General features: G+C 29.7%; 2 protein-coding genes and 1 long non-coding RNA gene across 3 annotated transcripts; all 3 read right to left on the reverse strand.

The window, feature by feature from the left end:
- Positions 1-15,191: 15,191 nt before the first annotated feature.
- LOC145945131 (aminopeptidase N-like) lies at positions 15,192-34,023 on the reverse strand. Its single transcript, XM_083053958.1, has 9 exons — positions 33,931-34,023; positions 32,085-32,207; positions 29,232-29,692; positions 26,102-26,581; positions 23,182-23,356; positions 22,563-22,722; positions 22,127-22,202; positions 15,959-16,338; positions 15,192-15,517 (listed from the first exon to the last, which is right to left on the reverse strand). The coding sequence occupies exons 4-9, from the start codon at positions 26,572-26,574 to the stop codon at positions 15,192-15,194; spliced, it is 1,590 nt and encodes a 529-aa protein (XP_082910084.1). The 5' UTR covers positions 26,575-26,581; positions 29,232-29,692; positions 32,085-32,207; positions 33,931-34,023.
- A 14,905-nt stretch (positions 34,024-48,928) lies between these two features.
- LOC145944985 (uncharacterized) lies at positions 48,929-52,971 on the reverse strand. The gene is made up of 3 exons (XR_014426777.1): positions 52,881-52,971; positions 51,055-51,172; positions 48,929-49,418 (listed from the first exon to the last, which is right to left on the reverse strand). It is a non-coding gene; the product is annotated as an uncharacterized LOC145944985 (long non-coding RNA).
- A 14,177-nt stretch (positions 52,972-67,148) lies between these two features.
- LOC145945132 (uncharacterized) lies at positions 67,149-70,253 on the reverse strand. Its single transcript, XM_083053960.1, has 3 exons — positions 68,723-70,253; positions 68,486-68,592; positions 67,149-68,444 (listed from the first exon to the last, which is right to left on the reverse strand). Exons 1-3 carry the CDS (start codon positions 70,251-70,253, stop codon positions 67,149-67,151), a joined length of 2,934 nt encoding a protein of 977 aa, XP_082910086.1.
- Between the last annotated feature and the right edge of the window lie 1,836 nt (positions 70,254-72,089).

Consider the following 72,089-nt stretch of genomic DNA (forward strand, 5'->3'; position numbering starts at 1 on the left):
AGCAATACTATTTTATATTAATTTGTATATTAATTTTTATCTAATATGTGTGTAATAGTTAACATTAATATTAGCATTACTGTTTTATATAAATTTTTATAAAAATTATTTTATAAAAATTAGTATTTGATTATTAATATATAATTTTTCTGTAAAATAATAAAATTTAATGTAATTATAATTATTCCAAAATGCTGTATGCCATAAATGTATAATTTTATGTTTATTTCGTATCTTCTAAAATATTCTTCTACAACTTTTTAAATATATGTATAATATTGTGCAATAATATTAACGCGAATTTCTCTTTTACATTAGAATTTTCTAATAATCGAATAAGATAAATGAAATGAAATCTAAATATATGTATATTAATGACTATTAAGTAATTTTCTCTTACTTTATTTTTATTATGAAGAAAATATTAACACAACGAGATAAAAGAAGTTAAATTTTGAACATATTACGTTGAACATATTTTAAATTATAACTGAACATTTACTATTTGTGAAAAGTGTGACATTATGGTAACAAATTTATGCACTCGTCTATTTGTTACTTCTTCGTGTATATTTCGTGATTGTATATAATTTATTTATTAATCATTCACAATTTTTAAAAAATAATCGTAATAAAAGGTAAAAATAATAAAAAAAGAGAAAAAAAAGGAAATTGCAATTTAATATCGCTAGATGTAACTTATTTTTTTCTTGAAATTATATAGTTGTGTACTTCTTAAAAACAACCATGTATTTTCTTTAAACCAATTAATTTTTCCTTAACTTCTTTTATTTTTTTTATATAACTGTATTGATAACATCATTGAAGATTGAATAATTTATGAGATATTTTATAGTTTATGTAAAATAATATTAAATTGAAATATAAAATATCTTGTAAATTATATTCACTTTTGGTAATCTGAATCCTTAAGCTACATTCTGTTCTGATTAGGTAGTCGACAATTCGCAGTGTGACACATGCTTTAAGGAGATATTTATATGACATTGTGTATTTCATATGTTATGGTACCGTCAGTATTCGATGGTTGTTCGAAGAGGTGAAATCAAGATTGAGTGATACTTTTGGCTAGCACTTTTAGCTATATAAAATAACGGTTCGTGATTCAACAAACAATGTAAGTAAAATACTGAACATTTAGATATTTCTTTATTGAATTGAGATTGTTCCTTAATAAAGTCTTGGCGGTGTACCAAGCAAAATGTGTGCCCCGTGCACAATTAGTTTGTAACGAGACCCCCGTTACCCGACCGAACACCGTGCGGAAGGCTGCGCCCGGCAAACACCGGCCGGGCGATGCAGCGGGCGCAATGCGCCATCATTTATTAAATACACCCGAAGCGGGCCAGTCATTCAAAATCCGTACGGCGTACCGAAAACCACGTCACGAAAATACCCGAGCGCTACCGAAGACGCGCGAAAATTCCCGAACGCGAAGCCGGGACGCTTAAAAAGAGCGATTCGAGGCGAGAAGATTCATTCCGGTCCCGATCCGCTCTCGAGCACACATCCCGAACCGATTCCAGAATAACAACACGAGTAAGCCGCAAATAACGGGGGTCGGGTGTACTCTGCCTCCGGTGGGTGTTCCCACCTAGAAAGCGCTCTAGTGTTTTCCGTCTCCTCTCGCCGTAAGCGTATGACCAAAGGGGTCGGGTGTGCCCGGTCTCTACCGAGAGTTTTCGGTTAGCGGACAAACGCTGACGTCCTTCCGTACCCCAGTTCCGGCAATCAGTCACAAGGTAGGGAGTTCCCAGCCTTGGACGGGAGTTCTCGTCGCCGGTCACTATCCTCCGCGCACAGATATCCTTACACGCGGACGCGAGTCGCGAGTCGCGAAAGAGCCCGCGTATAATCCCGCGCGGCTTTCGAGATATATCGAACGCTCTCTCGGGCGCGAGAGAGAGTCCGTGTAGAAAAACGCGAATTCCGGAGCCACGCGCTCGGCCCCGCCGCGCCCCGCTTCCTGCGCCGTCATCGTTCGCCACAATAACATCAACACGCGTGAGCTAGGGGCCCTTTAAAGTATAGCTACCCGAGCCTAGGGGCAATAACCTCGCGATTGAAAACATATGATCGCGCCTCTCTGTATCGATATTATATCGCGGATTTTTTATGTTATTTAGCCGAAGCGTTTCCCGCATTAATTCTTTTAATTGTAGTATTGTTATATCGCGGATATTTGTATATTATTTAGTCAAAGCGTTTACCGCATTAATTCCGTTCTTTTAATTGTGGTATTGTTATATCGCGGATTTTGGTATATTATTTCGTCGAAGCGTTTACCGCATTAATTCCGTTCTTTTAATTGTAGTATTGTTATATCGCGGATTTTGTATGTTATTTAGCCGAAGCGTTTACCGCATTAATTCCGTTCTTTTAAGGGTAGTATTGTTATCTCGCGGATTTGTGTATATTATTTAGCCGAAGCGTTTACCGCCTTAATTCTGTTCTGTTAATGATATTATTATTATATCGCGAGTTGGTCTCTTATATGGACACCTAACGGACGAAACCTTCATTTCTTTTGTGGCTTTTGAATAAACAGCTTTAAGTTCAATATTAAATCATCGTCTTGTGTTTTCGCCTGAACCGTTTTCCCCGAACCTTGTGATCCCGACTGAGCGCAGTCCGGCCGTATCGGAAAGAAAACGGTACGTTACATTTACATCTCCTCGCCGTCTCCTCTTTCATATAATTATGAAATTGTATGAGAGCTAATAATAGCGGGTTAGCGGTGGGTACATTAGACGTAATCAAAAAATATTTGAGTAAGGAAAAAAAATTGGTATAATAATTAAATAATAAAAAAAAAAAAAAATTTGTATGTATATATATTTACTAAACTAATGTTTCAGATTTAAAACATATTAAATTGTGTGGAAATTAAAATAACAAAAAAAATTAATATAAGCAAACAAAATTTTAATTATAAATATTTAAGTTTATGCAAAACAAGACGCAAAATACAATATCAGGGAGTGAAAAAAAAATAATAGTAGTCATCTTCGAAAAATTTGCAACATTTGATATAAATTTCGTGAAAATCGGTCCAAAAATATGAAAGTAGTTCGCGGTAATACAGACAGAACAATTAATCTTTTGTGTTAAATCAGGTTTTATAAAGGCTTTATGAGAACCGCGCAAAGCGCGGTCCGAATTATAAAAGCTTTGAGGACCGCGCTTCGCGCGGTCCGAAACGCTAGTATATATATATATATATATATATATATATATATATATATATATATATGTATAATAAACATTGCGTAAGTATTATTAATGTATATATAAATACTAAAACTAATAATGTAAGGGCTTATTTAACGTTAAATACATATAAATATAATACAATATAATTAAAAACAATCAAGAAATTAATTAAAATTACATGTAAATTTCCCCAGGCAAATATCTTTGAAATTAAACGAAATACGAAAAAATAATTAAATAAAAGTTGTAAAACTTCGAGGAGGAAATAAGTTGGTGCTTGTAAAATTGACATATAAGTAATATGTAGAATTAAATAATAAATATGTAAAGCATTGTAGACATGTAAGAAATTATTTTAAATATCTACGCTATATTATTGAAGACTTAATAAATAATGGGTGTTTCACAATTGTAGCTAGTTGTTAACGTATGTGTGTTGCAGTTGCACCTATAATAATTCAATCAAGACTGGGCGGCTGGTACAAATTATTAAAAAATAACAGCTGGTCCATTGTCTTACGCATACGTATACTGATCGTGCCTGCAATATGTTCCAAACGTAATGGTGGTATATGGAATGTTGTCGCAAATTTATATATCTGAAATAAATATTATTTTAAATTTGATATTTATCAATCAACAATTTCGTAATTAATTATAATGAAAATCGAATGCAAGATTTTCAAGTAATAACCATGAGTATAATTATATCGATATACAGAGTGTTTCATTTTAATTTCCCCAAGCAAATATGTATCTCTGAAAGTAAGTCAAATACGAAAAAAATGATTAAATAAAAGTTGTAAGACTTCGAGGAGGAAATAAAGTTGAAGCTTTTAAATATATGTAATTTGCAATTAGCAGCTACATATTATTTCTTATAAACATCTGTGCGTTTTCTTTACACCAATTGATTTCTCTCATTATTTTATGCATAAAAGTATTAAGGTAGGATAATGAAAAAAATGTATATTTTTTACGAAATATTTCATATGTTATGTCAAACTAAAGTATAAAATGTCTCGTAAACTATTTACTTTTTAGTCTTACCCTAATAACATTTTACGTCAAATATTGCGAACAATTAATTTATTTTAAAAAATTAAGTTATTTTTATTTAAAAGAGAAAACAAAAATGATCTTCAAATTACCTCGAAAATCGCCCTCTTAGAAATCAGTAAGCAGCGACAATTTCTTTTTCCCGTGAAATTTTTATTTCGACATTTTTTTCATATTTTGTTTAATTTCGAAGACATTTTTCTGAGAAATTAAAATAAAGTACCTTGTATAAAATATCTAACAAATTGAAAGAAAAAAATACATATACATTATATACAAATTGTAAGGGTTTCGAGACCGACAGGCATAGGGCCATTCCCATGCACGTAGAGAATCGGTGGGCATAGGGCCACTTGAAACCACGCGTGCGGACAGTATATAACTCGGCGATACTTTAAGTGCGGCGCGTTGCCTCTTCAAGAGGTTCGCGACACTCAAGACGCTGCGTCCCGTCGACCCGGCCTGCGTTTGTTTATGCACCGACGATTTCGGGTGTAGAGTTAGTTAATGATAAAGAGGCAGTTCCACGCCTGCCCTCGAACAGAACGGTTCGACTAAGCTAACGACAGACGGCCGGCCACCGATGCAAAATCTGCGTATACGATTAAGCCGTAATAATTAAGTTGTAATCTTTATGAATAAACTGCGATTTAATATCAGCTCGCTATCTTTGACGTGCCCTCCCTACAATATATATAACATATCTGTTAAATATATATATAATAAAATGTAATACATGTGGAAATGTGAATGTATGCGCGAGTGAGTGGAAGAGATCTAAGCGAGTGTTATAAAATCTACCCAACTGATACGATTCAGTGTAAAAGCGACATAAATTAAATGCGTAAGTGTAACGTGAGACAAGAGTCGACGCGAGCGACGTAAACCAGATAAAGTATCGAAGCCTACCGAAATGATACAGGTGTGTATATATGTGTTTGTATGAAGGTGAACCCAGAGAGCCCAAGGCTCAGGGAGCTCATTGTCAGTAGAGACAGAACTGTGAGAGCGTGTATTAAGCTGTTAGAGTACACAGCGTGAGAGTAATTAAGAGTTTTTGCTAGAGTTTTCTTTTACTTATTTTTATATTGCCTGATTATTTTTATAATAAACGATTCTATTACCGTCTTAAATAAAATCCTACATTTTAATAAAAAATTAATAATTTATAATGGAAACTTTATAAATAAGTATAAAATTTACCTCGTTAAATTGTTCAGCTGAATATGCATTATTAATAATCACAATTAATGCTGCATTTGTATTGACATGACTATAACAACAAATAGTATGTATAGATTTATAATTTACACATAATAAATAATTAATACATAATACATTTTTATGATAATAAACAATACAATTTTATCTAAAAAAATGTTATTACCTGAACCTCCTGTACTTTATTTTATTATAATGAGCCAATAGTTTTTTAAGTATTTCAGTGTTTTTAGCATGTCTCGAAAGAGTAGAAAGAAAAATATTGGCGGTTAAAGAATTAACTTTACGCTCTACTTCTTTTGCTATTGTTCCATCGTTATCTATGAATTGATTTTTATAGCGTGTTAAATAGTACGACAGATAATCAATGATTATTTGGGGATTCTCGGAACAAAGAAGGCCCTTCAACATTTTATAATCAGATTTTTCTTTGTATATTTTGGATGCTTCTATCCATACAGAGATCCACGTAGTCTGATTCGCATACTTTAAACCATTACAGTAAGTCCATTTCTGCCACCCAGGTAAAATTCTGCGCAATACAAAAAAGATATGTTTTATTTATTAATATATATGTACGTTATCGATATTTAGCATTAGTCTCTTTTTTAATAAATCTACAAAAATAAAGTCTAGATTTAATCAAATATAAAAATAAAATTATATATGTGTCAATATATTTTTCTTCTATCAATTTTTTTATGTTACTACATGATGCACTACATATTTAATCTCATTAATTTTATGATACACCATGTATAAGTAGACATATTTTATTCATAAACTCATATATTTGGCCAAGAAAAGCGGTACATTTGAAAAGTAATGAAAAATTGTAAAAGTTCAAGAGTTTATAACTCAGCTAATAATTATGATATGAAGGTGTTTTAAAGACGAAAATGAGGCTTGATGTCTGAAGTTTGAGAATATTTTAGTGCCAATTACGTGGAATGATCAGTTTTGCAATGAAAAATAACAGAGCGAGAACCTGCAAAACTGAAAAATAATAAATCCATTTTCTTGAATTGCACGGCGTGAATCAGTTGATGTAGCTCAATGGGTTAAAGAGCACGTAAAAATTCAAATTTTTTTCTTTAAAATGCGTTTTGGCGAAACTCGTTACAATAAAAGTTTCGGCTGAATTATCTCAATTTGAAAAAAGTCGGGTTTTTAACGAGAAATTATGATTTAAAATGTGTATCTGCTTAATTTGCTACCTTTATCAATTCGAACTGTTGAAATTCAGAAGAATGTTGCATAGAATGCGGGGTGTCCCGAAGCGATGCAAATCGTGCATCTCGCGTAAACAGAGTCCGAGTAGGATATTCGCGAGATTTTCGCCGTATGAATTTGGCACTATTTCCTCGGAAATCGGAAAGCATCCATGAGAATTTTCCCACGTAATTTGATAAAAAGAAAAAGGAGACAAAAACAAAAAAGAAAAAAAAATTGTGCAAATGAAAATTTGCACATTGCTTCCTCACCATTTTATTTCGCTAATTAAGATGGTTTTTCAATTATGGCTTTCTCATAGAGGAAGCTTAACTTGCACATTGCTTCTTCACCATTTTATTTTGCTCATTAAGATGGTTTTTCAATTATGGCAATGTGCAAGTTAAGCTTCCTTTATGAGGAAGCCATAATTGAAAAACCATCTTAATTAGCGAAATAAAATGGTGAGGAAGCAATGTGCAAATTTTCATTTGCACAATTTTTTCCAATACTAGCAACCCTATATATAATTAAAAAATATTTTCTTAAAAAAATTTTTTTTAAGATTTCTATGCTACTGTGTTCTGAATGTTGTATAATTTGTCAATTTACAATCAAAAGAAATTAACCTAATCTCAACAAATTTAATATCAATCATGCTTTAATGATATTTTATTCAGAACTTTCAGAAAATTATTTAAATTTTTAAATAATTAAAAATTTTATAAAAAATAAACCATTTAAAAAATTCTCCCCAAATTAAATATCAATCATTCTTTAATGATATTTTCAAAAGTTCGATATTTCAAAATTTACGAAAGTTAAAGCATGTACAAACATTTTTCGAAATTGATAATTTTATAAAAAAAAAAAACTTTCACTGATCCTCGTCAAATTAAATAGCAAACATCCTTTAATGATACTCTATTTATGTAAAAAAGTTTATGTAAAAATATTTGTCTGATATCTCAAAATTCACAGAAGATAAAATAACCGCATAAATTTTTTAAAAAAATTTTATAAAAACTTTATAAAAAATAAACCCTTTCACCAATATTTGTTAAATTCAATACCAAATATCCTATTGGTACTATATTCATGTAAAAAAAAATTAGTTCGATATCTCAAAATTTGCAAAAAATAAAAATGCACATTTCTTAAAAATTCAAAATTTTTTAAAAAATGAAACCATTCACCGATCATCGCCAAACTCAATACCAAACATCTTTAAATGATAGTCTATTTATGTAAAAAAATTTATCCAAATATCTTAAAATTTACGGAAATTAGAGCAACCACAGACATTTTTCATAAAATCTAAAATTTTATAAAAATCAATTCCTTTCACCGATTCTCTTCAAATTCAGTACCAACCATCCTTTAATGATAGTCTATTCATGTAAAAACATTTATCTCCGATATTATAAAATTTACGAAAGTTAGAGCTGTTACGTCCTGTGGACTCCACGATTCTTTTCTTTCAAAGAATGCAAGGCGATGATTGAAAAATCACAGGCGTGGGAATAAGACTATGATCTGGCAGGCGAAGCAGCTGACCGGAGACGGTTAATCGTAAAAATAAAAATAAAAAAAAAAAAAAAAGGAGAGATACATACCAGATGTAACTCGCGGTGTCTGAAATTCTCGCTTTGACTAGTTGACAACTCGCGCTTGAAAAGCAATAAAAATCTTTCTTTTAAAGGAAAATTTTACTTAAAAAGCAATAAAAACTTTTTAGAAGGAAATCTCCACTTGAAAATCAATAAAAATTTAGAAGAAAACTTCCACTTGAAAACGAATAAAATTTTACCAGACTAACAACGATAACCGAATCCAAATAAATGCCGCCTGACAGATCACCGAGATAATCTCGAGAGGATAATAAAAATATAAACTTCAACAAATTCTCCATTGGTCAAAACCTAGGGCCTTAAACAAAAGCCCTGACCAATCCCGGTAAACTTTTAAAATCAAGAGACGCCCCCGGGACTGAAAGGGCGTTATTGAAAAATTCCCGATTCGTCAGGAAATATTAACAAACTAACGGGAAGGAGGAGCAAGAAGGTATATATACCCGTGACATCTCTCAGAGAATATCAATCTTTTCTCAAACCTATGCACGCGGATCATTCGCGAAAAGTTGTATCACCATCCTTCGAGTGAATCTCGAACTCGTGAGCATTCGCAGTGACATTTATGAAATCATCGTGTGCCCAGTGCTCACCGAGTACGACGATTTTCGCGAGTGAACAACTGTGAGTGGAACACCATCCTCACGGAGGAGTCCGTAGCCAGATTCACACCTGGAATAATTAACACCTACCTGCGCACTCCATAAGTAGTAAGTTATCAAGCACGCTACATCTCCACCCTTACTAATAATACTTAAAATAATTCTGGGACTTCAATTAAATTATAATTTCCTTTTTAATTTATTAATTTATTATCCTTGTTAAATTCTAACTTCGAAAAACTGTCCTTTCTTCCCCCATCCTTATCTCTCTCTCCCCCTCGAAATCACTCCGGATTTCCCGCGATAGCGGAGCAATCCGTGATTTCTTCCATCTTCTCTCTCTCTCGAAATCACTCTGGATTTCCCGCGATAGCGGAGCAATCCGTGATTTCTATCATCCCCTTACCTTTTGAAATCACTCCGGATTTCCCGCGATAGCGGAGCAATCCGTGATTTCTTCCATCTCCTTTTTCTCTCGAAATCACTCTGGATTTCCCGCAATAGCGGAGCAATCCGTGATTTCTATCATCCCTTTATCTTTTGAAATCACTCCGGATTTCCCGCGATAGCGGAGCAATCCGTGATTTACTCTCTCTCACTCTCTCTCTCTCTCTCTCTCTCTCTCTCTCTCTCTCTCTCTCTCTCTCTCTCTCTCTCTCTCTCTCTCTCTCTCTCTCTCTCTCTTGAATGAACAAATAAGTAATACAATAACTAACTAAATTATTAAATAATTAAAATATCAAAATTATATAAAAATAAATATATATATATACTTTTTTTTTCTCTTACAAGAACTCCCAGAGTTATTTTTCAGTAAAAACTCTTCTTGCCCGGTTACTTTATTATCCGCTCTCGTAGTGGAAAATCCAAGGAGACGACCCTCGCGAACCGCTGCTAAATTGGCGCGAAACCGGCGTAATAGGCGGTTAAAGAAAGCGTTGGCACGGAGTCTGGCTGCGGGCGAAACCTTCGGCTCCCTAGGAAAAATTAACACACCGATCCACACAGAGACAACTAATACATATCACCCTACGGTCTCTCCTATTTCCTCACCCGAACATATAGAAACCCCGCTGACGCCGTCTCCCGCTACCTCTGCTTCTGCAGAATTTTTCGATTCCCCGCGAACTCCTTCTTCTCTTTCTCCCGAACCCGCTATACCTCAGCGGGCCCCTTCCCCTCACTCCTCTGTTTCCTCTGAGGACGCCGATTCTCCGCGGAGCCCTTCTCCCTTTCTTCCCCCTGCTTCTCCCGAATGCCCTGACCCACCTAGATCTCCGTCTCCGGCTCCCTCAACAATCACCCTTGAAGATTCTCCTCCCTCATCCCCAACGTCCTCTGTAAATAGGGAACATCCGGAAGGGTTTGAGGTAGTAGATATCAGCGACGACGATTCCGAGGAATCAGAATCGCCTGCCAAGCTCTCATACGAGCAATTCAGAGCTTGGCTGATAAACCAGCTCCCAGGGATACGAGAAGTCCCTGAGGGAGCTTTCACGATTGGTCCAGGCCCCGTAGACCACGAGGCCTTACGCGAATTTCTAGAGACCACTGATAGGAATAACATCATCCCCTGGTATGTTCCCGGGCGTAGATATCCTTTAGCCGTCCCTGCACACCTTCTCCTACGAACCTATCCCCCCTCCACCGCCATAATTACCGAACTCATATAACCTAGAAGTCTCTCTTACACGCACACACATGGACACTAATTTTATATACCTATTACCATTTAAATTATTGTAACCACCAATCGGGACCCTAAAATTTAAACAATAACTCTTACCCCTTTCTGCCCCGATTGAAGACCTCCGTACTAATGTATCACCCGCGACACATACACATACATTCACTCTTCATTAGCAACTAAGTCCGTCAATAATATTATTATGTATATAAATTCTTTCGTCTTTATATTAGGAATAAATTTATAAATTTCAAAATAAATGATTTTCATTTATTAATAACCCGTTCCCACTCATTCCCGTAAACCAGGATCGCACAAGATCCCATCCTGCGTAAAAGAGATTAAATTCTCTTGCCAAAAAGGGACCACCGAGCGAACGGCCCTTTAAATAGAGTAAGAGCGACCCTTGCGGTCGTTGACCTATTTGGGCCCAGACGTTCGTTCGGGTCGAACAGACGGATAGTCTGCCGTCGTTCGAAAAGATAAATTTAGTCACGTCCTTCCTTTCGACTCTTCCTTCCTTGAGTCTGGACGTAACAGAGCAACTACAGACATTTCTTAAAAAATTCAAAATTTTATAAAAAATAAATCCTTTCACCGATTCTCGTTAAATTCAATACCAACAATCCATTAATAATAGTATATTTACATAAAAAAATTTATCCCGATATCTTAAAATTTACGGGAGTTAGAGCAACTACAGACATTTCTAAAAAAATTCAAAATTTTATAAAAAATGAAACACTGTATGAATTTTTATAAAAATGACAGTAAATAAAAATGTTGTTCTACTTTACTTGTATGCCAAATTGGAACGCTGCAAGTCAAATAATTTTTGAAATATTTTTAAATTTAAAAAAACATGGGTGGGCACATACATACACACACACATACGGACATTTTAAAAAAATGTTATTTTTCGATGTTTTGGAACATTCTAAACACATTGGCATAGAAATCTAAAAAAAAATTTTTTTTCACGAAAACAAAGCTTCCTCTATGAGGAAGCAAAAAGACAAAAGTCACACTGATGTTTGAAAGTGATTTCAAACTATGTGACTTTTCTGTATTTTTTTTCCCTTTTTTTTGTCTTTTTTTTACGCGGGGAAATCCTCATGGATACTTTCCGATCTTCGAGAAAGTAGTGTTCAATCCGTACCTGCGAAAATTCCGCGAATATACAATTTTATATACGAACACATATATCCCTGCCCCAACACACACACACACACACACACACACGCACGATGGGCAAAATCCGACCAGCAACTTCCCCGTAGTGCCCATCGGATAATGCTAATGTTGGCGGTAATTGAATACATAGGCAAAAATACATAAGTAACTTTGATATGCTGTAACTTCGCGAAAAAAAATCGTACGGTATTCAATTTTTTTTTTAATTTGTAGAGAAAAGTCCATATTTTACGATAGTTATGATGATATTTGCGAAAAGAATTTAGTACACTCCATAGAGTTCGTCAAACAATGCAATTTTTTGAAAAAAAAACACGTCCCTCCTTTTAAAAGGATGGAGAAAAGGGGAGAGAATAAAATCAAAATCGAATGAAAGTTCCTTAAAGTAGAGACTTTACCCTTTAAAACAAAAAAAAAAATTTTTGAAATACGACAATTTTTCGCGGAGATACGCTTATTTGAATTTATGCTAAATTTTGATATTAATTACGTGTTGCGATAATTTTTTTGACGAGTATACATACAATTTTAATATGTTTATTTTTTACGTGATTCATAATTTTCTAACTAATATTACATCATTATAGAGAATACATATTAGGTAAAAAATTTCAAATTTGCACAAGTGTATTATATAATAAATGTTTGCAATTAGAAGACTTATCATGAATCGTATTATATTTTTTGAAACTAAAACTCAATTCAAATATTTGATATCTGTCAATAACATTTTATGATAAAAAAAAATTAGTATATTTATTTTTTACTTAATTATTTATTTATTGTACTATTTACATACTACAGTTGGATACAAATTAAAATTCTATTAGAATTATAATCAATTTCAAAATATATATTTGAGATATAATTTCCTAATAAGAGAAATATGATATAATAATTATTAAAATAATATTAATATATATTTATTTAAGCACGGTTAATAAAAATTAAAATCTCGAACTGAGAATAGTTCAATTTCTTGATATTGTAGCAATAAAAGTGCCCCATGCATTACAAATCAGTTTCAAACAAAATTTAATTTTTTCTTGATACTGACGCATTAATATCAGCGTCTTACTTGTCCGTTGAAATATAAGTGTCTCTTAAAATCAGATTTTTTGTAAGAAAAAGATAAAGTTGGTAAAATTACTTTATATAAATAATTCATTATTGTTTTCCATTATAGATTTACAAATAATAACTCATCGTTACTGTCATTCGTTGTCGATATTGTAAAATAAATTCCGTTATTGTATTATTACAATTATTGTTTTTCTTTTTATAATGCTATTAAAGTTAAGTTCTATGCGTAAAACACAAATTTTTTAAATATTACGTTTTCTCTAAAAATCTATGTATAAAGTACATAATAGTTTTATAATTGTGAATCCTTACTTTTTAAAAACAAAATCGTCTGTTTTGAAGAACATTGCAAAGAAATTTTTCTTCATAATGAAACAAGTAAGTATGTAAATAAGTATAAATAACTTTTTTAATTTAATATTTATCAGATTAATATAAATATGAAAATATATCGCTTGTTTTTGAACTTTTAACTTCGTGCCAATTCAAAAGTTTGATCGTATATTATAAATTGTAAATAAAATATAATTATATGTTTGTTTTTAATATATGTATAAATTTCTATACGAAAGACAAAAATAAAACAAAATAGAGACAAATTTATATTACATAAATTGATTTAAAATAAGAATTATGAAATTTCATTGCAACTGTGACTAAAAAATGATTAAAAAATAATATTTTCAAACTTTTTTGTAATATTTAAAAGGATTCAATGTTTTTAGTGTGTGCGTTCCACATATGTTAGAAAATATGCCAGGTAAATTCAAAAGTAACTATAGAGATATATTTAAAATTTGTTTTAACGCATTACTGAAAAAAATTGTAAAGTAGTAAATTTGTTACAAATAGCGTTACTATGTTTTCGAATAAAAAAAAATACTGTGAAGATAACGAAGCCACACGTAATGCATTACATTTCGATATTGAAAGAAGCCAACACGCATAATTATAAGATTTCCGTATAATTATCATGTAATTAAGTTTTGTTATCATTCTTAATTACCTAATATTTTAGTGTTTAAGCAAAAGTCAAAAGTATGATTTAAAATTATTATCATATAACTTTGTTTAGTGATACAATTTTGTATTTTTATTGATTTATAATTCATCGCAACTTTATTATTGATATACGCGGCGCATTTTTAAACTAAAGTCCGTTTTGAAATAAAGAAAAGATTTTAACATATAAATAACTTTTTGTAGCCAAAAATCTACAAGTTTACTTTATTTTTCCGCATAATCATCATTGATTTTCACGCATTTTTGAAATCGTTTCAACAGCTTTCTTATTTTATTGTCGTAAAAGTCCGTCGCCTATGTCTTGAATCAGTTAGTAATGCCGTTCTTTAGTTCGCTTCCCCTAGGTCGCTTTAGGAAATTGAATAGACAATTCCAAAACCGTAAACTCCTGATTTTCAATAAATAATTGTTGTATTCACTTCTTCTATTAAACCTCTGTCATCATTGTTGGGCGACCGCTACGCTCTTCGTCATGAACATTTGTTTGTCCTTCTCTAAACAAACGACACTATTGTCTAATTTTACTGTCATTCATAACATATTCGGTCCAAAATATTACAAAGTTGTCTATTCAATTTTCTAACGGTGTTACTAACTGGTACAAGACCAGGGTTTGACTAAGTGGGCCCAACCCAATAAAACCCGGTGGGTTTTATTGGGTTAAACCCACTTTAAAAAACTTACTTAAAAACCCATTTATAAAACCCATCCAAAAATGCTAAAAATTTAATAATATTATAAATGAAGTCTATACAGTGTATAGACTACAGACTATAGATGTATATATACTATGTATTATATACGTCTATTACATTAATAAATAAAAAAAATTAAATAAAAATTAATTTATAATAAGAAATTGTGCCAATTAAATAGCCAATTTTCTTAATCATTAGCGAATTATAAAAAATAAAATTAAAAAAATTAAAACACCCAACAAAATCCCAAAAAACTCAATAAAACCCAAAAAAACCCAATAAACCCCAAAAAACCCGGTTTAAAAAAGAAAAACCCACTGGGCTGGGCTTTTTAAAAAAAACCCGGGTTTTTTCAAACCCTGTTCAAGACACAGGCGGCAGACTTTTAACACGATGGAATTAGGAAGCTGTTGAAACGATATAAAAAATGCGTAGAAGTCAATGACGATTATTGAGAAAAATAAAGTAAGCTTGTAGAAGATCTTTGGCTATAATAAATTATTTTTATATGTTAAGATATTTTTTTTATTTCAAAACGGATCTTACTTTAAAAATGCGCCTCGTACTTAATTACTGACAGTACCTGAAGCGAATTGGGAATTGTAGCTAGATTACTTGGAAATGCATAAAGAATCGATGTATATTCAAAAACTTTGATCATAGGGTACCATGCTATGTAATCTTTCTCTCGCCATAAGTAGCTCGCAAGTTCCCAGAATATGGCGAAATCAAGTTTTCCATTTATCGCCATATAGAATGCGTCATCGATGATTTGCGCTCGATTCAGAACATGTATATTAGAATAGTTTTCAGAATTTAAGTAATGTGCAAGTCTTTGCCAATTCTCGTAATCATAGTTGACGCGATAGTATTCTATTATTGAACAGATAAATTTTATCAATTTTTTTTAAATGTATAAAATAAATAGATTTCGAATTAAATTAATTTTATTTTGGTATATTGTTTTAAACATATATAAACTACTTTATGTAGAAATTAAACATATATACAAATTATAATAAAAAGATGCCATAATTAAATTTAAGAATAAAGCTCTGAAAAAATAAATGGCGTACAAAATTGTATAAATTTAAATTAATTATACTTAAAAAATAATTATTACCTTAACGTGTTTAATGGTAATATTACAAAATATTTAAAAAATTATTATTATTGTTTGTAATATTATAGTATGTGAAATATAAATCCAAAATTTATATAAATATAAGTATAAATATATGTAATAAAAAGAGATTCTTTGTAATAAGGATATTAATATATTAGAATTAATATTATAATTTATTTAATATTTACCAGCTTGTTGTATGTTGACAATGATCCATTCAACTTTTTTATCAAAAAGTATTTCCAACGTCGGTTCCGATTTTTTTAAATAACTATTAGTATATGGCCAACCTACGATAAAATTGATGTTTGTGTCCATAGTAAAAGTGACGGCTATAAAATATGGTGTTTCACCGAATTTTTCGTCAAACTCTTTCGATATTATGACTTGATCGGTAGAATAATCTCGTGTCACATTTAGCACAGGACAATACTTTTGTGTAGACCAACTATTCATCATTTCTTTCACGTTTCGAAGGTGATATAAATCGTAAGTATCGTATTTTTTTGTCTCATTCTCCATAATGTTCCACAGATCATCGGGAGTTTTCGAATTAGAGTTGGGAAGTCTGTAAAGTTTAACATATTGTGACAATAAATGCTACATGATATAATTGATTTGCATTAACAAAATATAAAATTAAAATTATCCGTTTTATTTGGATATAGCTTAAATAACTTTCACTTTAATATTATTCGGGTTATCATATGTATTGCGATTCCCGTCGCGACCTCTATGTGCCCTCAACTCAGCTACGGGTGTCTTAACGCCACCAATTATTATCTCAGTTACGCTTGTCATGACCGTGCATGCACAACTCTCGTTTACGGTAGCTCGCGGCATTGTACCACGCACATTATAAGTCGTTCGTTCTAAATAAACATTTTGTTCATAGTGTCCTCTTAATTGCTTAACGCTATTATTCCTGCGACTCCTGTATACCAATAGGTTATGGGCCCAGGATTATCGCAATCGAGAAATTAAAAGAATCGCGAGTGATATCCGTGAAAAGATAAACATGGCGTCGTCGACTGTCAGAATCGAGCTACTTAACAAAGAAAATTTCGACACATGGAAGATCCAAATGGAGGCCCTTCTCGTAAAAAACGATGCGTGGTATTACGTTAGCGGTGAGGCCATGAAACTCGAACTCATCGCCGGCAACGAAGAATCTGCGGAACGACTGAGAAGATGGGAAACAGCGGATCGAAAGGCTAAGTCCGATATCATTCTTTCGATAAGCCCGACTGAATTAAAACAGGTGAAAGGCTGTAATACTTCGAGAGAAGTGTGGAATAAGCTCGCATCGATCTATCAGTCGAAGGGTCCCGCTAGAAAAGCAACTCTGCTAAAACAACTAACGCTGCAACGAATGGAAGACAACGAAGATGTGTGGGAATATTTACGCAAATTTTTCGATACTGTGGACAAATTGAATGACATGGAAGTGGACATAAATCCGGATTTGCTGACAGTGATGTTGTTGTACAGTCTTCCTCCATGTTTTGAAAACTTTAGATGTGCAATAGAGTCACGTGACGATTTACCGACACCGGAAGTGCTTCGTGTTAAAATCGTGGAGGAGCACGATGCCAGGAAGAACGACGCGCGCATCACAGGCCAAGGCGCCATGATCGCCAAACGTTTTGAGAAACGTAAGAACCCTAAGGAAAAGAAAGGAAACGTCACATCTCAGAAGATACCCTTCAAGTTCAAATGCCATCGTTGTGGAAAGGCTGGTCAAAGCAGCCGACTGTAATTCGCGCACTGAGGACGATCGAACATCCTCGAAGAATCCTGAGAAAGGAAAAATGGCCGATGCCGATGACGTGAGTGTGTTCGCGTGTATGCCGGTAAAAAGTTCGGAGAAACAGGAAGTGTTCCAGGCTAAGGAAGCGACACATGTCGATAGATGGTGTTTGGATAGCGGATGCACCTCACATCTATGCAGTGACTCGGATAAGTTCACGCACATCGGGAAGATCGCCGCCGGAAGATTAAATCTTGCAAATAATTCGTCGACAAATATAACAGGTAAAGGTACTGTACGTCTCAATGCTGAGATCGAAGGTAGATCGAGGAGTCTCAATCTCGAAGATGCTCTACACGTGCCGGACCTGCGCACCAATCTACTGTCGGTAAGCAAGATTACCGATCGAGGATTCAAAGTTATCTTCGATGATAAATCGGCAAAAGTCATTGACCGACATGGAGCCACCAAGCTCGAAGCCTTTCGTACCAACGGGTTGTATTATATACAAGATCATCACGAGTGCAAGTCAGCGGCTGTCATCGGCACAGAAGATAAATCGACCAGAGCTTCATTGGAAGTTTGGCATTGTAAAATGGGTCACCTAAATTTAAAGGATCTCGCGACGAGCAACAAACACGGAACCGTGCGCGGAATGGATATTATAAATTCCGAACGAGATGTAAAATGTGAAGTCTGCATTCGTGGAAAGATGACCAGGTCTCCTTTTCCCAAGAAGTCTGATAGGCAGACAGGGCTTCTGGACTTGATTCACTCAGACGTATGCGGGCCTATGAGATTCGAATCTTTCGGAAGGTCCAAGTATTTCGTAACTTTCATAGACGATTGCTCGGGTTGGTGTGTGGTAAAAATGATCAGAAACAAAAGCGAAGTTTTCAACGCTTTCAAACAATTCAAAGCGCTTGTCGAAAATCAAGTCGGACGCAAGATAAAGTGCCTGCAGTCGGACAACGGCAAGGAGTACGTCAATCGAGAATTCGACGATTTCCTGAAGGCGAATGGAATCCAGCGTAGATTGACAGTTACTCACACTCCTGAACAGAACGGAGTTGCAGAGAGGAAGAATCGGACGCTCGTGGAAATGGCGAGGTGTCTTCTAATCCAATCGAACCTGTCTCCTTCTTTCTGGGGAGAGGCCATTAATACGGCGAGTTATATACGCAACAGATGTCCAACTAACTTGACGGCAGTACTCCTTACGAGAAATGGATGGGCAAGGCGCCTAACGTCGGACATTTCCAAGAATTCGGCTGTCAGGTATATTCTTTAAATAGAGAACCTAATAAAGAAAAATTTCAGCCGCGATCCAAGAAGGGCATTTTTGTCGGATATTCCGAGAACTCCAAAGCATTCCGAATATGGATCCCGGACGAACACAGGATAGACATATCTAGAGATGTGGAATTCATCGCTGTACCAGAAGCCTCTAGTCGGACGCATGCAAGTTTCGACCCGAAGGAAAAGGCCATTGATGAAGAATGGAGGGAAGTCGAACTTCCAGCGTATGACGAAGATGTTGAGGATCTAGCCGATGATGCGGATGATCTGGTCACCGACGTTCTAGGCGAGGATCGTGTTGCTGACCCTCAAATCGCTGTTAAAAGATGTCGAGAAAGACCTCGAAAAATCATGTCTGGACTCAGGGGAAGACCTAAAAAATTGTATCAGGTTGCAAGCGATACGATCGAGGAAGCCGAGTTCGCTTACCTTGCCGAAGTTCCAGTCAAACAATCCCTAGATGGACCCGATGCCGAAGAATGGATTCAGGCTATGGTTAAGGAAATGAAGTCTATTATAAAAAACGACACATGGACGTTGGTGGATCGTCCTGAAGAACGTAAGGTCGTCGGCAGCCGGTTCGTATTACGAAACAAGTTCAATCGGGACGGGACGATAGAGCGGAGAAAGGCGCGCATTGTCGCGCGTGGATTTTCGCAGCGCCCAGGTGTTGATTTTAATGAGACTTTTGCACCTGTGGCTCGCCTAAGCTCTATTCGCATCGTGACTGCCCTCGCGGCCCAACATCATATGAAGATCCATCATCTGGACGTTGCGACCGCTTATTTGAACGGCGAATTAGAAGAACAAATCTTCATGGAGATGCCTGGATATTCAGATTTCATCTTAGAAGAGATAGTCGCTTCTGAGAGGAAGGGGAAGCTTGTCGACGAGGCTTCTAGCATGCTCCAACAACTGAAGAAAGGTGACAAGGTCTGCTTGCTAAGAAAGGCTCTTTATGGACTTCGTCAAGCTGGTCATCGCTGGCACGTGAAGTTGAGTCGCGAACTCAAGAATTTTGGACTCCAGTCTTCTTCAGCCGACCCATGTGTATTTTTCGCCGGAAAGGGCGAAGACATACTTCTCGTAACCGTATACGTGGACGACATTCTGGTCGCTTCTCGCGACACCTCCAAAATTGTCAAACTAACCAAATATCTTTCCAGGTGCTTCCAGATCACAGATCTCGGAGAAATAAATTATTGCCTTGACATTGAATTTTCTCAAGATGAGGAACGGATTCTGATGAGCCAGGAGGGATATATTAGCGATATTCTCAACAGATTCGGAATGGGGGAGTCCAAGCCTGTGTCCACTCCCTTAGATTGCAGCATTAGGTTGAGGAAGGGCGATAATTGTTCAACCGTGCAAGAAAGAAATCTGCCGTTCCGTGAGTTGATCGGCATGCTAACGTATTTAGCTGTTTGTACCAGACCTGACATTGCTTTTACAGTGAGCTACCTCAGCCAGTTCAACAGTTGTTTTAACGAGACTCACTGGAAATCAGCGAAACGTGTCCTACGTTACCTAAAAGGCACATCAAAAGTCGGGCTGTCATTTAAGAAGACCGACGGTAATTTGACCGGATATACTGATGCTGATTGGGCAAATTGTTTGGATGACCGCCGATCGTATACGGGTTATGTATTTACCTTAAATAATTCCATTATATCCTGGGAATCGAGGAAGCAGAGAACCACGGCGCTTTCATCGACCGAGGCCGAGTATATGGCCATATCCGATGCCGTCAAAGAAGCCATATACCTTCGAAGATTTATTAAGGATTTGGGCTTCGGACTACCGACTACTTCGAAGATCTTCAATGATAACAACGGTGCCCGGAAATTGGCGGAAAACCCTGTATTTCATGCCAGGACCAAGCACATAGACGTCCGTCACCATTTTGTGCGCGAAGTTCTGGAAAGCGGAGTTCTTGAGATCGAATATGCCCCTACTGAGTCTATGCCCGCTGATATTCTTACTAAGGGACTATTCTGTCTAAGTCGAAACACGAAAATTGTCTTAATCTTTTGGGTCTCGGAACCATTTAAATTCTCTGAAATGTCGCGCGCTCGTCGAGGAGAAGTATTCGGGTTATCATATGTATTGCGATTCCCGTCGCGACCTCTATGTGCCCTCAACTCAGCTACGGGTGTCTTAGCGCCACCAATTATTATCTCAGTTACGCTTGTCATGACCGTGCATGCACAACTCTCGTTTACGGTAACTCGCGGCATTGTACCTCGCACATTATAAGTCGTTCGTTCTAAATAAACATCTTGTTCATAGTGTCCTCTTAATTGCTTAACGCTATTATTCCTGCGACTCCTGTATACCAATAAATATTAATGTTGACTTTGACTATTACAAAAGGTCAATTAATATAAAGCAGCGGTCGATTTTTTTACAAAATAAAGTTAGAATTAGCAAATTGCATAAAATAATGCTAATATATTTGATGAATCATAACTTTATTTTTCAATTAATTACTTAATCATTCTATTAGCATAGTTCAGTGTCTTTGTTATATATTTAAGAAAATGCAATATATACATATAATTTTGTACACTTTATCTGAATATTTGTATGTATTTATGTATATACATATTTCTACTGTAGTGGCTTTTAACTGTTTTCTAAACTATTTTGTGTTGACAGATTAATTTTTTAAAAACATTTACTAATTTGTTATTTTTAAAATTTCAGTTTGTTACATACGCAAATTTGAATAATCATCGGATACACTTTCATAAACTTAGCGTATGTTTTTTTATCTTCTTTAGGAAAGTTTATATGTATATACATTTTTGCTCTTACATCTATCATACCCTTTTTTTAACGTTTTGTGTATATATTTATTATATATATGAATAGGATTATATATACATATACGAAATTTCACAAATATGGACCGATGGATAATATAATATTGTCTAATAACTTTACACACATATAATATAATTAAAGTATTACTTCATAAATAAGATGTCAAAAAATTGTTATAATTAAGATTATTATTATTGCCAGTTACACTTTAATTTTTATTAAAGCCAGACAGTCCATATTATAATATATGTTTTCAAATTTTGTATTGTATGATCTTTGAAAAAAAATACATTTTTGTTCGTTTTTTTGTAAAAAATATTTTATGCTTTTGTGTGTTACTTAATAATTATAAGACTAATTAAAATAACGAGACAGATATTAACAGAATATTTAATAAAGATTTACTTTGAAACAACCTTATGTGAATCAATATTTAAGGAAACTTTAATAATTATTATATTACAACATAAGTAACACTTACTTTAAATATGTATTGATACATGTACAAAATATTTTATCGGGAATTTTACTTTGTAACATGCGCCATATAAGGGCTCCTATAAAAATATAAAGTAGGCATAATTACATTTTACATAATTTTAATGTGTTCACATGATGTTCAAAAATTCGTAAACATAACTAATAATACTAAATAAGAACTAATTACAATTAAAAAAAAAATTATTCACAACAAGAATATAAGCAAATAAGAAGAAATAAATGTAGAATTGAATTTGATTAATTTGTTATTATTGATATGTGTTTATGGTTGGCAATGTAATTATATTTTTAATTATATTATTTACATAACTTTTTATATAAATATATATCAGTATATATAAATATATTATATATCTATGTATATATTTTAATTAATTCATAATTTATAATTCAAATGTACAAACATATATACATACCTTTAATAGGAGAAACAAAAGAAATTGATTTAATGTTAAATGTATCGCTTGTATCTTTCGTAAAATTATTTGTATTCGTTGTACCGTTTATTGTTAGAAATCGAGACTCATATTGAGACTGAACTACGAACAAGTCCATTATCCGACAATCTGGAAAAGCCTACGGACAAATAGATGTATCTGAATAAATATAAAATGATAAAAGAAAATCACATTAATAATACGTAATAATGAATAAAATTATTTGCAATTTCTAAAAAAAATGTTACCATTTTGTATATTTATTTAAATTAAAATATTTTTTTAATTATTTAGTAAAAATGTGTATACAACTATTTAACAATTTGATGAAAATTATTATTGTAGATTTAAAAATATAAACGTGAGTTCTTCACAAAATCTAAAAACAAATTTTAAGTATAATTTTTTCTGCTTTGTATAATGTTTTTTTTTTTTTTCTTTTAAATAGTGATGATATTTCAAGATAGTGAAAAAAATAATATAAAGTCATTTTTTCAATATCTTTTTGAATGAGAAGGCAATTTCAAAATTTTACATTTTGTCAGAATATTAATCAAAATTTTCTTATAATTAACGTTAGAAATTTTAGAAGACCAACCTGGTCGACGATATATGTTTCGAAAAACAGAATGAAGCCCTCGTTTAACCACCAATAAGACGCATCGAAGATATAACCATAGTGTTGATATATTATATCATGAGCTATTGAGCGCATCATTATAAATTTATGCGCAGGAAGATGTAATTTCTCGTCGTAGGCAAGATCTGCTTCACTGAAAATTGTTTGTAAATAATATGATTATTTCATACCATTTTGTTATAAACTTGCATATTTTGCTTATGTACCAATTAAATGTTTTCACACACACACACACACACACATATATATATATATACATATATATATATATATACATATATATATATTAAAAAAATATAATTCAAATATATTGTCATACATAATTGGAATTCTAATAAACATAAGAATGGAATAATCAAACATTAATAAACAAAAAAGTCGAAAGTTTCTTGTATCAATTTATTCGATGTATTATATGTGTTAATTATATGTAATTATTTTATATAACTTAATTTTTTTCTTTCTCAAAATCAAAATAAGTATATAGTAATTTTATATTTCAATATTTTTGTCATCATATTTATTTCACAAAGTGATAAAATAAGTCTTCTCTAAAGTGATTTTTCGATTAATATATGAAAAAAAAGTGTGCAAATAGAAATTTGCACATTGCTTCTTCAATATATTATTTTGCTAATTAGGATGGTTTTTCAATTATGCCTTCCTCATAGAGAAAGCTTAACTTGCACATTGCCATAATTTAAAAACTTTTTTAATGAGCGAAATTAAATTGTGATCAAGCAATGTGCAAATTAAGCTTCCTCTACGAGGAAGTCATAATTGAAAAACCATCTTAATTAACGAAATAATATATGTTGAGGAAGCAATGTGCTTGCACACTTTTTTCACATAAAATAACATTTTTCAAAATGTCGTGTATATGTATGTGTAAGTGTGTATATATGTACCTACTTTCGTATGTTCCTTTCCTAAAATTGAAAAATTTACATTTTTTGAAAAATTCAAAATTTTATATAAAAATCAACCCTTTTACCCATACTCGCTAAATTCAATATCAAATATCCTTCAATGATACTTCATTCATGTAAAAAATTTAGCTTGATATTTAAAATTTGCGAGAATTAAAAAATGGACATTTCTTAAAAATTCAAAATTTTATAAAAAATGAATTCTTTCACCGATCATCACCAAACTCAATACCAACAATCCTTTAATGATAGTCTATTTACGTAAGAAAATTTATCCCAATCTCTTTTACAAAAGTTAGACCAATCACAGACATTTCTCATAAAATTCAAAATTTTATAAAAAATGAACCCTTTCACCGATAATCGCCAAACTCAATACCAACAATCCTTTAATGATAGTCTATTCATGTAAGAAAATTTATCCCGATATTTTAGAATTTATAAAAGTTAGAGCAACCACAGACATTTCTCATAAAATTCAAAATTTTATAAAAAAATAAACTCATCCACCGATCCTCGTCAAATTCAATACCAATCACCCTTTAAAAATAGTCTATTCATGTAAAAAAATTTATCCCAATATCTTAAAATGTACGGAAGTTAAAGCAACCACAAACATTTTTTGAAAAATTAAAATTACATTAAAACACAGTGTAAATTTTTATAAATAAGACAGTAACTAAAAGTGTTGTACTATTTTACTTGTATGCAGTGTTGTGCTTAGATGATTTTAAAATTAGCTAGATAAAGATGAGATAAAAATATGTAAATTCATCTTAGATAAGATAAAGATGATTTTGTTTTAAATATATCTAGATAAAAGATAAAATTACATGACGATTCATCTAGATAACTTCCAGATAATATTATTTTCAAAACCGCTTATTTAAATAGTTAAAAAATGTAAATAAATAAAAATGTAATGTAAAATAAAAAAATGTAAATTATAAAAATATATTCATACTTTTATTTATAAGTTTTTATCATTTACTGCTCAAGTTCTACTTAAATATTTTCATGTGCTATGAAACTCTAAACCAAATTATCTAAATATTATTTTAGATAATTTAGTAAAGATAATACTTCTTTTCATCTAAGATGCAGATATAGATAATACATATTTTTATTATCTATATAAAGATAAGATGACGCCAAAATTTCATCTAGATGATTATCTATATAATTTTATTTAGATAACAGCAAACACTGCTTGTATGTCAAATTGGAGCGTTGTAAGTCGAATAGTTCTAGAGATATTTAAATTTGAAAATAGATGGGCGCAAACATACATACATACATACATACATACATACACACACAAATACGAACATTTTTCAAAAATGTTTTTTCGATGTTTTGGAACACATTGGCATAGAAACCTGAAAAACAAATTTTTTCACGAAAACAAAGCTTCCTCTATGAGGAAGCAAAATATAGTAATTATACTCATACAATCCGTTTAGTAATAAAAGTAAGTTCAGTAATAAGAACAGAACCATATATCTTTAACATAAAAACCTAAAATTGTGTTAAATTGTTGATAATATTTGAATTCTCAATTTGATATTACAACGAAAAAGTTTCTTCATCATTGTACGTCTATTACACGATATAAATATAAGTTATTCAGTAATTGTATTATAGTAAATATTATATATACATGTGTATTATCGCGTCATTTATTATATAATTGCTTATAGGAATTACTTGATCATCGATAAAAGCACATATTTCCAAATTATATAAAATATACTACTCTCTAAATTGTTAAAATAAATAAATAATTGAATAAATACCGTTATAGTCTGCACTTAATTAAGCCATCAGATGTAACAATAAAAGTAGAAAAATGCATATCTTTGAATTTTAAGTTTTTAAATAATAATATAATATTTTAATGATATATATTCAATATATGTTTAAAATTATTTTTAGATTATATGTATTACTTGTAAATAATTAGACCCCAGGTCAGCCAAATTTTGTTTTCGAAATTCGGAACTGCGACATAATCCACTTTTGAAACATTTTTCAGGATATTCCATTCGTTTTTTAAATTCAAAATTATCATTGCAGCAACATTTAAACCGAATTTTACGTAGGGTGCCGAATACGGTCTGCACCACGTTCTCATGACAGTCCCTTTCCAATGAAAAAGATGAATCGGATGCACGTTATTTTTATATATCAAAATTGCTACGTCGTTGGGAGATATTTTAGGTGTCGTTTCGAAATAAGTAATTTGGCGTTGCTGCGTTGTCGTTTCATTGTCTATAAATTCGTATTCTCGTGTTGGCATATTCGATAAAGCTTCGCATCCACTGTCATGTTCAACAGAAATGTTAAAGGTGGCAGTTAATTCCGGCTCGTCCCAACATGGAAATAATTCTCGGGCTGTTCGCGGCTGGTTTAGTATCGCCATAATCCACCTATCACATTTTAATAACATATATACTATTATAGAGAATGACAACTTTACAGCAATTACTGGTACAATAATTATTAAGAAAGCATTGCAAAATGTACCAGCGCAATATACCAGGTGTCCCATTTTAAAGGACCCACTCAAATATCTTATTGTCAGAAACACTGCGTTAAATCGAAAAATGTTTCCTACAAAAGTTGTAGGGTTTCGAGGGGAACATAACATAGTAATATTCATTTGACCTTGGGCGGCGTCTCCAAGGTTAGTGAAGGTTAACCTTAAGTGAAGGTGAGAATGAATTTTGAAGAAAATAAAAAAATACTTCAGATAAAAGTTGTTCAAATTAATTAGTAGAAAAAGATGTTATAATAAAAAATATGGGTTTCCATTTAAAAAATTTATTCTCATTTTCACTTGACCTTGGAGACGCCGCCCAAGGTCATATGAATATTACTATGTTATGTCCCCCTCGAAACCCTACAATTATGTAGGAAACATTTTTTTATTTAACGCAGTGTTTCTGAGATATTTGAGTGGGTCCTTTAAAATGGGACACCCGGTATATGTAAATAATATAAAAAAAAATTATAATATTTATCGCTTATTATTCACTATAATTTATTATTATATGTATTTTATTACACATACACATACACACACATACACAACAGAAAAAATATACTATTATTTTTTCATTGTATATATGTATGTATATACAGGGTGTCCTATTTTATTTTTGACAGTCAAATATTTCGATATCATGTAATTCCAAAAAAAATGTTTTAAACAAAAGTTGTACGGCTTCAAGGAGGACATAAGATAGTGGCAAAGATTTTAACCTTGGGTAGTTGTTTACAGATTACATAAAGGTAATCTTCAATTTCTTAAATGGAGAACCAACTATTTTTCATTGTATATTCTTGTATGACGTGTAGCTACAAAAATATGCAATGAAAAATAGAAGATTCCATTTTAAAAATTAAAGGTATCCTTCATGTTCCGTTTAAAAGACTATCCAAGCTCAAATCTTTGCCACTGTCTTATGTCCCCTTTGAAGTTTTTGTTACAGTAAATACAGCTTTTGTTTGAAACATTTCTTCTGAAATTACATGATATCGAAATAATTGACTGTAGAAATAAAATAAAACACCATATACATATATATATATATATATATATATATATATACATAATATTATTATTTTATATATGTAATTTATACGCGTACACATAAGCAATATTAAATTATTTAGTTTTGCATATGCATACGCACAAATGTGCATTTAAAATTTATGCAATAATTGTTATTCTTTAATATTACACTTATGTAATTCTTTAATGTTAATGTGATTATGTGTAATGGTATATATTTTCTTTTGTTTTTAAACTTATAATTTAAAAAAACGTGACTAATGTAAATATTTATTTAGTGATCGATATATTAATATATATTATGTAAAGTATAATCATACTCAGGTATAAATAAGTTTCACTTACAATATTGTCAACAACATATTTGTTATAAACCATCTCAGAGAGGAAAAATTAATATATTTTATTGTGTTTGGTAATATAAATAATTTTTAAAATATAATAATAAATAATGCTAAAAATTTTATTAAATATAACTCCAATATATATATAGATATATATATATATATATACATATACATATATATACCGGGTGTTCAAAATAAAGCGTTACAAATTTTTATCTCCAAAAATATTGTTTCTATAAAAAAATGTTTCAAATAAAAGTTGCAGTATTTCAAGGGGGAGATAAGTCGATGTTATAGAAATGTTTGTAGGAGACGGGTTTCAAGGTTATTTTAAGGTCAACTTAATTTTTTAAAATGGAATTACCCTAAATATTTTATGTAAATAGATTCTTTGTAACATTCTGCATAAAAAATTATAAGGCTAATATAGTCCAAAATCGAACGGTTCACGAGATATTTTACATTTTAACATTAACATATTTTGACATAAAATACAAAATATCTTATAAATTATTCAGTTTTCGATAATATTACCTTAATATTTTTATGCATAGAAAATCGAGACCAATTAATTGGTGTAAAGAGAACGCATAATTACTAAAAAAAAGAAATACGTTGGAAATTAGGTATTTTTTTTTAAAACAACTATGTGTTTCCTCTACACCAATCGATTCCTTTCATTATTTTGTGCATAAAAGTATTAAGATTATCGAAAACCAAATAATTTACGAGATATTTTGTATTTTATATCAAAATATGTCAGATTAAGATGTAAATATCTCGTGAACCATTCGATTTTTGACTATCTTAGCTTTATAATTTTTTATGCAGAATGTTACAAGGAATCTATTTACATAAAATATTTCGGATAATTCCAGTTTAAAAAATCAAGTTGACTTTAAAATGACCTTGAAAACCATCTGCTACAAACATTTCTGTAACATTAACTTATATCCCCCTTAAAATACTGCAACTTTTATTTGAAATATTTTTTTCTAGAAACAATATTTTTAGAGATAAAAATTTGTAACGTTTTATTTTGAACACCAGGTATATATATAACATATATTTATATTATATGCACTTATATATTTTTATATTATTTATATACATTTATTTATTGCTTATTTTTAATATATCTTTATATTTACTCACTCTTTCTGTTTATGTTCGTACCAAAAAGTTCGCAAAAATGTCCCTGAGAAATATCGTGTAGATATAGGGTTTTGAAAATCTATATTCACAATATAAAATCCACGTTCTGAGTTATTATTAGGCCCTAGTTGCTCGGCGAAATTAGCAACGGCAGCTTCATTTGTTAACCTTTTTATATAATTTACTGTATAGATTTTTTAATTCATTACCGACTTTATATTCATTTTTCTTATATTTAACAAAGTTGATGTATCAAAAGTTATGTTTTGTGTTGCACAATTAATGGAAACTGTGATATTGGACTCTCCCTTTAACGTATATCTTGATTCCACTTTGAGCTTCAAATCATAATGAATTGGTACCAGACAGTTTGACGAAAAAGCCATTGCCATTACAACAATGTGTAATAAAATATTTAATGACAGGTTTAGGAACATCATGTCAGCTTTTGCTTCAAATATCTGCAAACACATATTTTTATTAAGAATGAAATAAGGAACAAGAATGGACAACAAGTAAATATAAGAAAAATGCAAAACTGTCCACTTCTGTCCGAAAAAAGGTAAACATATCAAAAAATTGCAGCAATTTAGAAAAATATACAATATATATAAATAGTTGTAAACTTTTATGAAAATTTCTTTATATTAATTGCGTTTTATGGTAAGGCTACTTGGTACTCGCCACGCCACGTTAGATTGAGACGACAGAGACGAGAAAATACACGTTGAGAATATTTGCGTTATATTTTTATACACAAAGATATTTTGATGAAACATAACATTTTAGATGGTTTTAATACACTTTTAAAATACTTCAAAACATTTTTTTTCCATTGATAGTCAATCAACAACCGTAAAATAATTGAAACAGCAGACTTTGTGTCATGCGGAATGACTGCGCATGTGCAAAGACCAGACGGACTAGGTCTCATTTCACAGTCACTTTACAGTTGATTAATTATAAAGGGAAAAAGATAAAATTTGGAATATTTTCGGAATATTCGGAATATTTTAGGAGTATACTAAAACCATCTAAAATTGTATTTTATCTGAAAATGGCACGCAAAATTTTCAGCGTGTATTTTCACGTTACTTTGTTGAATGTTGTTTCTTTATTAAAAGTTAAATACACTCGGCCAAAAAAACGGTTCACTTAAAAAGTAGTAAAAATTGTGAAAGTTTAAGAATTTATAACTCAGCTAATAATTATGATATCGAGGTGTTTAGAAAACGAAAATGATGCTTGAAGTTTGTAGTTTAAGAAAATTTTAGTTTCGATTACGTGGAATATAATCAGTTTTGCAATGGAAATCTATATATAAAAATCTATATGTAGAAAATTACAATAATTTATTTAAAATGATTTAATTTGTTTAAATAATTGATAAATATTGAGGAATTTTTATACAGAGTATCCCAAAATGAATGATATACCTGTTAATGACAGATTTCTGGGATCGATTTGGAGATGATTTTGCCTCAGCAAAAATGTCGAGGCAACAATAATTTTCGAGTTATAAGCGATTGAAAATAAACGGTTTTTCGCAAACTAAGCTTTGTCGAAATAAAATATTAACAAAATTACACCCTTCAATTAATTTTTTGTAGAATTTACTTTAATAGAAATTTAATTTAAGGCTTAGTTACAAAGTTACAAAATTGCAAGTTAATTTTTTACAAAATATACAATTATGATAGCAATGACAACAGTATAACAAAAAAAAAAAAGAAATCAACTTCTTGAACTCAGCACGGTAATTAGACATCAAGTTTCCACGATATTAATTAAAATTCGCGTCGGACATCTTATTGTTAGTTAGATTTGTAACAGCTGTCAAACAATGCGGTCGTGTTTCAGATTGCACCATTTTTTATAATGCAGAAATAATGGAAGATTTGGTTTGTCAAAAAAATGTTTCATCGTGCGATTATTCGATTTATAAAGAGAATAACCAACCGACATCGCGGAGAAACGGTTCTCCTTTGTAATTATATAGATGAATTGCAGTTTGTATTTTCCATCAAGGTACATATATCTAATCCGGATTGTTATATATTAATATTAATCTTCATTTATATAATAAAACTGTATTCTATATTAATTTTATTTTTTTGAAGAAAATTATGAAAATTATACGACTCTCATGTGAAAAATACAATTTGAATTTTCTAATACATTTAAGGTCAGAAACGCAAATAAAAGTTAGCTCTATCCCTAAAACTAAACAAAGACAATAATTTTTCTTGAAACTTGCACTATGTTTTATTGGCTTGAAAATTTTAAATTGTGAAATTAAATATCTAGTTTAATTATATTGAAAACTCACATTACTATTTATTCTATAATTAAATAGTATATTTTCGATTTCAAACACACACACACAAATAAATAATTATTTTTTATTAAATTTATTATCAGATAAATAAGTGCTAATTCTTTTAAGGCTTGTATTGTATTATAATTTCTGATTTTTTGACTCTTAATGTAAAACAAGTATAATATTATATTAGATAGATTGAAATTAAGAATACAAAAACTATAAAAACTATAATTCATATTATAAATAATTGGAATTATAAATGATAAATTAAAATAATAAATATTATTTATAAACGGAAGATAATAATCATAAATATTGAAATATCGCGAATACTGAATAAATTAGAGCACAAATGGTAAATAAAGACTACTTACAAAAAAATTTTTTTAAATATAGAAGAAATTAATTTCTTTTTTAGCAAATTTTTAAAGCAAATTAATTTTATTATTAAGATATTCTGAATCAACATGTGACTATACCAAAAGCTATATTCGTGTAGCCTTACTAAATCAAAGCAACTGAATACTTACCTTGGATTTTGATGATAAATAAAATGTGCAGAATATAAATTATAGTTGTGCGAAGCATTTACATTCAAGTTAATTGGTTTAGTTCCACTATGTAAGCTAAATTGTGTCCTCAAACAGTTGAATCTGTAAACAATATTTATTATATATAAGCGTTTTTTTCAAAAATATCAGAGTTAATACGAGATATCAAGATAAATATCAATTTTTCTTTTTCTTGTATTGTTCATTTAATATATAATTATATATTTCTTTGCGTCGTGTATATTATAATTTTATATAATTTTATATAAAACAAGTTTAATTAAGAAATACATTATATTGCTCTTCATTAATATTGAATTAAGATGTAGTTCCGAAAAGGTATAGTTCTTACCTTTAATTTTTCGACTTCGTGAAACGCTTTCTTTCCGATTGAAATAGAAATCATTAAAAAGAATTTTGATCGATACTTTATAAGAAAAACATTTTTTCAAAGAGAAAATGTTACAAAATATGGAAAATAATTATTGTGCACATTCGTGATGACTGCATCAATTTGAAATATATGAAAAAAGAAAGCTTTTATAGTATTCCCGAGAAAATGGTTCCTCACTCTTAGTTTAAAAAGATATTATTATTAGAAAAATTTAAATTATAATATATATTATTGAAATATTGTACTATAAAAGCTTGTAGGATTTAACCTTTCGTAGTGTTTATATCCTGCTCACACATAAAAAAATGATTTGTTTACATTTTTGTAATTAGCCGTTATTCGTAACGATTGCTTATTTTTCCATTTGTGTTGAGAGTTCAGAGCAAATGTATAGGATGAATTGGTTAGTTTGTTCTTTCCAGGGTCTTTTCACGCCTATATATATACATATATTGTTTTTACATACATTGTTTTTACATCAGCAAATTAAATTGCACTAATTAAAGTGGCATATGTTGCAACATATGCCACTTTCACTATACTAATTTTTATACTTTTTACCACTTTCTCTTAAAAAATGATTTTCTTATATAGGTGTTCAAGTTAAAATTCTCTTCAGAGGCTTCCATTTTAACCTGAGATAAAGCATTTTATCAGAGATAAGCCCTTATCAAAACTTTCTCCGAATTTAAAAATATATAATGTACAGATTTTAACACAAGAATGTACAAAATAATTTCTTCTAATAACGGGGCTTTGCCCTTATCATTTTGACACATGTTTATCAAAATATGATATTAATATCAGACTAATATGTGTCATTTGTAAGTCATATATACAAATTGGCTACGTTCCGAAATTCATTGCTAATACTGGAAATCTATAGTTTATGTATATTGTAGAAAAAAAACAAACAAAACAATAGCCATTGCAAACTGTTAAACTTATTTCAAATTTAGTTTGATATACGTTTTATAAGCAAATCAGATCTAGCTTAAATAAAAGACGCAGAAAAACTTTTTATTATCTTTGTATACACATTTTTCCTACAAGAAAAATTAACATTTATTGTGCTTGTTCTTTTTTCATATTTATTACATACTTGACATAGTTTAACATAATGATACAGGAGACATTGACTCCTGATATCAATTAGAAATAAAATCAATTAAACAAAGCAATTTGTATTTGTGTTAACATAATTTAACGTTGTTATTACTTTTCAAATCTATATGTTTTTACGTTAACTGCAGTGTGGAGAGAATAAAGACAATCATTGAAATAAAAAGGATATATATGTGTTTTTATAAACTAAATAAAATATTATTTAGAAAATGAATATTTTCTATTCATGTTTCCTTATTCATGTTTACATATTTTTATACATATACATATAAAAAGGAATATCTAAATATTTATTATTTTACTTACGTTTTTTGTTGAATCACGAGTCGTTATTTTATATAGCCAAATGTGGTAGCTGAAAGTATCACTCACAATCTCGATCTGACCTCTTCGAACGACCATCGAGTACTGACGGTATCATAACATATGAGATACACAATGTCATGTAAATATCTCATTAAAGCTTGTGTCATACTGCGAACTGTCGAATACCCAATCAGAACAAAGTACAGCTTAAGGATTCAGATTTCCAATCGTTCCAGAAAGTGAATATAATTTACAAGATATTTTGTATTTCAGTTTGATAAAATTTTACATAAATTATAAAATATCTTGTAAAATATTCAATTTTCGATAATGTTACCAATACTTTCATATGAAAAAAGTAAAAAAAGTAAAGAAAAAAATCAATTGGTTTAAAGAAAATACATCGTCGTTTCTGAGATGTACATATGCAACTATTTAGTCTAAAAAAAAAATTAATTTTTTAAAAATTTATACAATACTATTTGCATCCAATTCTTAACGTCCTTAAAAGGAAGTTAAATTATAAAATTTAATTTTTTTAGTCATACCGTAAAACACAATATTGTCTTTCCTTACATAATATTAATTTATTGATGATAATAACTTTTTGCTACATTTTGTAATTATTATATTAAAAAGTCTATTAACACAAAAACGTAAACAGTTGTTCCGATTAAATTAATTTTTTTATATTATTCTTTTTATATTCAAAACAATAATATTTCAATATTAAGATAGCTTTCAACTATATAATGTGACTATAATAAACAAGAAGTATATATAAGTAGTCTTACTTAAACGAACAATTAAATATATATCTTGGAAATTTTAAGATAAAAAATATACACAACATAAATTGGAAATATCACTGCGCAATTCGAAGTTGTTAAATGACTTATGAAGCTATAGCCGTTTTTTACGCGATAAACTCATATAATTTATGTAAAATTTTATCAAACTGATCGCCACTTCGTTGACATCGAATTTGTCGAAATTCAGGAAATTTAAGAATGTGATTAGGATATAAGATTAAAATAACTTTCAGAGATTTATTTATTATTATCTTTGTATTTTATTGTTATAATTTATTAAATTTTGTGTAAAGAACAACATATCATAATTTCTTCTTTCCCTACCTTATCGTTTTATTTTCGTATATTTTGCCAAATTTTTTATACATTTCTTTGCAATCGAAAGCCATATAACTATATGAAGCAAATATATCTAGAATCAAGATTTTCATTTAACAATATATAGGTTACATCTAGCGATACGATTAGCAATATTTTCTTTTTATTATTTTTACTTTTTATTATTATTAAAGTTTTTAAAAAATTATGAAAAGATTAATAAATAAATTATATACAATTGCAAATTACACGAAGAATCGTCAAAAGACGAATGCTTAAATTTGTAATTATAATGTCAGACTATGTACAAATAGTAAATGTTCAGTTATAATTTAAAATATGTTAACGTAATATGTTTAAAGTTTTATTTCTTTTATCTCCCAGTGTTTTTTTTCTTTATAATAAAGATAAAATAAAAGAAAATTACTTAATAGTCATTAATATACACATATTTAACTCATTTATATATTTTGATTTTATTTCATTTATCTTATTCATTAAATAATTGTAATGTACAAAAGAATTCGCGTTAATATTATTGCACAATAATATTATACTTATATTTAAGAAGTTGTAGAAAAATATTTTAGAAGATACGAAATAAACAGATAAAATTATATTTATGTCGTTCAGCATTGTGGAATAATTATAATTACATGAAATTTCATTATTAAAACTTTTTATTATTTTAGAGAAAAATTAAAACAACAATAAATATAATAATAATTTCTATAAAATTAATATAAAACATATAATACTAATATTAATATTAACTATTACATTAGATAGAAATTAATATACAAATTATTATAAAATATTAATGCTAATATATTAATATTAACTATTACACTAAATGTACTAATAAGTAAATAATAATAATAATAAATCGTCAAATCGTTAATGTTTATAAACTATATGTATATGTTTGTATATTAAGTTTAATATCTTATATTTATTAAGTACATATCTCAGTGTTAATATTTGATAAGGCGGATATATAATCAATGTACATAATATAAAATATCATATACACATATACATACACATATGTATAATAAACATTACGTAAATATAATTAATGTTTATGTAAATATTAAAACACTACTAAAATAAGAACTAATTCAACATTAAATACTTTTAAAATGTAATACTATATAACTAGAACAATCTAGAAAATAATTGATACCAAATGGACATTTAAATATATTTAATACTAACAGATAATAAATATGTAAAACATTACTAATATGTAAGAAATTATTTTAAATATTTATGCTAAATTATTAAAGATTTAATAAATAATGGGTGTTTTACAATTGCAGTTGTTAATATATGTGTTGCAGTTGCATCTGTAATAATTCAAGTAAGACTGGGCTAATTGTTCAAATTGCGGAAATATTCCAGCTGATCCGATATCTTGCGATTACGTATTCTGATCGTGTCTTTAATATATTCCAAATGTAATTGTGGTATGTGTAATGTTTTCGTGAAATTATATATCTGAAATAAATATTATTTTAACTTTATTTTTTCTATCAATGAGTAATTTCGTAATTAATTATAATGAAAAACAAAAGCAAGATTTTCACATAGTAAGCATAAGTAATTATATCCATATACAGATTATTCCATTGTAATTTCTACAGGCAAATGTTTTTGAAATTATGCGAAATACGAAAAAAATGATTAATATAAAGTTAAGTATAAGAAGAGGAGGAAATAAGTTAGCGCTTGTAAAAGTTTGTAATTTGCAATTTTTAGCAGCAACATATTTTCTCTTATAAACAACTATGTGTTTTCTTTACACCAATTAATTTCTCTCATTATTTTTTGCATAAAGATATTAAGGTAGAATAATCAAAAAATGAATATTTTACGTTTTTTTTAAATTTATGTCAAACTAAAGTATAAAATATCTCGTAAACTATTCACTTTTTGGTCTTTATAACTTTTTACGCCAAATATTGCGAAGAATTAATTTAAAAAAAATTAAGGCAGTTCTATTTAAAAAAGGAATGTTTTTGAAATGACCTCGAAAATTGCCCTCTTATAAATTAGTAAGTAGCGAGAATTTCTTTCCTCCTTGAAATTTTCATTTCGGCACTTTTTTTGTATTTTGTTTAATTTCGAAGACATTTTCCTGGAGAAAATTAAATTAAACATCCTGTATAAATATCTAACAATATGAAAGAGAAAAATACGTACATTATACATAATATAACATCTGTTAAATATGTATATAATAAAATATATGTAATATATCTATGTGGGAATGTAAATGTACATATGCGTGAGTGAGTGGAAGAGATTTAAGGCTCCTGGGTGCTCACCGCGGCCATATTGGATTGTGACGTCAGAGGCGAGAAAGCACACGCTGAAAATTCTTAGATGCCATTTTTTAATGAAAGGATATTTCGATTAAACAGCACTTCAGATGGCTTTAGCAAACTCTTAAAACCCTCCGAAAACTATCCTTTTCCCTATATAATCAATCAACATCTGTAAAATGATCGAGATATCAGACTTTGACATGCGGAATGACTGTGCATGTGCAAAGATCAGACGGACTGGGCTTCATAATATTACATTTTACAGCTGTTGATTGATTATAAAGGGGAAAAGATAGTTTTCGGGGTTTTTTAAGAATGTGTTAAAGCCATCTGAAGTGCTGTTTCATCGAAATATTTTTTTATTTCGAAATGGCATCTAAGAAATTTTAGCGTGTGTTTTCTCGCCTCTGTCGTCACGATTTCGACATGGTCGGCAAGGAGCCAAGGAGCCTTAAGTGAGTGTCACAAAATCCATCCAACTGATACGATTCAGTGTAAAAGAGCAATATAAATTAAATGCGTAAGTGTCCGCACGAGAGCGGCGCTCGCGTGGGGTAAGAGCCGGCGCGAGAGTAACGTGAGACAAGAGTCGACGCGAGCGACGTAAGCCAGATAAAGTATCGAAGTCTGCCGAAATGATACAAGTGTGTACATGTGTCTGTATGGAAGTGAAATTCTACATACATTTAAATAAAAAGTTAATATTATAATAAAAACTTTATAAATAAGTATAAAATTTACCTCGTTAAGTCGTTCTGATGAATATGCATTATTAACAATCACAATTAATGTTGCATTTATATTGACGTGACTATAAAAACAAATAATAAGTATAGATTTATAATTACATAATAAATCTTTATGATAATAAATAATATAATTCTATTTAAAAAAATGTTCTTACCTCAACATTACTATTTCATAATTCTCCAATAACTTTTTAAGTATTATAATGTTCTTAGCATGTCTCGAAAGAGTAGAAAGAAAAATATTGGCGGTTAAAGAATTAACTTTACGCTCTACTTCTTTTGCTATTGTTCCATCTTTATTATCTTTGAATTGATTTTTCATGCGTGCTAAATAGTACGACAGATAATCAATGATTAATTCGGGGTCATCGGAACAAAGAAGGCCCTCCAACATTTTATAATCAGATTTTTCTTTGTATATTTTGAATGCTTCCATCCATACATAGATCCATGTAGTCTGATTCGCATACTTTAAACCATTACAGTAAGTCCATTTCTGCCACACAGGTAAAATTCTGCGCAATACAAAAAAGATATGTTTTATTTATTAATATATATGTACGTTATCGATATTTAGCATTAGTCTCTTTTTTAATAAATCTACAAAAATGAAGTCTAGATTTAATCAAATATAAAAATATAATTATATGTGTCAGTATATTTTCTTTCTCTCGATTTTTCAATGTTGCTACATTATGCGCTGCATATATAATCTCGTTAATTTTATGACAAACCGTGTATAAGTAGACATATTTTACTCATAAATATACACTCGGCCAAAAAAAGCGGTACATTGGTAAAGTAATAAAAAATTGTGAATGTTTAAGAATTTATAACTCACAATCAGCTAATAATTATATCGAGGTGTATTAAAAACGAAAATGAAGCATGAAGTCTGTAGTTTGAGAAAATTTTAGTGCCGATTACGTGATCAGTTTTGCAACGGCAAATGACAGAGTGAGAAAACTGCAAAACTGATAAATAGAAGGTTTACTTTTCTGAATTGGACGGCGTGAATCAGTTGATGTACCTCAATGGGATAAAAGCACGTAAAAATTCAAACTTTTCTCTATAAAATGCGCTTCGGAAACTCGATACGATAATTTTTCGTTGAGTTATCTCAATTTGAAAAAAGTCGGCTTTTTAAAACAAATTATGATTTAAAATGTGTATCTGTTACCTTTATCAATTCGAAACGTTGCAATTCTATTCAAGAAATTGGACTTTCTACTTATTAATTTTGCAGTTCTCACTATGTTATTTTTCATTGCAAAACTGATCATTCCACATAATTGGCATTAAAATTTTCTCAAACTACAGATGTCAAGCTTTATTTTCGTTTTTTAAACATCTCGATATCATAATTATTAGGTGAGTTATAAATTTTTGAACTTTAACAATTTTTTACTACTTTTCGAGTGTACCTTTTTTTTGGCCGAGTGTATATACATAAATATGTACATACATGTTCTTATATTTGATTTTGTATTTTTTTTTTCTCCAGTAATAAATATATCAAATATAAGCGTACAAGATTTAAAAAGACATAAAGAATTTTAAAAGAAATATAATAGTTAAAAGGCACTTACGAGTACACATCTCTATCACTTTCATGTACATATAATTCTAATTGACGTTTAGCTGCTGTAATGCACAATGAATCACCGATAAAACATGCGATTCGTGCGACTTCTAGTTTTAAAGATTTATCAAGGTCGTTGTTAGTGGTTTTGTATATGTATATCGTGATCGTACATATCTTCGTGTATAGGCAGAAACATGACTTTTATTTTCAGCAATAGTGCCTGCAATTTGATAAAAATTAATTTTTTATAAATTTCAGTTTTAAAATTATTTACAAACACATATAATATATATGGGAAAAATGTACATTTTCATTGACTAGAACTATATTATTTCTGTAAGTCGTAAGTGATTAAAATATGCTCCGAATTTATTACTCTCTCAAAGAATTTTTTATATTGTTTAAAACCATACAGATTTAATAAAATACATATAATTTTAATGTTTATTTTTTACGTGATTCGGAATATTCTAATATTAGATCATTAAAGAGAAAAAACATAATAGGTAAAAAATATCAAATTTGCACAAGTGTATTATACATATAATAAATAACTGCAATTAAGAGAACTATCATATTAAATTTTTTTTTTAATAATACTCAGTTCAAATTCTTTATATTTGTCAATAATATTTATGATTAAAAAAATCGTATATTTATTCTTTACTTAATTATTCACGTTTTATACTATTTACTAAAGTTGGGTACAAATTATAATATAATTTTAATCAATCTCAAAATATATATTTGAGATATAATTTCCTAAGAGACATGTGATATAATAATTAATGAAGTTATACTAATATATGTTTATATTTAAACACGGTTAATAAAAATAAAATCTGAAAAATTGAGAATTATTTAATTTCTTGTTATTGTATCGAGAGAAGTACCTTATGCATTACGAATTAATTTCAACAAAATAATAATTTGATAGTAACGCATTAATACAGCATCTTGCCCGTTAAAAATTTAATGACTTTTAAATTTAGATGTTTTGTAAAAAAAAGATAAAATTGAAAAAATTACTTCTTAAATATAATATATTATTATTTCCTAATATATTTTAAATTAATATAATATATATTTTAAATTAATGGCACGATACTGTCAGACGCTGTCGATATTGTAGAGTATATTGCGTTATCCTATATATATTTTTTTCGTTCATCTATTTAATGCATCTAATGCTATTAAAGTTAAGTTCGACACATAAGACACAAAAATTTTTTAAATATTACATTTTCCTTTGAAAAAATAAAAGCGATATAATTTTTATATTTATATATAAAGTACATAATAGTTTTATAATTGTAAATCATTATATTTCTTAATCAGAGAAACATCATTTTTTTTTAAATAGCATTGCAAAAAAACTTGTTTTTAAAATGAAAAAGTAAGTATGTAAATACATAAAAATAAATTAATTTAATATTTTAATAGATTAATATAAATATAAAAATATCGTTTGTTTTTGCACTTTTAACTTTGTGTAAATTCAACATTTTTGTCGAATATTATAAATTATAAATTAAATTAAATTTTATAAATTAAATTTTATGTTTAAATTTCTATACGAAAAATAAAACAAAATAAAAACAAATTTATATTACATAAATTGATTTAAAATAAAAGTCATAAAATTTCATTGCAACTGTAATTAAAAGGTGATTAAAAAACAATATTTTCAAATTGTATTGAAATATTTATAAGGATTTAATGTTTTTATTGTGTACGTTCACACATATGTTAGAAAATATGCTAAACTCAAAAGTAACTATAGAGGTATACATATATAAATTTATTATTTTAACGCATTACTGAAAAAAAATTGTAATGTAGTGAATTTGTTACAAATGCCATTACTATGTTTCAAAAAAAAACAAAAATACTGTAAAGATAACGAAGTCACGTAATGCGTTACATTTCGATCTTGAAAGAAAACAGCATCCATAATTATAAGATTTCCGTATAGTTGTCATAAAAGTTAGTTTGTTATTATTTTAATTATTTAATATCATAGTATTTAAGCAAGTCAGAATTATGATATAAAATTGGAATCATATAACTTTGTTAGTGATACAATTTCGTATTTGTATTGACCTAATATTCAACGCAATTTAATTTATATACGAAGCGCATTTTTAAAGTAAAGTCTGATTTGAAATATAGAAAAGGTCTTAACATATAAAAATAATTTGTTGTAGCCAATAAACTGCTAGAAGCTTATTTTATTTTTCCAAATAATCATCATTCACTTCCACGCATCTTTGATATCGTTTTAACAGCTTTTTAATTCCATTATCGTAAGAGTTCGCCGCCTGTGTCTTGAACCAGTTAGTAATGCCGTTTTTTAGTTCGGTTTTCTTCTTGTTCTTTAGTTCGCTTTAGGAAATTGAATAGACAATTTAGAAACCGTAAACCGCTGATTTTCAACAATTTTTGTATTCACTTCTATTAAACCTCGTGTCATCATTGTTGAAAGACCGCTACGCTCTTGTTCATGAACATTTGCCTGTCCTTCTCTAAACAAACGATACCATTGCCTAACTTTACTGGCACTCATAACATTTGGTCCAAAAACATTACAAAGTTGTCTATTCAATTTCCTAACGGCGAACTAAAGAACGGCATTACTAACTGTTTCAAGACAAAGACAGACTTTTAAGACGATGGAATTATGAAGCTGTTGAAACGATATCAAAAATGCGTAGAAGTCAATGGTGATTATGTGGAAAAATAAAGTAAGCTTGTAGAAGATTTTTAGCTACAATAAATTATTCTAATATGTTAAAGTCTTTTTTTCTATTTCAAAACAGAGCTTACTTTAACAATACGCCTCGTACTTTATTACTGACAGTACCTGGAGCGAATCGGGAAATTCATCTATATTTGGAAATGCAAAAATAATCGATGTATATTCGAAAGCTTATATGATTATTTTTAGATACTTTATATATCTTACTATTTGAACCAGTCAGAATTATGATATAAAATTGTTATAATATCACTTTGTTAAGGCTCCTGGGTGCTCACCGCGGCCATATTGGATTGTGACGTCAGAGGCGAGAAAGCATACGCTGAAAATTCTTAGAAGCCATTTTTTAATGAAAAGATATTTCGATTAAACAGCACTTCAGATGGCTTTAGCACACTCTTAAAAACCCCCGAAAACTATCCTTTTCCCTTTATAATCAATCAACATCTGTAAAATGATCGAGATGTCAGACTTTGACATGCGGAATGACTGCGCATGTGCAAAGACCAGACGGACTGGGCTTCATAATATTACATTTTACAGCTGTTGATTGATTATAAAGGGGAAAAGATAGTTTTCGGGGTTTTTTAAGAGTGTGCTAAAGCCATCTGAAGTGCTGTTTCATCGAAATATTTTTTTATTTCGAAATGGCATCTAAGAAATTTTAGCGTGTGTTTTCTCGCCTCTGACGTCACGATTTCGACATGGTCGGAAAGGAGCCAGGAGCCTTAAAGACACAATTTTGTATTTTTATTGACTTTTAATATTGACCTATTCAACACAATTTCATTGATATACTTTATTACTGACAGTACCTGGAGCTCCTTAGGAAGTTCATCTGGATTATTTGAAAATGCAAAAATAAACGATGTATATTGAAAAGCTTTGATCATAGGGTACCATGCTATGTAATCTTTCTCTCGCCACAAGTAGCTCGCAAATTCCCAGAATATGGAGAAATTAAATTTTCCATTTATCGCCATATAGAATGCATCATCGATGATTTGCGCTCGATTAAGAACATGTATAGTAGAATAGTATTTAGAATTTAAGTAATTTACAAGTCCTTGCCAACTCTTCCGATCATAGTTAACTCTATAGTATCCTATTATTGAACAGATAAATTTGATCGATTCCTTTTAAATGTATAAAATAAAAAGAATTCGAATTAAATTAATTATATTTTTGTATATATATTGTGTTTCAAACATATATAAACTACTTTATGTAGAAATTGAACATATTTACATATTATAATAAAAAGGTGCCATAATTATATTTAAAAAGTAAGCTCTGAAATAATAAATGGCGTACAACATTGTATAAATTTAAATTAATTATAACTAGAAAATAATATTTACCTTAACGTATTTAATGGTAATATTGCAAAATATTTTAAAAATTATTATCATTGTTTGTAATATTATTGTATGTGAAATATAAATCCAAAATTTATAAAAATGTAAGTATAGATATATGTAATAAAAAAAGATTTTTTGTATTAATAGTAATATGTATATTAAAATTAATATTATAATTTATTTAATATTTACCAATTTGTTGTAAATTGATAATGATCCATTTAATTTCCTTATCAAGAATTATTTCCACCGTCTCTCTCGATTCTGTTAAACAATCCATAAGACTTGGCAAATATGCGTCAAAATTGTTATATTTGTGAAAAGTATAGGTGACAGGTATAAAATATGGTGTTTTACTCAATTTGTCGTCAACCTCTTTTGATACTATTACTTGATCGTTAGAGTAATTTCGTATCACATTTACCACAGGACAATACTTTTGTGTAGTCCAAATATCCATAATTTCTTTCACTATTTCAAGAATTGATGTAGAGTAATAGTATTTATATGTCTCAATCTTTATAGCGTTCCATAGATCATCGGGAGTTCTCAAAGTAAAGTTAGACAGTCTGTAAAATTTAACATATTGGCAATAAATGCTACATAATATAAGTGATTCGCATTAGGAAAATATAAAATTATTATTATTTATAACAAACTTTAACTTTTATATTAATGTTAACTTTTAGTTAGATTAATTGGTTTAAAGCAGCGATCGATTTTCTTACAAAATAAGCCTTAAATCAGAAAATTGCATAAAATAATGCTAATATATTTGATAAATCATAACTTTATTTTTCAATTAATTACTCAATCATTCTATTAGCATATTTCAGTGTCTTTGTTATATATTTAAGAAGATGCAATATATACATATAATTTTGTACACTTTATCTGAATATTTGTATGTATATGTATACATATTTTTATTGTAGTAGCTTTTAACTGTTTTCTAAACTATTTTGTGTTGACAGATTTATTTTTTAAAAGCATTTACTAAGTTGTTATTTTTAAAATTTCTGTTTGTTACATACGCAAATTTGAATAATCATCGGATACACTTTCATAAACTTAGCGTATGTTTTTTAATCTTCTTTAGAAAAGTTTATATGTATATACATTTTTGCTCTTACATCTATTATACCTTTTTTTTAACGTTTTGTGTATATATTTATTATATATATGAATAGGATTATATATATACGAAATTTCACAAATATGGGGGGACCGATGGATAATATAATAATACTGTCTAATAACTTTACACACATATAATATAATTCAAGTATTACTTTATAAATAAGATTTCATAAAAATTTTTATAATTAAGATTATTATTATTGCCAGTTAGACTTTAATTTGTATTAAAGCCAGACAGTTCATATTATAATATATGTTTTCAAATTTCGTATTGAATGATCTTTGAAAAGAAATACATTTTTGTTCGTTTTTTTGTTTGTTTGTAGAAATAATTTTATGCTTTTGTGTGTTACTTAATAATTATAAGAGTAATTAAAATAAATGAGATTGATAATAGAATATTTAATAAAGATTTATTTTAGAAAAAACCTTATTATGGGAATTAATATTTAAGGAACTTCTTATAATTATTATATTACAACATAAGTAACACTCACTTTAAATATTTATTCATAGATGTCCAAAATACATTATCGGGAATTACATTTAATAACATGCGCCATATGAGGGCTCCTATAAAAATATAAAGTAGGCGTAATTATATACATTTTAAATAATTTTAACACATGATGTTCACAAATTCGTAAACATAACTAATAATACTAAATAAGAACTAATTACAATAAAAAAAAAAAAAAAAAAATTATTCACAACAAGAATATAAGCAAATAAGAAGAAATAAATGTAGAATTAAATTTGATTAATTTGTTATTATTGATATGTGTTTATGGTTGGCAATGTAATTATATTGTTAATTATATTATTTACATAACTTTTTAATAACAATAATGATATTGCAAGATAGTGAAGAAAAAATAATATAATGGCACTTCTTCGATATCTTTAAATGAAAAGGCAATTTCAAAATTTCTCATCTTGTCTGAATAACAATTAAAGTTTTCTTATAATTAACGTTAAAATGTTAGAAAACAAACCTGGTCGACGATATACGTTTCGAAGAAAAGAATGAAGCCTTCGTTTAACAACCAGTGAGAAGAATTATGCTGATTGAAGAAATAATCATGCCATTGAAATATTATATCATGAGCTATTGCGCGCACCATTATAAATTTATGCGCAGGAAGATGTGATTTTTCGTTATAGGTCGTATCGGCTTCACTGAAAATTGTTTGTAAATAATGATTATTTCGAACCATATTGTTATAATTTTGCTTATGTACAAATTAAATGTTATTACATAAGTATATTAAAGAAATATAATTTAAGTATTGTCACATAATTAGAATTTTATTAAACATAAAAATGGATTAATTAAACATTAGTAAACAAAAAATCCTTAGTTTTTTATAATAATTTATTCTATGTATTATATGTGTTAATTGTAAATATTTGTAATTATTTTATATAACTTCATTCTTTTCTTTCTCAAAATCGAAATAAGTATATAATTTTAGTTTTCAATATTTGTGTTATTGTATTTATTTTTCAAAGTGATAGAATAAATCTTCTAGCAAATTTCGATTAATATTTAAAAAATAAAGCAATTATACTCATAAAATGCGTTCAGTAATAAAAATAAGTTCAGTAATAAGAACAAAAACATATATCTTTGACATAAAAATCTTTGACTCAAAACTTTGTTAAATCGTTAATAATATTTGAATTCTTATTTTGATATAACAACAAAAAAGTATCTCAATTATTGTATGTCTATTATATGATATAAAAGTAAGTTATTCAGTAATCGTATTGTAGTAAATATTATATATACATGTGTTTTATCGCGCGCGTCATTTAATATAATTGCTTATAGGAATTGATCATCGATAGATCCACATATTTCCGAATTATATAAAATATACTACACTTTAAATTGTTAAAATAAATAAATAATTGGATAAATACCGTTATTAGTCTGTATTTAATTAAGCCATCAGTAACAATAGAAATAGAAAAATGCATATCTTTAAATTTTTAATTTCAAAAATAATATAATATTTTAATGATATATTCAATATATGTTACAATTATTTTTAAAATATATGTATGTATTACTTGTAAATAATTAGACCCGTGGTCCGCCAAATTTTGTTCTTGAAATTCGGAACGGCGACATAATCCACTTTTGAAACATCTTTCAGGATATTCCATTCCCTTTCTAAACGCAAAATTATCTTTGTAGCAACATATAGACCCAATTTTACGTAACGTGCGAAATGCGGTCTGCACCACGTATTGATGACAGTCTCGTTCCAATTAAAAATATGAATCGAATGCAGACTCTGATCTTCATATATTAAAATTGCTACGTCGTTTGGAGATATTCTAGATGTCCTTTGGAATTGAGTAAGCATTATAATGCCATTGGCTTTAAAATCGTATTCTTTTATCGGCATATTCGATAGAGTTCTGTATCGTATGTCATGTTCTATGGAAATGTTAAAGGTGGCTTTTAATTCCGGCTCGTCGAAACATGGAACTAATTCTCGGGCTGTTCGCGGCTTGTTCAGTATTGCGATCATCCACCTATCGCATTTTAATAACATGCTTTAGAGAATGACAACTTTTCAGCAATTACTGATACAACAATTATTAAGAAAGCATTGCAGAATGTATCAGCGCAATATATAAATAATGTTAAAAAAATATGATATAATTATCGCTCATTATTCATTATTATTTATAATTATATGTATGTATGTTATTACACATACATATAACCATACATATACAACAGGATAAATATACTATTATTTTTCTATTAAACAGGGTGGTCCTGAAATACTAGGCGAAAATCAAGGATTGGATTGGACTCGTCATAAGGAGGAAAAAAGTTCTTATGATCATTAGTCCAAAAACGACTTTTTCAGGAGTTACAACTCATATGTAATTATTTAATTATATTAATACATGATTCAGAAAAATGGAAGGCCATGGAAAATAAATAATTTTATTGTTATTTACAGATATTGTTGAAAATGTCGATCATATTACCTGAAACACACGTTTCCATTCGTCTAACTATTGAATTTTTCCTATCGACTAATGCTTATCGATCCCGGAAGAAGGGATAGAGATTGTTGTGCTTTAAATTCTGAAGTGTTGCCGTGTGCAAATCACTCAATTCATCATTTTATTGAATTGATTATTGAACACCTTAATTAATAAAAAAGTTCAAATCGTAGTAAGGTACGATCGAAACTATGGAAATATTTATTCTTTAAAATTTATAATTAAATGAGTCGTAACTCCTGAAGAAAGCATTTTTAGACTAATGTTTATAAGAACTTTTTTCGTTCTTATGTCGAGCTCAATCGGTAATTATGCAGAATTGGAATCACAACAAAAATTTTTATCATGGAAATTGCAAAAATATATCAAAATTCGAAAATGGCCCTATTCTACATAATTAACATGTATTGTGTCTAATGTGATTCTTAACTTAATGCTATTTATTTAGATTAACTTATATTTTCTATTATGTCTTTTGATTTATAATTCATTTAAAAAATGCGATTAATGTAAATATTTATTTAACGTTCGATATATTAATATATATTATGTAAAGTATAATCATATTCAAGTATAAAGAAGGTTTACTTGCAGCATTGTCAACAACATATTTTTTTATAAACCGTCTCAGAAGAAAAATTAATACATATTATAGTATTTAATAGTAATATAAATATATTGTATTATATAATAATAAATGTATACAAATTTTAATAAACATAACTTATATGTATAACTTATAATATATGACCAAATATATGTGTATATGTATGCATATATACATATATATGTATATATGTATATGTATATACAATATATATATATATATATATATATATATTATGTATTTATATTATATGCACTTATATATATTTAAATATATATTTATATTTTTATATCATTTATATACATTTATTTATTGCTAATTTTTAATATATCTTTATATCACTCATCTGTCTGTGTATAGTTGTACCAATAAGTTCGCAACAACTCTGCTGGCAATTGTGCAGATATAAAGTTTTCAAATTCTATATTCAAAATATAAAATCCATATTCTAAGTTATTATCTGGCCCTAATTGTTCTTCGAAATTAAGAACGACATTTCCATATGCAAACTTCAAATTTGCTATACAGATTTTTGGTTTCACTATTGACTTCATATTTACTTTCAATACATTTATATATTTTGATTTATGAAATGTTATGTTCTGTATTGTACAATTAATGTAAACCATGATATTGGACTCGCCCTTTAACACATATTTTGATTCCAGTTTTAGCTTTAAATCATACTGGTGTGGTATCAGACAGTTTGACGAAAAAGCCATTGCCATTACAACAATGTGTAATAAAATATTTAATGACAGTCTTAGGAACATAATGTCAGCTTTTGCTTCAAATCTGCAAACATATATTTTTATTAAGATTGAAATAAGAAACAAAAATGGACAACAAGTAAATATAAGAAGAATGCAAAACTATCGACTTCTGTCAAAGAAAAGGGAAACATCAAAAAATTGCAGCAATTTAGAGAAATATACAATCTATTTAAATAGTTTAAAATTTTTGTGTCTGAGGAAAGGGAAACATATAAAAAATGCAACAATTTAGAAAAATATACAATCTATGTAAATATGTATATGTTTATGAATATATCTTCATATATGTTGCGTTTTATGTTAAGGTTCCTTGGTACTCGCCACGGCAACATTAGATTGTGACGTCAGAGGCGATTTCACAATCACTTTACAGTTGTTAAATTGGTTATAAAAAGAAAACGATAGCGTTCTTAATATTTTATAATTACACTAAAATCATTAAAAATTGTATTTTATCAAAATGTAATTTTTTATTTGAAAATGGCACGCAAAAATTTTCAGCGTCTATTTACTCGCCCCTTTGTTGATTGTTGTTTTTTTTTGTTTTTTTTTTTGTTAAAAGTTAAATACACTCGGCCAAACATAAAGTGTTTCACTTAAAAAGTAGTAAGAAATTATGAAAGTTCAAGAATTTATAATTCAGCTAATAATTATGATATTGAAGTGTCTAAAAAACGAATATAAAACTTGAAGTTTGTAGTCTGAGAAAATTTTAGTGCCGATTACATGGAATGATCAGTTTTGCAATGAAAAATGACAGAGTGAGAACCTGCAAAACTGACAAATAGAAGGTTCACTTTCCTGAATTGTACGGCAGTTGACGTAGCTTAATGAGTCAATCAGCTCGTAAAAATTCAAACTTTTCTCTTTAAAATTTGCTTTAGCGAAACTCGATACGATAATTTTTCGCTGAGTTATTTCAATTTGAAAATAATCGGTTTTTTAACAAGAAAATTATGATTTTATATTTTTAATTTTATATTTTATATTATATTGATAAAGATAGTAGATACACATTTTATATTATTATTTGTCGTTAAAAAACCGAATTTTTTTAAATTTCTACTTCAATTATATTGAAAACTCACATTACTATTTATTCTATAGTTTAATAGTATATTTTTGATTGCGACTTTTTTATACTTTATGTAATTATCGAAAACGCACGCGCGCTTTTAACACGCACACACACACACAAATAAACAATTATTGTTAATTAAATTTTATATCAGATAAATAAGTGCTAATACTTTTAAGGCTTGTATTGTGATTTCTGATTTTTTGACTCTTACTGTAAAACAAGTATAATATTATATTAGATAGATTGAAATTAAGAATACAAAAACTATAAAAACTATAATTCATTTTATAAATAATTGGAATTATAAATGATAAATTAAAATAATAAATATTATTTATAAATGGAAGATAATAATAATAAATATTGAAATATCGCGAATACTGAATAAATTAGAGCACAAATGGTAAATAAATACTACTTACAAAAAATTTTTTTTAAATAAAGAAGAAATTAATTTTTTTTTAGCAAATTTTTAAAGCAAATTAATTTTATTATTAAGATATTCTGAATCAACATATGACTATACCAAAAGCTATATTCGTGTAGCCTTACTAAATCAAAGCAACTGAATACTTACCTTGGATTTTGATGATAAATAAAATGTGCAGAATATAAATTATAGTTGTGCATTTACATTCAAGTTAATTGTTTCAGTTCCACTATGTAAGCTAAATTGTGTCCTCAAACAGTTGAATCTGCAAACAATATTTATTATATATAAGCGTTTTTTCCAAAAATATTAGAGTTAATACGAGATATCAAGATAAATATGAATTTTTCTTTTTCTTGTATTGTTCATTTAATATATAATTATATATTTCTCTGCGTCGTGTATATTATAATTTTATATAATTTTATATAAAACAAGTTTAATTAAGAAATACATTATATTGCTCTTCATTAATATTGAATTAAGATGTAGTTCCGAAAAGGTATAGTTCTTACCTTTAATTTTTCGACTCGTGAAACGCTTTCTTTCCGATTGAAATAGAAATCATTAAAAAGAATTTTGGTCGATACTTTATAAGAAAAACATTTTTTCAAAGAGAAAATGTTACAAAATATGGAAAATAATTATTGTGCACATTCGTGATGACTGCATCAATTTGAAATATATGAAAAAAGAAAGCTTATATAGTATTCCCGAGAAAATGGTTCCTCACTCTTAGTTTAAAAAGATATTATTATTAGAAAAATTTTAATTATAATAAATATATATTATTGAAATATTGTACTATAAAAGCTTGTAGGATTCATTTTCGTAGTGTTTATATCCTGCTCACGCATGAAAAAATAATTTGTTTACATTTTTTTATTTAGCCGTTATTCGTGATTGCTTATTTTTCCATTTGTGTTCAGAGTTCAGAGCAAATGTATAGGATGAATTGGTTAGTTTTTTCTTTCCAGGGTCTTTTCACGCCTATATATATACATATATTGTTTTTACATACATTGTTTTTACATCAGCAAATTAAATTGCACTAATTAAAATGCCATATGTTGCAACATATTCATATACTAATTATTATACTTTTTATCACTTTCTCTTAAAAAATGATTTTCTTATATAGGTGTTCAAGTCAAAATTCTCTTCAGAGGCTTCCATTTTAACCTGAGATAAAGCTTTTTATCAGAGATAAGCCTTTATCAAAACTTTTTCCGAATTTAAAAATATATAATGTACAGATTTTAACACAAGGCTGTACAAAATAATATCTTCCAATAACTGGGCTTTGCCCTTATTAGTTTGAGACATGTTTAACAAAATATGATATTAATATCACTTATATGTGTATTTGTAAGTCATATGTACAAACATTGGCTACGTTCCGAAATTCATTGCCAATACTGGAAATCTATAGTTTATGTATATTGTAGAAAAAAAACGAACCAGTAGCTGTTGCAAACTGTTAAACTTATTTCAAATTTAGTTTGATATATGTTTTATGAGCAAATCAGATCTAACTTAAATAAAAGACGCAGAAAAACTTTTCATTATCGTTGTATACACATTTTTCTTACAAGAAAAATTAACATTTATTGTGCTTGTTCTTTTTTCATATTTATTACATATACTTAACATAGTTTAACATAATGATACAGGAGACATTGACTCCTGTGATATCAATTAGAAATTAAATGAAATAAACAAAGCAATTTGTATTTGTAATTTGTTAACATAATTTAACGTTGTTATTACTATTCAAATCTATATGTTTTTACGTTAACTGCAGTGTGGAGAGAATAAAAACAATAATTGAAATAAAAAGGATATATATGTGTTTTTATAAACTAAATAAAATATTATTTAGAAAATGAATATTTTCTATTCATGTTTCCTTTACATATTTTTATATATATACATATAAAAAGAAATATCTAAATATTTATTATTTTACTTACGTGGTTTGTTAAATCACGAGTCGTTATTTTATATAGCCAAAAGTGGTAGCTGAAAGTATCACTCACAATCTCGATCTGACCTCTTCGAACGACCATCGAGTACTGACGGTATAATTACATATGAAATACACAATGTCATGTAAATATCTCATTAAAGCTTGTGTCATACTGCGAACTGTCGAATACCCAATCAGAACAAAGTACAGCTTAAGGATTCAGATCACCAATTGTTCCAGAAAATGAATATAATTTACAAGATATTTTGTATTTCAATTTGATAAAATTTTACATAAATTATAAAATATCTTGTAAAATATTCAATTTTCGATAATGTTACAAATACTTCCATACGAAAAAAGTAAAAGAAGTTAAGAAAAAAATCAATTGGTTTAAAAAAAATACATCGTCGTTTCTGAGATGTACATATGCAACTATTTAGTCTCAAAAGAAGATTAATTTTTTCTTAATTTATACAATACTATTTGCGTCTAATTCTTAACGCTCTTAAAAGAAAGTTAAATTATAAAAGTTAAATATTTTTTAGTCATATCGTAAATCACAATATTGTCTTTCCTTACATAATATTAACTTATTGATGATAATTTTTTTCTAAATTTTGTAATTATTATATTGAAAATTTTTTAACACAAACACGCAAACAGTTGTTCCGATTAAATTCATTTCTTTATATTATTCTTTTTATATCCAAAACAATAATATTTCAATATTAAGATACCTTTCAACTATATAATGTGACTATAATAAACAAGAGATATACGTAAGTGAAGTCTTACTTAAACGAACAATTAAATATATATTTTGGAAATTTTAAGATAAAAGATATACACAACATAATTTAGAAATATCACTGCGAAATTCGAAATTGTTAAATGACTTATGAAGCTATAGCCGTTTTTTACGATAAACTGATCGCCACTGTTAACATCGAATTTGTCGAAATTCAGGAAATTTAAGAATGTGATTGGGATATAAGATTAAAATAACTTTCAGAGATTAATTTATTATTATTTTTGTATTTTATTGTGATAATTTATTAAATTTTGTGTAAAGAACAACATATCATAATTTCTTCTCTCCCTACCTTATCGTTTTATTTTGTATATTTTGTCAAATTTTTTATACATTTCTTTGCAATCAAAAGCCATATAACTATATGAATATGAAGCAAATATATCTAGAATCAAGATCTTCATTTAATAATATATAGATTACATCTAGCGATATGATTAGCAATATTTTCTTTATTTTTTCATTTCTTTTTATTATTTTTACTTTTTATTATTATTAACGTTTTCAAAAAATTATGAAAGGAGATTAATAAATAAATTATATGCAATTGCAAAATACACGAAGAATCATCAAAAAGACGAATGCTTAAATTTGTAATTATAATGTCAGACTATGTACAAATAGTAAATGTTGAGTTATAATTTAATATATGTGCAACGTAATATGTTTAAAGTTTTACTTCTTTTATCTCCCCGTGTTTTTTTTCTCTATAATAAAGATAAAATAAAATAAAATTACTTAATAGAGAGAGTCATTAATATACACATATTTAACTCATTTATATATCTTTATTTTATTTCATTTATCTTATTCATTGAAAAATTGTAATGTAAAAGAGAATTCGCGTTAATATTATTGCACAATAATATTATACTTATATTTAAAAAGTTGTAGAAAAATATTTTAGAAGATACGAAATAAACAGATAAAATTATATATTTATGGCATTCAGCATTGTGGAATTATTATAATTACATAAAACTTCATTATTAAAATTCTTTATTATTCTACAAAAAAATTAAAACAACTAATATAAGATATTATAAACATATTAATAATCAAATTTATCTAATTTATATAAAAATATATTAATATAAAACAGTAATATTAATATTAATATTAATTATTATATTCGATAAAAATTAATATTCAAATTATTATGAAATACTGATGCTAACATATTAATATTAATTATTACATTAAATGTACTAAGTAAATATTAATAATTAGTCATCAAAATGTTAATGTTTATAACATATATGGATATGTATATTAAATTTAATATCTCATATTTATTTAAGTACATATCCCAGTATTAAAATATTTAATAAGGCGACATATAATCAATGTACATAGTATAAAATATCACACACACACACACACACACACACACACACACACACACACACACACACGTGCATAATAAACATTATGTAAATATAATTAATGATGTTTATATAGGTATTAAAACTAATAATATAAGAGCTAAATTTAACTTTAAATACTTTTAAATTGTAATTCTATATAACTAGAATAATCAAGAAAATAATTAATATTAAATTGACATATAAGTAATGTATACAAATAAATAATAAATATGTAAAACATTAAAAATATGTAAGAAATTATTTTAAATATTTATGCTATATTATTGAAGATTTAATAAATAATGTGTGTTTTACAATTGCAGTTGTTAATATACGTGTTGCAGTTGCATCTGTTATAATTCAATTAAGACTGGGCTTTTCGGACAAATTTTCCGAAAATATTCCAGCTGGTCCGATATCTTATGATTACGTATTTTGATCGTGTGTACAGTATATTCCAAACGTAATGGTGATATGTGTAATGTTTTCATGAAATTATATCATAAAAAACTTACCTTTTTAAAAAAAGGTAAAAAGAAGCACCAAGTTTACGCGCCATGTAAAAAAGTGTTATAGAAAAAACAGTGTGTTTTAAAATACTGTAAACTTCTGTTGTAAAATTAATATTAAAAAAAAATAATTATATCAAAAAGTTGCGCCAAATAAATAAAAATTTATACAAAAAAATTGAAAATTAAAAACTTATGCGAAAATTAAAAATTAATACAAAATAAAAAAAAGTAAAAAAATTTTAGTTAAAAAAACTTGGCGCTACTCAATCGCTTCAGCCGTTATTCAGCAATTATCTGAAATATGTGATACTCTCAACTGTTCGACTCCCGTATAATACACACGGCATGCCTCGCAGTCGCTACGCAAAGCTACGCTTATTAAACTTGGCGCGAGACTACCGTGTCTCTTGATTAGAAAACAAACCTGGTCGACGATATACGTTTCGAGAAACAAAATGAAGCCCTCGTTTAACCACCAGTGAGACAAATGAAGCGGATCGAAGAGATAACCATACCATTGAGATATTATAACATTTGCTATTGAGCGCATCGTTACAAATTTATGCGCAGGAAGATGTAATTTCTCGTTGTGGATAATATCAGCTTCACTGAAAATTATTCGCAAATAATATGATTATATCGAAACATTTTGCTATAAACTTGCATAGTTTGCTTGTGTAAAAATTAAATATGTTTTACCAATATTTCAAAAGCACAATTCATGTATTGTTAAACATAATTAAAATTTTAATTAGGATAAGAATAGATTAATTAAATTTTGTTAAAAAAAAGTTGTTAGTTCTTTATAACAATTTATTATATGTATTAATTATATGTAATTATTTTATATAACTTTATTTTTTTCTTTCTCAAAATCGAAATAAGTATGGTAATTTTATTTTCCAATATTTTTGTTATCATATTTATTTCTTGAAATGACAAAATAAATCTTCTAGCGATTTTTCGATTAATATATAAAAATTATAGAAATTGTACTTATACAATGAGTTCAATAATAAGAATAAAAACGAATATTTTTAACATAAAAACTCAAAATTGTATTAAATCGTTAATAATATTTGAATTCTTTGTTTGATATAATAACGAAACAATTTCTCTATCATTTGTTTATTAAATATAAATTTATGTTTATTATGTATGTTTATTAAATATAAATAATTTGTATATGTTTATGTTTATTAAATATAAATGTAAGTTATTCGGTAATTGTATTATAGTAAATATATCTATGTGTTTTTTAATAGCTTTATTTATTATAATTGCTTATAAAAATTACTTGATCGTCGATAAAAGTACATATTTCGGAATTATATAAAATATACTACTCTCTTAATTGTTAGAATAAATAAATAACTAGATAAAAAAAATTATAAGTCTTTATTTGATTAAGCCATCAGATGTAACGATAGAAGTAGAAAAATGCATATCTTTGAATTGTAAATTTTAAACATAATATTATCATATATTAAACACATATTCATATATGTTTACAATTATATTTCTAGAATATATATATGTATTACTTGTAAATAAGCAGAGTACCCCAGGTCCGCCAAATTTTGTTCTTGAAATTCGGAACGGCGACATAATCCACTTTTGAAACATTTTTCAAGATATTCCATTCATTTCCTAAACGCAAAGTTATCATTGTAGCAACGTATAGACCGAATTTCACGTAGGGTGCGAAATACGGTTTGCATTACGTTCTGATGACAGTCTCTTTCGAATCAAAAACATGAGTCGGATGCAGACCGTGAACTTCATATATCAAAATTGCTTCGTCGTTTGGAGATATTTTATGTGTCGTTTGGAAATGAGTAATTTCACGTTGTTGCATTGTCGTATCATTGGCTCTAAAGTCGTATTCTCGTGCCAGCATATTTAATAAAGCTTTGTATCCACTGTCATGTTCCACAGAAATGTTAAAAGTAGCACTTAATTCCGGCTCGTCCAAACATGGAAATAATTCTCTGGGCTGTTCGCGGCTGGTTTATTATCGCAATTATCCATATATCACATTTTAATGACATGTTTTAGAGAATGACAACTTTTTAGCAATTACTGGTACAACAATTATTAAGGAAGCATTGTAGAAGTATTGTACCAGGGCAATATATAAATAATATATTAAAAATAACGGATCACCATCGTCCGATTAATCTACGCGAGATATGCAAATTCAACTTACTTGCTTTTTAATCCCCTCTTATGTTTTTCATAATTTCTTCTTCGTATTTTTAAAATGGCTCGTTCTCGGCTCAGGAAAATCCTAGTGAGCTCGGGTTTTTGGCATATGAAAATATTAGAGTGACAACAGCTCTTTTTCCACCTTTTTTTCCAGCTGGCGAGAATTCACAACAGAACGTATTAATTACTTTATAAGAGGATTGGCTTCGCGGAATTGTTTTTTCCGCATTACTAGTTTAAGTATTTAGCACATATTTCCTTGACGATCTTACAGTCGCATAAGTCCCGATAATCAGGACGCTTACACTCAACCATGCAAAATTGGTATTCGCAATTTTCTTCCTGCTGCATTGGATTCTTATTTCTGTTGACGGAAATAACTGGCTCATCTTTTTCATCCTCTGCGGGTTTGTTATCTTCTTCTTTAACAAGTTGTTTATCTTCTTCTTCTTCTTCTTTCTCTTTATCCGCTTGGTCGTCATTTTCCGATTCTTCATCGCCATCTATAGCTATCTCGTCTACTGCAACTTGTTCTACAAACTGTTTTTGAAACTCTGTACTGGGATGAAGGAATCTTAAATCTGGATCAGGTTCTTGCGTACATTTGATAGTGTTCGGGTAGCAAGAGTCAAGTTTTCCTGGCGAGTACAACTAAGTATCATTGAACAACTCTTGGTGAATTTCACATATGATGTCCATATCGAGAGGTGAATCTGAGATCGTGGTGAGGATGTCGTTCGCCAATTCCTTCACCAAGAAGTCCATCTTCCCACCATCGTTTAAGCAGATAGTATTCGGGCTCAAGGGTGTTAAAGCTTCACAATAACATCCCAAGTTCGCTACGAGCGACGACCTCAGAGCGAAACAATTAACTTCCAAGGAAATTGACAACTCGGGATTGCACAGTTTCAAGCAGTTGCTGACAAGAACCCACGCCTGATGCTCTTGGCTGTCAGACTGAAGCTTGCAGTCCACCTTGGGATATCGAGAATATCCGGCCGGTAGCTCATACATTCGGACTCGTTCGGTCTCGGTCTCTGCTCCGGGGTTGCAGATGAGAGCGCAGGCGTCCACCACGAGAGGCTGCAGCATGCTTGCGGCGTGGCCCACCAACGCCAACAGAAACACCCAGCAGAATGTAGGCGTCATCTGAAAATAATGGCTAATCATAGACCTTATAGATATGGACTGGCAATTGCCTATAGTTTCTGTAAGCAGCAGCGTCCGGAGGAGGTTAGACAGAGAAACATACTACTCTCTTTTTTGCACCAATGGTATTTCCGGACACTTGTAGAATGAGATAGTACTGTAAGATACCACAAGTAAATAAATAAATAATTATAAAAATTTAAATAAATGTACGCAAAATAAATGAAAAATATATGTAAAAATATAACGAAGGGCCATATTTTTACGATAGGCGATATGCTCCCTAGAATATATACGGCAGTGAAAATGTATGTGTGAGTGGGGATGTACGGGAGAGTGAGCGAAGAGAGCGAAGAGAGTCGTGCTCCGAAAGCAGGTATCGTTGAACGTGCGTATGAATTGGTGCTGGAAAAAGTATTGGAGAATTGGTGTGAGTGATCGGATCGTTGCGAGATTATTGAACAGAGACTGTGGCCTGTGTCATATAAATAATAAAGACAATAATTAATTCTGACATTAAATCAAATTATTAAACAAATATCGTTTTATTTTGTTCACTCTCTGCCTGAATCTTACAGTACTTTCTCCCTCTCCGAGTGTCCGGAAATACCATTGGTGCAAAAGAGAAGTAGTATGTTTCTTTCTCTAACCCTCTCCGCAGACAAGGTCTGCTTTAAGTATTGCCAGTCCATATCTATAAGGTCTATGTGGCTAAAATCAATACTCTGAAGGGGATGTGGGACTCTGCATCCCGAGCGCGTCGAAAGGGATCGGCGCATACACGGCCAAGGAGGATACCCTGGAGTTTGACCGCACTTTCGCATATTCGAGAAGGACGAGACTTTGTACGTCTTCGAACAAGGAGACCGGTATTGGCGAGCTGCTATCCGGCCGCTGAAATATATCCGTTATAACAATATTCTGAGTACCAGACTCATTTAACCACGCTGAACGCATCCCTTCCTGATTCGCCCCTTTACCCTATCCTAGCTCAAGCTTCCTAACCGCTTCACTGACCACCTTACAGCTGTAAGATGCTTCTTTACGTGATGTTGGGATTTCATGGATAGGGAGAAATCTCACGGGTGTCAGGAAACCGCGGGAAAGGCGAACCAAGGGGCCTTGCTCTTAAGGTGGTCGAAATAAAGTACATTCGTGTTAATCACACTGACAGTATTTATTGCTGTGAACCGCACGACAGATACAAGACGACGGCCGCGTAACACTCGTCTAAACTCAGCCACCGCCGTAAGAACGATTTTAAGACCCTTTATGCGCACTTCATGTGCGGCCATTCTCTCGCGAGGTACGTCCGCCAAAGTGGATGTGTGTGCGTATCGAACGTATAAATTTAGAGTCGAATTTTATTTTACACAGAGCATCCTGATTTTGCGAATATTATATTATAATAGGGAATAATTTCACTCTCTTGAAATCGATGAGTATCGTTTTATAAAAGATGTTCTTAAAATATAATTAATTTTTTAAAAATTTTTCACGTTTTACTCACTTTGAAAGAAAAAAAAGACACTTTTCTTCGAGTTATAAAGCCTCTTGTTTGCAATAGAATTTTATAGAAATGTTTAGAAAATTCACAATAGAACAATCTTGAGACGATTTTATCAGTCTTGATTTCACTTTGAAAATTTTGTCGAATTAACTTTCTTCTACACTTCACATCGAGGTCTCAAACGCAAGTGTCCATTTCGGCACACCGGCAGATGGTTTTCCAATAAGTAGAGCCGTCTTTAGCATTGACAGAGCCCGACGCAACGATATATATTTGGCATTTTCTTTCTATTTTCATCTGTAACGATTAACTTTTTTTGTACACATATTCTTCAACGAACAAGAGAAAAAAATTTCATTGTTTTTAATTCAATAATTTAGTATCTCCTCTACATACTCAAGAGGATGATCAAGCTTCGTCCCCTGAAATTCAACTGAATTTTAAATATGTTATTATACATCCCTCCCACTAATACTCGGTACAATAACTCGTGCCAATGCGCATTAGTTTACGAGATATAATTTTTTAAAGTCGGCCATGTGGGTAATCTATCGAGTCGGTAAACCAAGTTTTCAGCAGTTAGAGTGGCCGTGCATGTAAGGTTGAGCGGTTACAACGCTGGAGGTCTCGAATTCGAGACCTGCTTTTCTCCAATTTTCTTTTTTTATTTACAACAAAAGGAATAACTTTATTTTTATTTACAGAAATTGTTGAAATGATCTACCATTAACTGAAACTCACGTTTCCATTCATCTAATTATCGAATTTTTTCTTTCGACTAATACTAGCGATCACGAAAAAGAGGATCGAGATTGTTGTGTTTTAAATTCTGAAGTGTCGCCTCGTGCAAATCACTCGATTAATTTTATTAAACACCTAATTAATAAAAAAAGTACAAATCATGGTAAAATACGATCAAAACTTTGAAAGTATTTATTCTTTGAAATTGATAATTAAATGAGTCGTAACTCCTGAGAAAAGCATTTTTAGATTAATGTTTTTAAGAACTTTTTTCATTCTTATGACAAGTTCAATCCAATTCTTGATTATGGCCAAGTATTTTAAGACTACCTTGTAAATTAATGCATAAAATTATTATTTTATATATATAAAATATGGTACACATAAGAAATAATAAATTATATAGTTTTGCGTACGCGTGCGTATGCCTATGTACATATGTGCATTTAAAATTTATGCAATAATTGTTATTCTGTAATAATACACTTATGTGATTCTTATTTAATATTGATGTGATTGTGTGTAATATGATTCTTAACTTAATGCTATTTATTTATACAAATTAAATCATTTGTTAAAATTTAATTCATAAAATAAAATGCATATTATTTAACTTTCCTCTTTACGTTATTTATTATATTATTAGAGCTTTTATTCAATACCTTATTTTATATCAACAATTACATACTTATGAAGAAATAATAGAACGGTAACATAAGAAAGCAATTTATATTTCTTTTATAACTATCCCTCTATTATTTCTTCATAAATACACATATAATTATTGATATAAAATAAGAAAATAAATGAAAGCTAATAATATAATAAATAATATGAAGAGAATAGCTCATAGCATTCGTAATTGTGCTATGAGTTATAAAATTCTTATGACTTTTTCTTTATTATTACTTACCTACATTAAAACTGAACCTATGTGTCAAATCAAAACTGCCAAAACTGATACCTAACGACATCATTCATGGAACGACATCAACGCTGTCTTGCAATGAATGCTCGAAGTACATTTTCTGGTACATGCGCACTGAGAAGGTCGACGACGACCAAACTTGATCAATTTTTTATAAAAAAACAAACTTTACATTATAATATATCCGTTTATAAAGCACATAGAGAAAAAATAAAGGCACTTTTATTATATGTATAATTTGAACTTAATCTATTGATTGAGCGTAGTAAGAACTCGATCGCTTCAGCCGTTATTGCGTATCAGAAATATATGATACACTCAACTGTCCGACTTCCGTATAATACACACGGCATGCCTCGCGGTCGCCACGCAAAGCTACGCTTATTAAACTTGGCGCGAGACACTACGTGTTTCTTAATTGCACAATATTATACATATATTTAAAAAGTTGTAGAAGAATACTTTAGAAGATACGAAATAAACATATAAAATTATATATTTATGGCATTTAGCATTTTGGAATAATTATAATTACATAAAATTTCAAAATTAAATTTTTTTATTATTTTCCAGAAAAATGTAAACAATATATAATATTATAAACATATTAATACTCAAATACTAGTTTTCATATAAATTAATGTAAAACAGTAATGCTAATATTAATATTAACTATTACATTAAAACAAAAATTAATATAAACTAATATACATATAGCTAATATATTAATATTAACTATTACATTAAATATACTGAGTTAATATTAAGAATAAGTCATCAAAATGTTAATGTTTATAACTTATATATTCATGTATATTAAATTTAATATCTTATATTTATTTTAGTACACATCTCAGTATTAATATTTAATAAGTCGTTATATAATGAATATACAAAAAATCATATCCACACATACACACACATATATATATGTAAGTATAATAAACATTACGAAAGTATTATTAATATTAAGCTTATATAAATATTAAACTGTTACAAATATTAAGTATGATTAACTAATAATATAAGAACTAATTTAACGTTAAATATACATTTAAAATATAATGCATTATAACTAAAAACAATCAAGAAAATTATTAAAATCAAATTGACATATAAGTAATATATAGAATTAAATAATAAATATATATAAAACATTATAAACATGTAAGAAATTATTTTAAATATCTATGTTATATTTTTGAAGATTTAATAAATAATGGGTGTTTTATAATTGTAACTGTTAATGTATGTGTGTTGCACAGTTGCACCTATAATAATTCAATAAACCTAGGGCTTCTGATACAAATTATAAAGAAATTCTAGCTGGTTAAATATCTTACGACTACGTATTTTGATCGTGCTTGTAATATGTTCCAAACGTAATGGTGGTATATGTAATGTTGTCACGAATTTATATATCTGAAATAAATATTATTTTAAATTTGATATTTATCAATCAATAATTTTGTAATTATAATAAAAAACGAATGCAAGATTTTCAAACAGTAAGCATAAGTAATTATATCGATATACAGAGTATTACATTTTAATTTCCCCAGAGAAATATCTGTGAAATTATGCGAATTATGAAAAAAATGATTAAATAAAAGCTGTAAGACTTTGAAAAGGAAATAAGTTGGCGTTTGTAAAGGTATTTCATTTACAATTAGCAGCTACATACTTCACTTATAAACAGCTATGTATTTTTTTACACCAATTATTTCTTCTCATTATTTTATGCATAAAAGTATTAAGGTAAAATAATTAATAAATAAATATATTTTTTACAAGATATTTTCTAATTTATGTCAAACTAAAACATAAAATATCTCGTAAACTATTCACTTTTTAGTCCTCTTACCCTAATAACTTTTACGCCAAATATTGCGAAAAATTGATTTATTATATAAAAATTAAGATAGTTCTCTATTTAAAAAAGAAATCATAAATAATCTTCAAATGACCTCGAAAATCGCCGCTTAGAAAACAGTAAGTAGTGACAATTTCTTTTTTCTTTGAAATTTTTATTTTGACATCTTTTTCATATTTTGTTTAATTTCGAAGACATTTTCCTGAGAAATTAAAATGAAACACTCTGTTTAAAATATCTAACAATATAAAAGAGAAAAATACGTACATTATATATATAAAATATAACATCTGTTAAATATATATGTATATAATAAAATATGTATATACATGTGAGAATGTGAATGTATGCGTAAGTGATTGGAAGAAATCCAAGCGAGTGTTACAAAATCCATCCAACTGATACGATTCAGTGTAACAACGACATAAATTAAATGTGTAAGTGTCCGCACGAGAGCATATACAAGTGTGTATATGTGTTTGTATAAAAGTGAACCCTAGAGAGTCCAAGGCCCAAAGAACTCATTGTCAACAGAGATCAATGTGTGAGAGCGTGTATTAAGCTGTAAGAGTACACAGCGTGAGAGTAATTAAGAGCTTTCTGCGAGAGTTTTCCGTTACTGATCTTTATATATTGTCTGATTATTTTTATAATAAACGATTCTATTACCATTCTAAATAAAATCCTACATACATTTTAATACAAAATTAATATTATAATAAAATCTTTATAAATAAGTATAAAATTTACCTCGTCAAGTTGTACTGATGAATATGCATTATTAACAGTCACAAGTATTGCCGCATTTATATTGACATGACTATAACAACAAATAGTATGTATAGATTTATAATTAACACACACATAAAAAATCATTATGATAATAAACAATATAATTCTATTGAAAAAAAATGTTTTTACCTGAACTTTACTTCTTTGTAATCTTCCAATAATATTTTAAGTATTGTAGTGTTCTTAGCATGTCTCGAAAGAATAGAAAGATAAATATTAGCAGTTAAAGAATTAACTTTACGCTCTGTTTCTTTTGCTATTGTTTCACCTTCATTATCTATGAATCGATTTGTAAAGTTTGCTGAATGGAACGACAGATAATGAATGATTATTTGGGGACTTTCGAAACAAATAAAGCCTTCATAAATTCTATAATCAGAGCTTTCTTTGTATATTTCATATGCTTTCACCCATGCAGACATGTAGTATAATTCGCATTCTTTAAACCATTACAGTAAGTCCATTTCTGCCATCCAGGTAAAATTCTGCGCAATACAAAAGTTTAATTATCACGTGCTCTTATCACATTGAGCTACATCAAATGATTCATGCCATGCAATTTAAAAAAATAAATTTTCTAATTATCAGTTTTGCAGTTCTCACTCTGTCATTTGACATTGCAAAACTGATCATTCCACATAATCGGCACTAAAATTTTCTCAAACTACAGACTTCAAGCTTTAATTTTGTTTTTAAAACACCTCGATATCATAATTATTAATTGAGTTATAAATTCTTGAATTTATATAATTTTTTACTTTTCAAGTGTACCATTTTCTTTGGCCGAATGTATATACATAATTATATACATACATGTATTAATATTTAATGGTTGTATGGTTTTTTTCTCCAGTAATAAATATATCAAATATAAGCGTACAAGATTTAAAAAGACACGGAGATATATAATGTAGAATGGGAATTACGGCGGACATGAAATTGATGTGGAATGATAGTATAAGATAATCTTTATTCAACTAGAAAGTAAAATAACAAAAATTGACTTTAAGAATGACATGTGAGAGAACAGCTCTACTCGAGTCGATCGTCCTACGCATCTCGTAGCTAATTTTCGACTGCTTCTATTTCTTCCTTACGAGGAAGACCTTATTGCTGACCGTCATTGTCTACGCAGGCTAGACCGAACCCTTCGCGTTCTTCATATGACGGTCAGTCCTCTGTATGACGGCCAGGCATGAAAAACGCGGACGTCGTAAATTTCCCTTAGTAGTTGGCGTTCTCTCTTTTCTTTTTTTTTTTTGATACGAGTTCATATGTTAAAAGACAATAGAACAAAATGTAGCTACAACGACAAATCTGGAAATAATAAAAGTCAAAAAAAAGGTCTTAAAATATAGATCCTCCGATTCTACATTCGGCCATCCTGGTCTAACATCTGCCCTCAGATGTTCTTATTCATCTTCAGAATCTTCTTGATCATTTGGCGACCACAACTTCATATGATCCGCGGACGTTGAGGTCTTTTGCGGACCTTCGTGATCACCAACCTTCTCTACTATATATGGATCGTGGCGCATGACCACGGTGACCCGAGGTCTCCCACACGATAATCTGTGGCCTTCTTACGCCTCTTATTATAATTTCTACAATTATCTGCCTGTACCTTACGTATTTTCTCTTTTGCGCGCTGTCGGATTTCGTCACGTTCTTCTTCAAACATTTCGATCCATTCGTTCTCAATCAACTCACGAATCTTGAGATCCTCTTTAATTCGCATATTAGATCCGAAAAGTAAAATGAATGGCGTCCTTCCGGTACTCCGACTCGGGGTAGCATTGAGGTATTTTTGAGCCACATCCATGTGTCGATACCATTCATGCGACTTCGGCGCCGCCAGCTTTGTTAGAAGAGGTATAACTGTCCTATTTACCCTCTCTACCTGACCATTTCCTCTTGGTACTCCCGTAGAAATCAGCAAATGTTGAATTCTTTCTTCTTTACAATACTCTTGAAACACGCTAGATGTGAACGCCGTACCGCGATCCGAAATAATTCTTTTCGGATTACCGAACGTCGCGGACTGCTTACGCAAACGATTAACTACTTCAGCCGCATCTACCGATTTTGTGGGATATAGCCATACGAACTTACTAAACGCGTCTATTACAACGAATATATATTTGTACTTTTTGCCAGTGAGCGACATCGGCCCTAGATGGTCTACATGGTAGGTATCTAGCGGGATATCCCCTTTGTCTATTACATTTAGAAATCCCTCCTGCTTCCCTTGCTTACGCTCAGCTACAATACAGTTTATACAATTTCTTACCACTCTTTCAACTTTCTCACGCATACCAGAGAACCAATATTCGCTACGCATTATCGCCTCTGTTTTATTGATACCGAAATGACCACGCTCATGCGTCTGCCGAATAATTCTGCATCGCTTTTGGAACTACTAGCAAAACATCGTCGTTTACATCCTTGTACAGTAATTTATTTTTTATGAAATACTCAGTACACTCTCCCCTTTCCACGCGCTCAATCACACTTCGAATTTCTTGATCGTCGTTTTGACACTTCTTAAGTCTGGCAAGAAGTCCGTCATCATTTTCTTCAATCAATAACGCTTCGGGTAGTGGGTTTCTACTTAATGCATCTACATGCAACATACTCTTGCCTGGGCGATGCTGAATTTTATAATCGTATTCCTCGAGTTGCAAGGCCCAACGAGCTACACGCACGCACAAATCTTTCTTGTTCATAGTCATCGTAAACGCTTGACAATCGGTTACGATTTTAAAAGAGATACCTAGCAGATAGACGCGGAATCTTCTTAATGCTTTCACTATCGCTAATACTTCTAACTCGTAGCTAGAATATTTCTTTTCAGCGGGCGACGTCTTTCCGATTTCATAATAAATCGGGTGGAATGCGTTACTTTCCGAATCTCTTTGCAACATAATAGCTCCATAACCATACTTGGACGCGTCTGTGTGTAACTCCGTCTCGGCTCCTATTTTGTATAATCGTAGGACTGGGCCACTACTCAAAATGTTTTTTAATTTATTAAACGCGCTCTTCTCTCTGTCATCAAATGTGAATCGTACATTTGCCCTGAGTAGATTTGACAGTGGTTTCGCGATTTGGGCATACTGCGGGATAAATTTTCTAAAATATCCCGTTAAACCGAGAAAACTCTGAATGTCCCGAACGCACTTCGGCTCCGCAAACTTCATGACAGCTTTAACTTTATTCTCCGACGGCCTAACAGTACCGTTTTCAATAATATGCCCGAGGTATCCTATTCGAGACTGTAAAAATTTACACTTGGCCCAATTAATGTTAAGACCGGCCTGCTCTGCGACTTCGAGCACGAGCTTTAGATTCTTTGAGCCTTCTTCAATATCCTGTGACGGAACGATTAGATCGTCCATATATGTAAGCACTACGTTCTTGGCAATTAGATCTTTAAAAACAGCGTTAATGTATTTTTGAAAAACAGACGGCGAATTACACAATCCAAACGGCATCTTCCTAAATTCGTATTGTCCCGTAGGAGTCACAAAGGAGGTATACTTTCGGCTTTCTTCTGCGACGTTAACATGGAAAAACCCATTTTTTAAATCAAGTGCTGTAAAAACTTTTGCTCCCTGCAGCCGATCCAATTGATGTTCAATTAATGGCAACGGATACCGATCTTTAACAATTTTCTGATTTAATTTTCGAAAGTCTACACAAATTCTAATTTCACCGTTTTTTTCGGTACTAACACGATCGGACTCGCGTATTCGGAATTGGACGGGCAAATTATTCCGTCTGTTAACCAGGACTCTATCTGTCGCTCAACTTCCTGCCTTTCTGATTGGGATAATCTTCGAGGTCTTTGAAAAATAGGAATTTCATCGTATAAGACGAGTCTTAGGCTTACCCCTACTTCTCGCGTTTTGCTTGGCCGATAGTTATGCACGATTTTTTTTTATTTCTTCACGCGCGCTAACGTCCGTGACGTATGATAGATCTATCGAACTCTCGCTATCGTCAATATCAATTTTCAATATTTCAGGAACTTCGACCTCGTCTCGCGGAATCGTTCTCGCAATTTTGGCTATTGTAACTCGGCCCGCGACAGAATGCAATTCTACCTGATTTAGAAAATCTACACCAATTAATACGTAGTGTTTCATTAACGAGTCGTCTACTACATGAAATTTTATTTTATAAACCCCGCCGTCTACAATCATATCTATCTCAAAGGACCCCATGGTACAATTATTACTCGCGCCTAACCCATCGAACTTCGTCTTTCCGCAAAGCCTTGGCGCACCTATCTTTGTATAAATACCTTTGCACATTAAGCTTAAGTCGCTACCGGTGTCGATGACCGCTGAATACTTCTGGTTCGCTATTTCTACTTCTTTAAGCTGCTTCTCTCGCGGCTGTTGAAATGTTGCGTATGCTGAAGTAGGCTTCTCCGTAGATTTGGCGAAACATTTCGATGCGATATGGCCGTGCTGATTGCATTTGAAACACTTTACTCCTTTGTCCTTATCTGGACAATCTCTACTGATGTGGTTCTTCTCTCCGCAGTTGAAGCAGACTTTGGCAGTCGTCTTGTTTCCTTCTTGTTTGAAATATTTCTTTTTCTCTTTATTCTTCGACGGCTTGTTCTTTCCTTTCGTTTCCTCTTTCATGCATTCGTATTGAACGAATCTTTCCTTAAGCTCGCGAATCGTTTTCGCTCCGTACAGCACGGTTTTATTGATTGGTTCATCTTGAATCCCTGTGATAATATATTTAATTGTGGCACGAGTTTCAACTTGAGCTTGTGTCGCTAACTCCATCATTTTATATACATATGTCTGGAACGATTCGTCTGGTTTCTTCTTTCGTCGTGAAAGTTGCTGGTGGATCTTATAGCTGTCCACTGTTTCACCGAATTCTTCTATCAATGCACTCTTTAGTTTTTCCCACGTCTTTGTACATTTCTCGAAATTGGCGAATATCTTTACCGAACCGCGAAGTAGACGTCTTGCATATGCAACTTTGTACACGCCGGACCAATTGCACATCTCAGCGAATTCTTCAAAGTCGTCTACCCACTTTATTACGCTCGCGTTGTCGTCTCCGCTAAACGTTTCAAGTGATTCTTCTATATCCTTGAATGAAAACATGCGCTTGTACTCTTTCCGGCTCTTCTTCTTAGTTTTCCGGATTGCCTCGTGTTCATTCTCAGTCTCGTCGTCCTCGCTATACTCGTCAGCAGTGTTGCTATCTTCGTCGCTTTCATTTTCATTGGCAGGATCACCATCATTGCTCGTCGATGCACCGCGTTTGCGCTCTAAGTCTAACGCCTCTTTCAGTCGCAACAGCAATTCGGTTTTCTTGCCCGTCGTCTCTAATTTCCTCGAGCTCAATTCTTCTTTAAGTTCAGCCGTCTTCATTGCTGCCAACTTTGCGTCGTTTTTTTGAGATCTCGGGGGTGATGACAAGGGCGAGTTGCTTCGCGAGTTGCTGCTCATGGTGCACCCCGTTCACTATCACTTCACTTCAGTTTGTTCCTGTATTCTGTACCGTATCCCGGACGAGCCCCCAAAATTTGTAGAATGGGAATTACGGCGGACATGAAATTGATGTGGAATGATAGTATAAGATAATCTTTATTCAACTAGAAAATAAAATAACAAAAATTGACTTTAAGAATGACATGTGAGAGAACAGCTCTACTCGAGTCGATCGTCCTACGCATCTCGTAGCTAATTTTCGACTGCTTCTATTTCTTCCTTACGAGGAAGACCTTACTGCTGACCGTCATTGTCTACGCAGGCTAGACCGAACCCTTCGCGTTCTCCATATGACGGTCAGTCCTCTGTATGACGGCCAGGCATGAAAAACGCGGACGTCGTAAATTTCCCTTAGTAGTTGGCGTTCTCTCTTTTCTTTTTTTTTTATACGAGTTCATATGTTAAAAGACAATAGAACAAAATGTAGCTATAACGACAAATCTGGAAATAATAAAAGTCAAAAAAATATAATTCTAATTGATGTTGAGCTGCTTCAATGCACAAAGAATTACCGATAGTACATGCGATTTTTGATAGTTCTTGTTTTAAAAATTTATCAAGATCGTTGTTAGTGGATATCGTTTGATTGTACGTATCTTGGTGCATATGTAGAAACAGGTTTCTTATATTCCCCAATACTTCCTGCAATTTAGTAAAAAATAAGTTTTTATATATTTCAGTTTTAAAATTATTTACAAACACATATATAATAAATATGCGAAAAATGTACATTCTTATTGACTAGAACTATTTTACATTTCCGTAAGTGATTAAAATTTACTCCAAATTAATTAATCCCTTAAATAATTTTTTATACCTTTTAAATACATAAAATTATAACATGTTATATTTTATCTAATTCATAATTTTTTAAGTAATATTAGATTATTACACAGAAAATACATATTATGTAACAAATTTCAAATTTGCACAAGGTTATTATATAGTAAATATTTGCAATTATAAGAGACTTCATAAATCATATTATATTTTTTGAAACTAAAACTCTCAGTTCAAATTTTTTATATCTGTCAATAACATTTTATGACACAAAAAATTTGAATATTTATTTTTTACTTAATTATTTGTCTACTGTATTATTTACTAAAGTTGGGTACAAATTATGATCTTATTAGAATTATAATCAATTTCAAAATATATATTTAAAATATAATTTCCTAAGAAAAATGTGATATAATAATTAATAAAGTAATATTAATACATTTTTTAAAAACATGATTAATAAAAATAAAATCTCAAATTGAGAATAATTTAATTTCTTGTTGTTCTTGTACCAATAAAAGTGCCTCATGTGCCCAAAATGCATTAGAAATCATGTTCAAACAAAAATTAATTTTTTCTTGATACTGACTCATTAATATATATCAGCGTCTTAATTGTCGGTTGTAATTTAAATGTCTTTTGAAATCAGATTTTTTGTAAAGAAAAAGATAAAGTTGGAAAAATTACTTTATAAAAAAAATTCATTAATATTGTTTCCCATTATAGATTTTAAATTAATAACTCGTTACTGTCATTCGATGTCGATATTATTAAACTAGTAATCCAGAAAAAACAATTCCGCGAAGCCAATCCCCTCGTAAAATAATTAATACGTACTGTTGTGAATTCTCGCCAGGTGAAAAAAAAGCTGTTGTTACTCTAATATTTTCATATGCCGAAAACCCGAGCTCGCTAGGATTTTCCTGAGCCGAGAACAAGCCGTTTTAAAAATACGAAGAAGAAATTATGAAAAACACAAGAGGGGATTAATAAAAAAGGTTATCGTATTGT

Source organism: Prenolepis imparis, unplaced genomic scaffold, assembly GCF_030444845.1.
Source record: "Prenolepis imparis isolate NDT839.2.m4 unplaced genomic scaffold, iyPreImpa1.0 SCAF_14, whole genome shotgun sequence".
Lineage (NCBI taxonomy): Eukaryota > Metazoa > Arthropoda > Insecta > Hymenoptera > Formicidae > Prenolepis > Prenolepis imparis.

What these genes read in the sequence shown, in the direction of transcription:
- LOC145945132 (XM_083053960.1), bottom strand. Translation starts at nt 70,253, where the DNA reads ATGAGCAGCAACTCGCGAAGCAACTCGCCCTTGTCATCACCCCCGAGA. An exon ending in CGTCACGGACGTTAGCGCGC is followed by an intron (nt 68,593 to 68,722) that starts GTGAAGAAATAA and finishes TATCCCAATCAG; the next exon opens with AAAGGCAGGAAGTTGAGCGA. An exon ending in TGTTAGTACCGAAAAAAACG is followed by an intron (nt 68,445 to 68,485) that starts GTGAAATTAGAA and finishes AAATTAAATCAG; the next exon opens with AAAATTGTTAAAGATCGGTA.
- LOC145945131 (XM_083053958.1), bottom strand. Translation starts at nt 26,574, where the DNA reads ATGGCGATACTAAACCAGCCGCGAACAGCCCGAGAATTATTTCCATGT. An exon ending in TGGGGTCTAATTATTTACAA is followed by an intron (nt 23,357 to 26,101) that starts GTAATACATATA and finishes AACAATTTTCAG; the next exon opens with TGAAGCAGATCTTGCCTACG. An exon ending in TTTTGTTTCTCCTATTAAAG is followed by an intron (nt 22,203 to 22,562) that starts GTATGTATATAT and finishes ATATTTTTATAG; the next exon opens with GAGCCCTTATATGGCGCATG.